Source organism: Sus scrofa, chromosome 10 (genome assembly GCF_000003025.6).
Source record: "Sus scrofa isolate TJ Tabasco breed Duroc chromosome 10, Sscrofa11.1, whole genome shotgun sequence".
Classification (NCBI taxonomy): Eukaryota; Metazoa; Chordata; class Mammalia; order Artiodactyla; family Suidae; genus Sus; species Sus scrofa.
Window position 1 is genome coordinate 40,323,175 of NC_010452.4, and position 72,089 is coordinate 40,395,263.

General features: G+C 43.4%; 1 long non-coding RNA gene across 1 annotated transcript; it reads left to right on the forward strand.

Annotated features, from left to right (window-relative positions):
• On the forward strand, positions 1,643-43,081 carry LOC110255682. The gene is made up of 3 exons (XR_002336328.1): positions 1,643-2,304; positions 41,606-41,682; positions 42,703-43,081. It is a non-coding gene; the product is annotated as an uncharacterized LOC110255682 (long non-coding RNA).

The following is a 72,089-nucleotide window of genomic DNA, read 5'->3' on the forward strand; positions in this document are numbered from 1 at the left end:
GTCCTCGTGAATAAATCTGGCTTTTTTCCTTCACCCTTAAACTATATTGATAGTGTGGGTTTTTCTTTTTTCTTTTTTTTTGGACACATAGAAAATTTTAACTCTAATGTTGTTTGAACTGTGTCAGTATCCTGGAAGAAATAAATAAAATAATATGTCAGCTACTTTCTCTGTCCTGAAGATACCTAAAATCCAATTGTGGAATTAAGAGGTACACATGTATAAAACAAAGGATACAATGCTTAAAGCAGCGGCTTGTTATGGGAAGATGTGGACTCTCAGAAGATGAGGCCGTTGCTTGCTGAGTTTGGAAAAAAGCCCCTTAGATACTGTTCTTTGACATGGTCCTTCTCCTAGGATGAGAAGCACAGATTTAAATGTTAGGCTGGGAGTTCCCGTCGTGGCTCAGCAGAAATAAATCTGATGAGTATCCATGAGGATGCAGGTTCGATCCCTGGCCTCACTCAGTGGGTTAAGGATCCGGTGTTGCCGTGAGCTGTGGTGTAGGTCGCAGACGTGGCTTGGATCCCGTGTTGCTATGGGCTGTGGCCAGTGGCTACAGTTTTAATTTGATCCTGAGCCTGGGAGCCTCCCTCTGCCACCGGTGCAGCCCTAGGAAAAATAATATAAAAATAAATGTTAGGCTGGACAAGAATGACGAGTGTTTCTAGGCGGAGTGTGATCAACGGCACAGCTATGTGATCATTCTCTTGGCCTGACAGTGCCGTGACTCTCTCGTCTGGCAACTCGACTGCGTATGTGTGCCAGTGCCTTTGATAACAGCAGTGATATAAATTGTTTCTCTCTGGTCTCTGAAAATTGTCTGAAAAAAAAAAATTCAGGAGAATGAATACCAGCTTTCACGCTTCTTCTTTTGGAAAATTTCAAATGATTTTGTGTTGGGGGTAAGAGTCAAAGAGTTTTCTTGCTTCTGTCTCTCTCAGTACCTTTCGAGTACTTACTGTGTCTCTGGGAATTTGCAATGTGCCTTAAAGAGACCAAGCCAATGAGAGCGCACTCTGTGTTGCAGGGTGTTTGTGGTGTGTGTGTGTGTGTGTGTGTGTACCATGGGAGGGCACAGGGAGAGGAGATCAGGTGAAATGAGCTGGTTGCAGAAAACAAGACCAAAAAATCTGAAGGTGGAGCTCCCGTTGTGGTTCCAAGGGTTAAGAATGTGACACAGGGTCTATGAGGATAAAGGTTCGATTCCTGGCCTCATTCAGTGGGGTAAGGGACTGGTGTTGCCCCAAGCTGTGGTGTAGGTCACAGAGGTGGCTCAGATCTGGTGTTGCTGTGGCTGTGGTGTAGGCCAACAGTTTCGGCTTGGATTCAAGCCCTGGCTCAGGAACTTCCATGTGCTGCAGATGCAGCCATGAGATAAACAAACAAACAAACAAATACATGTCTGAAGAGGCAGCTTCAGACCCTGTGTGTGGGGAAGGGTGAGGGGCTCTGCAAGGCTGTCTCTCTGATGTATGACAAAGCAGCCAAGTGACAGGAGAGAGAGAGCAAGAGTTTGTGCTTTTCCAGTCCAGGTGGACTTCAGCCAGTGGGGTGCTGGTAAATGTTTAACTCCCAGCTTTCTGGGAATTTCACAGAACACCAGTGTGAAGCATTTTTTGATTTCTCTGGTGTAAATACCCTCACTGTGGTTGACTACAAGCTGCCATTGGTGGACTCACTGATCAGAGGATAGAATGTGCACCAGAGACCCTTGTAGCTGGCATGAGCTGATGGGGTTTTGTTTCTGTGCCATCCTTTCATCCATCCATCCATCCATCCATCCATCCATCCATCCATGACAGGACCACAACCACATCTTTAGGCAGGAGCCACAGAGGGGGCAGAGTCCAGTACCCACAGGGAGGCAGTGAGCACAAGCAGACAGTGTGTCAGGGCTCCAGTCCCACAAACTGGATTGGCCTGGCTTAGAGGCAGCAGGACCCAGTGCTAAGTCATAGAGCTGAGTCAAGATTTCAGCCAAGAGTGGGAGGAAGACTGTGCACAAAGAGGCTGCAGGGGTGCCAGCCCTCATTTCAGATCTCCTTCAAAACCAGCATCAAGACCCGGTGAGTAATGCCCATGGATTGATGCCGTGGATGCTATGGATGGTTTTCCTCTCCTGGTCAGACCTGGCTCAGACACAAATAAGGGGGAACTGGCTGCAGGACATCACTAGCGACTCCCAAGCCAGGACCAGGTGGATCAAGGACTCCAGTCAACCCCCAGTGAATGAATCTGACATCTTCATCTACCTGCATAAGAGCAAGAGAGTATTCCTATTCTTTGGACCACAGTAAGAGGGTAACTTTACATCATTTATTCCATCAACAAATATTTTTAGGGGAACGTGAGGAAACAGATGTTGTGGGATCTGCCTTCTTGTGGAGGAGACAGACGATACAGCATTTACAAAGGGACACAGTCACTGCAGATTGAGGTGAGGCTGTGAAAGGCTAAGTTGGGACAGAGGTGGAGACAGGAAAGGCGATGCTTTAGGGAGATGATCATGTTGAACTGGGGCCTGAAGGATGGGAAGGGAGCCATTGTTCCAAGAGCTGGGGGCAGAGGCAGAAGGTGAAGTTCATGCCAAGGAGTTCCTGCTGTGGCTCAGCGGTAAGGTACCTGACTAGGATCCATGAGGATGTTGGTTGATCCCTGGCCTTGCTCGGTGGGTTAAAGATCTGGCATTGCTGTGAGCTGTGGTGTAGATTGGAGACTTGGTTCCGATCTGGTAGCTGTGGCTGTGTAGGTCGGCAGCTGTAGCTCCGATTAGACCCCTAGCCTGGGAACTTCCATATGCCACAGGTGTGACCCTAAAAAAAAAAGAAAAAAAGTACATGCCAAGGTCTGATGCAGGAAGAAGAAGGAAGTAGCTCAGTATGTTTAAGGAAAAGGAAAGAAGGGGCGGGAGGAAGATGTGAGATGAAATCAGAGGGGTAGGTGGGTCCCCAATCTTGCACGACCGGGCAGGTCAACATGGGAGCAGGGTGGATGGATTTCATTCCAGGTAAAATGGAAAATCATCTTCATCCTTGGTCCTCAGAGTGGGACAGTGGACGGAGAAGGGCATTGCCTGGGAGATCTGACTTCTCCACTTCCTGACTTAATCAGCGTCTGTATTTTAATAAGATTCCTGGTTGTATTTAGTCTGCTCAGGCTGCCATCATAAAATACCAGAGACTGGGCGGCTTAAACAACATGAATGCATTTTCTCCCACGGTTCTGGAAGCTGGAAATCCGAGATCAGGGCGCCAATGCGGCCAGGTTTTCATGACAGCCTCTTCCTGGCTTGCAGATGGCCTTGACCTCGCATGTGGATGGAAAGAGGAAGAGAGAGACCTCTCCCTCTTCCTCTTTTTACAAGTCCACAATCCTATTGGGTCAGGACCTCAACTTTTTTTTTTTTTTTTTTGGTGGTGCCCATGGCATGTGGAAGTTCCCAGGTCAGGCATCAAACCCGTCTCATAGCGGTGACCTGAGCCACAGCAGTGACAACCCCAGATCCTTAACCTCTAGGCCGCCAGGGAACTCAGGACCCCAGTTTCATGACCTCATTTAACCTTAATTACGTCCTAAGGACTATTTCCAGATACAGTCTCATTGGGGGTTAAGGCTGCAACATATGAGTTTTTGAGGGACCTGATTTCACCCACATCACGGACCTTGCCTTTGAGCATCATTGATCCCATACTAGTAATTCTCAAACTTTAGCGCATGTGGGCATCAGAAGCAGGATGTGATGAAATCCAGATTATTGGGCCCCCAGGGATTCTTGTTGAGCTGATGCTAAATCTGATTTAAGAGGTCCGCCCAAGTATTTGCATGCATGCCTGTCTTTCTGTCTTTCTTTCTTTCTTTCTTTCTTTCTTTCTTTCTTTCTTTCTTTCTTTCTTTCTGTCTGTCTGTCTGTCTTCTCTCTCTCTCTTCGGGCCTCACCTGCAGCATATGGAGGTTCTCAGGCTAAGGATCGAATTCTGATCTGTAGCCACTAGCCCACGCCACAGCCACAGCAATGCCAGATCCGAGCCGCACATCTGAGACCTACATCAAGGCTCACGGCAACAACAGATCCTTAACCCACTGAGCAAGGCCAGGGATTGAACCTGCATCCTCAAGATACTTGTCAGGTGCATTACCGCTGAGCCACAACGGGAACTCCAGCATTTACATTTCTAAGTCACTCCTAGGCAATGCTGGTACAGATCCGTGGGCTAGTCTGGAGCACTAAGTTAGACCATGTATTTAGGGAGCCAGTGTTCCAAGAATTAAAACATCGTAAAATAATCCAAACTAAATCTTAAAAAAAAAAATAATTCAGCAGCTCTGAAGACTTTTCAGATTTCAAAGCCGTAGAGAATTTTTAAACATCACTTGTTTGTAAAAATAATACAGACGTTTAAATCTTTTTCTTTTAACTTTGTCCTTATTCTGGCTGAAGATAGTTTCCCTTTGACTTTGCTTTGATAACCTGAAAGTGTTTTGCAAGCATTTTGTTAACCCTCAAATTGACTCCAGGGAGAACTGCAAAGTAAAAAATTAAATGTAGAGGCTTGAGATACAGAGAAATCAGTGCCCTGTACGAGTCACTGGCAGAGCAGAAAGCGGGAAGAGGAGTTTGTTGAACAGAAGTCTGTCCCCATCTGGAAACATTAGGGGGAGTGAGTTAAGCTCTGTGCAGCTTTTAAGTTAAGCAATGAACTTTGCACCTCCATTGCTGCATCGACATGAAGTTTCCTCGTTAATATTGAAAGTAGGTGAAAATCAACAGAATCTTGGCTCTCAGGTTTCCAAAACTGTGATAAGCAACCCAAATGTGGATGCTTACAAATGAGTTGTGATTCCTTCTGGGAATTCGCAGTAGTTAACTTAGGACAGTCCTTCAAACCCGGAACGTGGTGAAGTTTAGCAACAATGCAATAATGAATTATAAAAGCTGTATTGTCTCTACCATACCATCATTTTATCTAATTATGTCTGGTATAAACCCCAGTGGAAACAATGCATATCTTGTTATGAAATTCCAACCAGAAACATTGGGCCTCAGACAAAAAGGAAACACTGGCAGAGATTCCAGTATAAAACTGTGGCATGTATATTCCCACATCCATAAAATGAAGAATTAAAATGTCATGCCAAGAGCACATTTTTAAATATATGTGTATTTTCAATTAGAACTAAACTTGTTTTGAGGGATAATGACACTGCCCCACCCCCCATGATTCAGAAAGATTCTCTCAATAATTGGAAGATACAACTCATTTCAAAATGTCACTCAGGAAGTTCCCGTCCTGTATATAAATGCGATACAGGATGAGAACCATATATACATCACTTCAAAATTCCCCTAGAAAAATGTTTAGGTGCAAAGATGATGTATTTGCAGTCAATAAAGAGCATTCCTGGAGTTCCCATCGTGGCTCCGTGGAAACGATCTGACTACTATCCATGAAGGCACAGGTTCGATCCCTGGTCTTGCTCAGTGGCTTAAGGATCTGGCTTTGCTGTAAGCTGTGGTGTAGGTCACAGACATGGCTGGATCTGGCATTGCTGTGACTGTGGTGTAGGCTGACAGCTACAGCTCTGATTTGAGCCTTAGCCTAGGAACCTCCTTATGCCACAAGTGTGACCTTAAAAAAAAAAAAAAAAAAAAAAAAGCATACCTTTACATAAATATGATTATGAGGATGCTATCAATTAGTTCATTTTAATGAACTCTATCTTCCCAGGGTGAAACTTTGCATTTTGAAAGTGATCAGAAGAGATGGTGCCATGGTTTCCCTTACATGACAGTTTTTTTCTTATTATTAAATTTTTTTTGAAGACAGCAGCTGCAGACATAGGGAAGTTCCCAGGCTAAGGGTCAAATCAGAGCTGCAGCTGCCAGCCTACACCACAGCCACAGCAACACGGGATCCTTACCTCACCACTCAGCAAGGCCAGGGATTGAACATGCATCGTCAAGGCGACTGAGCCACAATGGAAACTCCTATGGTTAAACTTTTTATTTTGAGATAATTATAGACTCACATGCAGTTGACAGCAATAATACAAAGTGATCACAGATGTTGTATCCTATTATTCTCAATGTCAACATCTTATAAAAGTATATGTACATTATAGTTTTTTTTTTTTTTTTTTGTCTTTTTGCCATTTCTTGGGCTGCTCCCCAGCATACGTGGTTCCCAGGCTAGGGGTTGAATCGGAGCTGTAGCCACCAGCCTATGCCACAGCCACAGCAGCGCAGGATCTGAGCTTCATCTTGACCTACACCACAGCTCATGGCAACGCCAGATCCTTAACCCACTGAGCAAGGCCAAGGATCGAACCCGCAACCTCATGGTTCCTAGTCGGATTCGTTAACCACTGGGCCACGACGGGAACTCCTGTACATTATAGTTTTATAAACTGTATGTATATTATCATAACCAGGCTATTGGCTCTCAGTATAATTCTCCAGGGTGTTTTGTGAATTCATAGTTTATTCCTTTTTATAGCCACGTAATGGTCCATGGTATGGATGGACCATAGTTTATTTATGCATTTACCCATCGAAGGTCATCTGGATGATTTCTAGTTTGGGGCCATCATGAATAAGGTTGCAGTAAACACTTGTGCATACAAGTCTTCATTTTCTGGGATAAATGCCTAGGAGTACGGTGGCTGGGTCATCTCGTAGCTGCACATTTAGATTTTCAAGAAACTGCAAAATGGTTTTTGGGGGGGAGAGGGGTAAATTAGGAGTTTGGGATTAACAGATACTGACTACCCTATATAAAAGAGATAAGCAATAAGGACCTACTGTATATATAGCACAGGGAACTATATTTAATATTTTATAATAACCTATAAGGAAAAAAATCTGAAAAATAGATACATATGCATGTATAACTGAACTGCTTTGCTATAAACCTGAAACCCATACGATATTGTAAATTTACAATGTTGTACAAAATCGTGCAACAAAAAATTGTACATTGTAAATTGAAACTAATACAGCATTGTAAATCGCTTATATGTCCATGAAAACAAAACAAAACAAAAAAACCCTAATTTTCAGAGTGGCTGGACCATTTCACATTTCCACCAGCAGTGCATGTCCGTTTCCCTGCATCCTTGCCAGCATTTAGGGTGGTGACTATTTTTTATTTTAGCCATACTGATGGAGGGGTGGTGATATCTCCTTATGGTTTAAATTTGCATTTCCCCAGTGGCTGCTGACATTGAAATCCTCCCATAGGCCTGTCTGCCAGCTGTGTATCTTCATTGACATGTCTGTGTATGTGTTTTGGCCATGTTCTAATTGGATTGTTTTCTATTTTACTGTTGAGGCTTAGAAGTTCTGTGTGTATTTTAAATACTTGTCTTTTGTTTGATATGTGGTTTGAAAATATCATCTCCTACTCTCTAGCTTGTTTTTCCATCTTCTTAACAGAGTCTTTGCAAAGAAGTTTTTAGTTTTGACGAAATGCAATTTATTGACATTTTGTTATGACTCATGCATTTGCTGTCGAGTCCAAGAACTCTTTGTCTAGTCCTAGACCCTGAAGATTTTTTCCTGTGTTTTTTTTTTTTTTTTTTTTTTTGGTGAAAGTTTTATAGTTTTACATTTAAGTCCATTTTGAGCTGATTTTTGTACAAAATATTAGACTTAGGTTTGAGGTTCATGTTCCCCTATGGATATCCTACAGAGCCGACCTCATCTGTTGAGAAGTTTATCCTTCCTGCATTGCCTTATTTTTGCACTTCTGTCAAAATAGATTAGGAATATTGGTGTGGATCTATTTCTGGGCTCTCTATTCTGTTCCCTTGACCTGTGTGTCTGTCTCTCTTGACAATACCACAAGGTCTTGATTGCTGTAGCTATAAGGTAAGCCTTGAAATTGAGTAGACTAATCCTGCCTAGCTTTTTCTTCTTGTTCAAACTTGTTTTGGCTATTCTATTTTCTTTGCCTTCTCATATTCATTTTAGAATAACTTTGTCTATATTGACGAAAAATCCTGCTGGGATTTGCTAAAAATGATGTTAAATTGTATATCAGTTTGGGGAGAATTGGCATCTTTGCTAGGCTGAGACTTCTAAGCCACAAACACATAATATCTCTCCATGTATTTAGATCTTGTTTGATTTCTCTCATCAGCACTGTGTAATGTTCAGCAACAAAGTCTTGTACAAGCTTTGGTTAGATTTATACCTAAGTAATTTTTTTTGAGTTGGTGTTATAGTTTAAATTTCTGTGTCCACGTATTCATTGCTCATTTATAGAAATACAATTTTTCAGGTTTCTTTTGTATCCTGTGCTTTGCTAATCTTATCTATAAGTTCTAGAAATCTTTTGTTGTTGTTTTTATAAATTCTTTAGGATTTTCCATCAAACAATCTTGTCGTCTTCAAATAAAGTCTTATTTTTTTTTCCTTTCTAATCTGTATGGCTTTTATTTCTTTTTCTTGACTTATTGTTATGGTTAGAGCTTCTGGCACTGTGTTGATGAAAGTGGTGACAATACATGTCTTGCTCCTGATGTCAGGAGGGACAGTCTTTTGAAATTAAGTAAATTACATATAAATTTTTTAGGTGCTCTTTACCAAGTTGTGAAAATTCCCCTCTAAGATATGTGTTTTTATTAGCAAATTGAACAATTCAGGTTATATAAACATTACGGGACTTTTGCCCTCTCTTTAAATTTCCTTCCTTCCTCCTCCCTCCTTCCCTCTCTCTCTCTTTCTTTTCTTTCTTTCTTCTGTTTTGATTGATGGTGATTGGAATAAAAATGAGTGGAGACAAAGATGAGAACTTTAGGAAAGTTCTCATTTATGAACTCGACTTCATTATTTATGAAATGGAATAATTAAGAAATGCCAAGTGTTGGCTTTATAATGCTGCTTACATTCTGTCCCACTGTGGACTGTGTTCTAGAATGCTCCATAAAGCAGTGTAAAGCTATCACCTCTGCTCCCTTTCATAGGGTGAACACTGTTGTATACTTAGAAGCTGGTTTAAGTGCCAAGTTATAGGATCGATTTAAATGTCATGATCATATCTCAAGTAGTCAAAGAGAAATTGGTGAAGGCAAGATAGGATTTATAGCAAACGATTACAGGAAATCTTACCTGGATCTTTTCAGGTTATCATTTTACTCTGTAATGTTTCATTAGCTAATTGTTATCGAGACAATGAAGGAGTCGATTCCAAAACTGTCAATTACTTAGTCCAATTTGGGTAATAAAAACATTCTATGAAGTGAAATATAGTTTACTTTGAAAGGAAATTGTGCCTCCCCGGAGGCTGTTAAATGGTTGGGGGAAAAATGGTTCTATTATTCGCCTCTTTGTTGCAACATTATATGTTGGAAAAATACATTTAATTACATTCGGTTGGCTCTAAAGGTTTTCTGGTGCAAACTGCAAAAATATTAACAAAGAAGCATTTGCATGTGAGAGTTGTACAGAGGAGGAACCCAGATCCCAGGTGCTCCCAGTGTGAACCTAGAGAGCCTCCATCTCTCTCTCTCTTTTTTTTTCTTTTTTTCTTTAGAGCTGCACCTGCGGCATATGGAAGTTTCCAAGCCAGGGACTGAATCATAGCTGCAAATAATCAAACAGAGACTCACAAGCATCCCCCATAGACTTTAGGTAATGTATCTTTTTTTTTTTTTTGGTCTTTTTGCCTTTTCTAGGGCCAAACCCACGGCATGTGGAGTTCCCATGCTAGGAGTCTCATCAGAGCTGGGGCCGCCGCCCACGCCAGAGCCACAGCAACTCTGGATCTAAACCGAGTCTGAGACCTACACCACAGCTCACGGCAACGCCGGATCCTTAATCCACTGAGCGAGGCCAGGGATCGAACCCGCTACCTCATGGTTCCCAGTCGGATTTGTTAACCACTGACCATAATGGGAACTCTGGTAATGTATCTTATGTTAGGATGCAAAAGTGCTGAGGCCTCTGGGAATTTATAAATGGCAAACTATTTAAAAAAATTAATTTGACTCCTTTCCTTTCCTTTCTTTTCTTTTCTCTTCTCTTCTTTGCTTTGCTTTTACTACTGCATCTATGGTATTTGGAAGTTTCTGGAGCAGGGGTTGAATCAGAGCCGCAGCTGCAGGCCTGTACCACAGCCTAGGCAACACTGGATCCGAGCCACATCTGTGACCTATGCCATAGCTTGCAGCAACGCCAGATCCTTTACCCACTGAGCCAGGCCCGGGATGAAACCTACATTCTCACGAATACCAGTCTGATTCTTAACCTGATGAACCACAAAGGGAACTCCTGACTCCTGTTTTTTAGTAGCAAAAATGCATATTCTAACTCAACAGTTATGCTAGAGACCATAACATTTAAGCTTCCACTTTCAAAAGCTTTATTTATTTATTTATTTATTTTATTTTTTGCCTTTTATCTTTTTAGGGCTGCACCCTCTGCATAGGGAGATTCCCAGGCTAGGGGTCTAATCAGAGCTGTAGCCGTTGGCCTATGCCAGAGCCACAGCAACACGGGATCCGAGCTGCATCTGCAACCTACACCACAGCTCATGGCAACACCGGATCCTTAACCCTCTGAGCAAGGCCAGGGATCAAACCCGCAACCTCATGGTTCCTAGTCAGATTTGTTTCCACTGTGCCACGATGGGAACTCCTCAAAAGCGTTTTGAATGCTTTTAAGAAGGCCTGCTGCCAGTGAGTCATTGTCAAAACCAAGTGTTTGGGAGGCCTCAAGTCTTTGAAAGGTTTGTTTTGCCCCCACTGTCATCTCGGCCACGCACTTAGGACAAATCCCCTCTCCTAACGGCACTGTCACTCACCAAACTGCTTAGAAAAGAATTTTCTTGGGACAGAAAGATGGTGAATATGGTGGCGTGATTCCTTTTGCTTTCTAGAACATGTAAATAATTCCACAGCTCTTCATTTAATTTGCTGTCTCCTCTAACCCCTGTGGCAGAAGGCGCACATGCATGCCTGAGCCCCCTTTGGACCCTGGCCTTGAGCTTGGTCTGCTGTTCTTTAGGACCTGACTATCTGCACAGGAAGGATCTAGAACTGCCTGGGCCCCGAATCTGCATGTCCCATCTCGAGGCTCCTTGGGACCAGGTGCGGTTGTGAGGAGGAGCTCAGTCTCCAGGGACCTGTCCATTTGAGAAGTCCGAAGGGCTTGTCTTGGAGTTCCTGTCATGGCTTAGTTGTAACGAACCCGACTAGTATCCATGAGGATGTGGGTTCGATCCTTGGCCTGGCTCAGTAGGTTAAGGATCTGGCGTTGCCATGAGCTGTGATGTAGGTTGCAGACATGCCTCGGATCCTGTGTTGCTGTGACTGTGGCATAGGCCGGCAGCAGCAGCTCCAATTTGACTTGGAGCCTGGAAACTTCCATAGGCTGCAAGTGCAGCCAAAAAAAAAAAAAAGTCTGTCTAAACGTGGAGGTCATTCTCTAAGCCTCGGTTCTCGATCCCCACATGGGGGCCGAGAAGTCGTGCTGCTCCAGGGTCACCTGGTCAGTGATGTGCCCCTCTTAGCCATGTACTGTCCTAAAGTGCTAATTAGTGCCAAACCCGCCTTTGTGAGATACCATTGAAATATTGAATGACTTTAGATCCTGCCTCTGAAAGAACAGAAACCGTTCCAAAAAACCACAGTTTTGTTAACATGATGAAACCGGAAGCAATGCAATATTCAAGGAGTTTGTACTGCTATTTATTTCTCTGCCTCACACATTTTCAAGGTTGTCGAGAATCCCTTTCATAGTGCTGAGTGCATAGCAGATGCTGCATTTAATATTGTTGGGGGAATTCCCTGGTGGCTCAGCAGGTTAAGCTTCTTCTTAAGAGTCTTAGATTTTCCAGGCCCATGTGTTTCAGAACAAATCTTTACTGCTTGCCCACTAAATCTTATCCATTATTGAATTCTCCTAGGTGTTAGATATTTGCTTGAAAAAGAGGATCCTTGGAGTTCCCTGGTGGCTCAGTGGGTTAAGGATCTGGCATTGCCATGAGCTGTGGTGTAGGTCACAGACATGACAACATTGCCACTTCTCCTTTTGGTCCTCTGCCTTAGGAATGAGGACAGGCCCAGGCTGGAAAGGAGACAATTCACCCCAATTGTCCCAGCTTTGACCAAGGCAGACCACCCGATTGCCAGCTCATCCCCTGTAGCCATGTGCAGAAAAATGCCAGCTGACCCTGAGCCTCATGAGTTAACAGAGCCTTAATATTTTGCACCACTGTTTTAGGGTGTTTGTTACCTTGCATTATTATGGCTCTAGATTACCAATAAAATAGTCAACTCAATGCAGTCTGTCTTGGATTCTACAATTACTTTAGAATTTTAATCAGAGTAATTTTTCTGAAAATTAAATGTCTTTGTCCAGGCATGGAGATCAGGACAGTATAGGGGGTTGAGGTGATATCTGCAGAGACCCTTTTACCATAATGGCTGTAGATTTATTTCTACACAAAGATTTAGGGCATGTGGCATGATAAGCACAAGGGATGTTATAACAAAAAGATTTGAATTGTAGGGAGATGCAAAAATGTACTGTTGTTCTATTTCCCAAGACATAAAAATAAATGAACAGACAACAAAAGCAAAACCAAAAACAGTCTTTGATTTCCTATTCTTTGTCTTTTTCTTTTAAAAATTATGAGAGTTGGGTTATTTAATTTTATACTAAAGTGGATTCTGGGTAAGTGTAAGTTGATGGTTTACATTTACATATTTAATATATAAAGCATTGTGGGTTTTTGTTTTTGTTTTTTTTTTTTGCTTTTTAGAGGCACGCCTGAGGCATATGGAGGTTCCCAGGCTAGGGGTCAAATCAGAGCTTCAGCTGGGGCCTGCGCCACAGCCACAGCAACGTGGGATCCAGCTGCATCTGTGGCCTACACCACAGCTCATGGCAACGCCAGATCCTTAACCCAATGAGTGAGGCCAGGGATATTATTAGACACATATTGGGGAGCTCACAGCATTGAAGGAAAGGCTGAAGAAACAGCATTGAATGGATTGAAATGAAAGCATCTCAGGTTACAAAGGGCAAATGAATGAATGAACGTAGAAATCAATTTTTTTGCTATTGTTATTTTTTCTCTTCTTAAAAACTTTTAACTAAGATCTAATTGGCATGTAACATTATATAAGCTTTGGATGTGCAGTATAATGATTTAATATATATTTATATTGTGAAACAATCATGACAGTAAGTCCAGTTAACACAGTTACAATTTTCTTTTTCTTGAGAGGAGCAAGAAAGAGCAAAAAAAGCGAAGCAAATGAATTTTTAAAAGTTTCAAGTCCGTTCTGCGTGGCTTTTATTTTGCTTTTCCACTGCAGTCTTCTTTCATTTCCTCACAGTGGGAGGAAGCAAAGTTGCTTTGAGGATGGTTTGGTGATGGAAAAGCCAAGTGAACAGTTGTCTAAAGATAGTTGGGTAAATGAGTCTCTCCCAGTAGTTCCTATGATTAGAGGTGAACTCAGGCCCCAAACCTTAATTCCCTGGTCTGTGATGGTAACAGAATCATCTAGGTGGCCTGTGCTATTGTCCACCTCCAGGCAAAGCTGGACAAGCATGGCTTCAGGATAGTCAGCAAGTGACCCATCACCTCTGAGCTGTGGGATTCAGGTGAATCTCTTACCTGATCTGAGTCTCTGTTTCCTTATCCATAAAATGAGGATAAAAAAGGGTTTCTGGCTCATAGGACAGCCTTTGGTACAGAATCACTCAAGTTGACTGAGTTCTGCTCCAGGAGAACTTGGCGGGAGAAGGAGGACCTGTCTGCTGATCACACAGCAGTGGTGAGCAGAAAGATTGTGGGCTTGGTGTCCAGTCTTGAATCAGCACCAACAGTGTCTGACTTTGGGCGATGTACTTACCCCTCTAAGTCTGGGCTCTTCCTTTGTAAACAGAAAATACTGCCCTTGGGAGTCTGTTGGAGGATTGAAAGTCTGGGTCTGGAATTTAGCGAATGTCCAAGAGTGAGAGCCCCTTTCTTGCCTTAGAATGGCTATCGGTGTTCTATTCTTATATAGCCCTTAATGGAAAAGTGGACACAGGAAAAGAATTCAAGGCGTTTATTACCCCCAGGTCCCAGGAAGTCACATACTGGCAACAAGATTCGTCTAGTGCCACCTGCTGGAGAAGCCATTGTGCCGTCAGCTGAACCACTCAAGAACCAGCTTGGCAGGTGTTCATTCAGAACCCTAACCAGCCCGCTCCCACGACGACATCCTAGCTGGCTTCCTTCCTTCTCTTCCTCCCCCTCCTCCATTTTCTCTTAACACTGCCATAGTCAGAACTACGGTGCCATGGGGAAAAACAGGATCTCCTGTGTTTGACATTTCCACTCCCATTTCAGGGATGTATTTCTTTGCAGTAGGTGCTGTGGTACACAGACAGGGGTGTGTTCATGTGGGCCCCTGAATTTTGTACAGGCTTGCAAGTGAACCCACTCAGGCTCGAAATATTTCTGCCATCTCCCAGTAGTGTTCTTGGCTAATTCTTTTCGATGTCTGGCTGCATTCTTACTCTGTCCTTTCTCTGCCCTTACAGTTGGGAGGATTTGGGGAAAGGGGGTGGTGAGCAGGAAGAATGATTTATTTCATTTAGAAAGAAGAAAAAAAGAGAGAGGAAGGAAGGAAAGAAGGAAGGAAGGAAGAAAAAAGAAAGAGTGAGAAAGAAAGACTGAAGGAAAGAGGGAGGGAAAGAAGGAAGAAAGGAAGGAAGGAGAGAAGGAAGGAGAAAGTTTCAAGGAACATACCAGGATTAAGTTTCCCAAATCAGATTCACAATTTTGGATTCATTTCAATATAGATAAATACAAGGATGTCCCTACATCCATGCTTTGCAGGAGATCTTCACCTGCCCATCTGCTCTCGGTCTCTCAGAGGCACGCTTCCCCTCTCTTGGACTAGAATAGAGAAGCTGTATCCTTTAGAGAGAGATTTCTTCGAGAGAAGGGTTTAAAAACTTGGCAGACGTTCCTGTGAAAGCAAAGATCTATTTGGGGTAAAGCTATTGAGCGAAAAGATACTGGAACTTGGGAAATCTGGTTCCGCTTAAAATCTGTGATTCATTCACAGCCAGGGCACAAGGCTTTTTTTTCCCTTAAATAAAAACAAAACAGTAATTTGCTAAAATGATGGAGTTTCTCCTCATGTGTGTCAGATGGCAAAGCTTCCCACGGGGCTCTCCTGGGTCTGCTGGGACATTTTCTTTCCTACTTACCCTCCAAGTGGTTCACTGCTAAGGTTTCACTTGCCCTGCTTGTCAGGAAGCAAGGAGGCCTCTGGGCAAAAGATCTGGCGTTTGGTTTGATTTTCTATCTTGGGTGACTCAGGTAACAAACCCATGATTTCACTCATTTAGAAAATGTGTCTTATGAATGCACTCCACCATGCAGCCCCATTCTCCTTTCAGTCTTCATAACAGCTGAGCTTTATGAGATGTTTTGAGTGTTTCTTTTGTCCCAGGCTGTGCTCTAAGTGCTTTCTGTGGGTTGAGTCATGCTAACACTTGCGGACGCCATAGGATATTGGTCTGTCTTTGTTTGCACGTGTATCCCAAGGACCTAGAACAGAGCCGAGCAGAGAGCTGGCGCTCAATGCGTAATTGGTCATGAATAACCCTCCCTCACTGCAGCCCTCTGAGGAAGGGAGCTTATGGATGAAGAATTTGGAGACTGAGATGCTAAGGGATTGTCCCAGGGTCACGTGACTAGGAGGTGGAGTGCCGGTGGAAGGAGGACTGGCTGTAAGTGACAAAGCTTAGGGTACTGGCCACTGTGAGGTGCAGTCTTGCTTTTCCTCTACCTGCTCCAGGAACCTCATGACCTAGAAAGGCTGGTCCCAGTGTAACATCATCCCATGCTGGCATGTTCCTTCTTTGAGCCCACCGATTCCCCCAATGGGTACTGCTGTTTCCCCCAATTTTTTCTTTACCCTCTTTCTTGCTGGTGCCTGTTAAAGCCCATTCATCTTTTAATGCACAGTTGAAGCCCCACTTTGCCTCAAGCCAGGCTGCCTTCAGGGATCTCCCCTACACCATGCACCTGCATCATGCCTTCAACACTGGCCAGATTGAGTCTCTCTCTTTTTTAAAAAATTTATTTTTATTGAAGTATAGTTAATTTACAATACTGTATAAGTTTCAGGTGTTCAACAAAGTGATTCAGTTACACAAACACACACACACACCATTTTAGATTCTTTTTCCTTATAGGTTATTACAAGATACTGAATATAGTTCCCTGTGCTGTACAATAGGACTTTGTTGTTTGTCTATTTTATATACAGTAGTGTAATATAAAAGTAGTATATGTTAATCCCAAACTTCTAATTTTTTTTTTTATCTTTTTGCCTTTTCTAGGGCCACTCCCTCAGTATATGGAGGTTCCCAGGTTAGGGGTCGAATCAGAACTGTAGCCACCGGCCTACACCAGAGCCACCGCAACGTGGGATCCGAGCCACGTCTGCGACCTACACCACAGCTCATGCCAACGCTGGATCCTTAACCCACTGAGCAAGGCCAGGGATTGAACCCGCAACCTCATGGTTCCTGGTTGGATTCGTTAACCACTGCGCCACGACGGGAACTCCCCAAACTTCTAATTTATCCCCATTCTTCCCACTTTGGTAACCATATGTTTGTTTTCCATGTCTTGTTAGTTTATTTCTGTTTTGTACTTAGGTTCATTTGTATCATTTTTTAGATTCCACATTTACGAGGTATCATATCCTTTTATATTGAGGAAAACTTTGTCCCCCAATTAGGTCACGAACTTCTAAGAGGCAGTGGCAATCTCGGATGCCTAGTACTGGGCCTTGATCCATTAATCAAAGTCCTCTTCCCTAATCCCTGTTGCTCACATACATTTTTTAAATTCCCCTATCATGTAAAAGTTTACACTCTACTATAGTCTATTAAGTGTATAAATAGCATTATGTCTGGAAAAAACATACACACTTAATTAAAAGCCATTTTCTCCCTTCAATGGTAAAGGAAGATCATATTAAAGGGGGCTGAGGCTTAAATAAAGGCTAAATAAAACAGAAGAGCTTTCGTATAGGACAGATGATTTAGCAGCAGGGTCAGGAATGTGGACTCTGCCCTCAGCTTGCTTAGTTTGAAGTGCCACTGTATTAATTATCTTTGCTAAGTAACAAATTAACCCCAAAACTTAGTGTGGCAATAAACCTTGTTATTGCACAGGGTCTCTCATGAGGCTGCAGTCAAGTATCAGGGCTGCAGCCACTGGAAGGCTCGACCGGGGCCAGAAGCCCTGCTTCCCAGGGTGGCTCTCCTTGGCTGTTCCTTGCCAGGCACCCTCTCCACTGCACTCTTGCCATGCACGGCTGGCCACAGGGACAAACCCAACACAGTGTGTGATAGGACCACCTGGCCATGGGCACAGAGCGGGGTTATTGGGGACCATCTTGGGGACAAGATTCCACACCCACCATTATAACCGTGTCAATTTGGATGATTTACTTAACAACTTTAAGCCCAATGCCCCCATCCGTAAAATGAGTCTTCTTTTTGGCATTGCATCACCTTATAAAGCTGTTGCAAGAATCAAATGAGTAAATACAGGTAAGGCACTTAGGTCATGATTCACAGGTGCTGGGGTGTGGCATTGGCGACCGTGGTGGTAGAAGCAGCAATTTTCTGTGGGCAGCCCCAAACTGGGAAGTTTATACTAATTACAGTGAAGACACTGACTGGAAAGGAGATTGAGATTATTTGACCTTGGACCCACAGTCAAGGTGGAGGGAATCAAGGAGCCCGTGGAGGAGAAAGGAGACTGGGACTTAAACAAAAGCTAAAATAAACTAAAGAGGTTTAGGAGTTCCTGGCATGGCTCAGTGGTTAATGAACCTGACCAGCATCTATCTGGATGTGGGTTCGATCCCTGGCCTTGCTCAGTGGGTTAAGGATCCGGTGTTGCTGTGAGCTGTGGTGTAGGTCAGAGACAGGTTTGGATCCTGTGTTGCTGTGGCTCTAGTACAGGTTGGAGGCTACAGCTCTGATTTAACTCCTAGCCTGGGAACTTCCATATGCTGCAGGTGCAGCCCTAAGAAGAAAAAATAAATAAAAAATAAACTAAAGAGGTTTAGAATAGGACAGATAATTTAGCAGCAGGGTTAGGAGAGTGGACTCTGCCCTTAGTTTGCTTAGTTTAAATCCCAGTGACAGTGTATTAATTATCTTTGCCTAGTAAGACATTAACCCCTAACCTTAGGGGTTATTATTCCTCCACAGCAGCAGTGGCTCCTCTAAGGTGGCAAACAGACAGCAGCTGATGACAAGACACTGGGTGGTTCAGTCTTCCACCTGGTGTTGGCTCTGAAGGGAGGAGGTGTCATAGGCAGTGACAGGTGCCCCCCTCCATCTTGCCTCCTGGCCCTGTCACTCATAATGAGGCATCATATATCCTCTCAGTCTGTGAGCCACCGTCCCCTCTCCTGGATGCCCAGTCTTGTGTGTCTACTGACAGGTGGCTGTGAGGGCCCCAAGATGCCTTGTCCCTAGCCCAAAGGGCCCTTGCTGGCTATTGGGTTTAATTTGCAGTCCTATGTGCTTTCCTGTCATAGGGGTATGGCCCTGATTGTCCCTAAAATATTTCCTGGCCTCCAAACAAATAACCATTATTATCTGAAAGTGCAAACTGATTTCAGAGTAGCAGAGGGGCCTGACCTGGGGAGACTGGGCTCCTCACCTCATATTTCCTTCTTCCTCTCCCTAGCTCTGAGTGTGAGTGTGTGCATGTGTGTGTGTGTGTGCACATGTGTGCGTGTGCGTGCAACGGAGTGGTGGGGCAAGTACTTTCTCAATGTAAAATACTTTCTAAAGAGGATCTTTCTCTATAAAGAGGGTTTTGTAAAGTTGCAGATTTGCTGTCTTTTTTTGCTCCGTTTTCCTGCCTGCCCGTGTGTTGATCAGAGAGGGTTTGTTTCAGGGATTAGGCCTCTTTCACACTCATGCAAGATGTAATGGGGTCAGACGAGCTTCCCAGAAAAGTGGGTGAGGGCCACTTGTTCGGCCTGGGGCCACTTACTGAGGATCTACTGGAGGGAGATAAATGGTCAAGATGAAAAAGTGCAGAGAGTAAAAATGATGTTTAAGGATGAAGTACTTTTGGACCATCTAACGTAGGCCAGACAACAGGCTAAGTCTTGGGGATATTGCTGGTTGCAGGCCATCGCAATGAAGTGCATATTGCAATAAAGTGAGTCACATGAATTTTTTGATTCCCCTGCCATGGAAAAGCTAAGTTTACAATCTATTGTAGGCTCTTAAGTGTGCAAAAACATTAAGTCTAGAAAACACTGTGCACACCTTAATTAAAAAAAGGCTTTATTGCTGAAAAATGCCAACCATCATCTGACAATGCAAGGTTGACACAAATCTTTAATGAAACATGTGGTATCTGGGAAGTGGAGTAAAACAAGGTATGCCTGTAAAGTGGAGTTCCTAAAACAAAACAAATAAGATTTCCTGACATCATGAAGCTCACCACTGTTCTGGTCCAGCAGACCTCACCCCTCCCCCAAATTACACAAACACGTGTACAGTTGTAATCACTGAAAAGAGGGGGTACAGTGCAGTGCAAGACCCATGTAGGTGGGTGAACACATGATCTGGTTTGCCAGGGAGAGTCCCAGCTTATTTGTTTACTTATTTATTTACTTTAAACTTTTTCGGGCCACACCTGTGGCATATGGAGGTTCCCAGGCTAGGGGTTGAATCAGAGCTGGAACTGCCGGCCTGCACCATAGCCACAGCAACACAGGATGCGAGCTGAGTCTGTGATCTACGCCACAATTCAGGGCAATGCCATATCCTTAACCCACTGAGCGAGGCCAGGGATCGAAACTTCATTCTCATGGATGCTAGGCAGATTCATTTCCACTAGGCCATGGCGGGAACTCCGAGATCCCAATTTATAAGCACATCCCAACATAATTAATCATTGCATCTAATTTCACTCTCAAAAGGGTCCTGGTTTGGAAGAGAAACCATAAGGCCACCCTAATACGAGGAAACTTGACCTGGTCAAGAAGGTCAGGGAGTCTTCCCTGAAGAAGTGACAGCGGGTTGAGATCTGTAGGAATAGGAACTAGCCAAGAGTGAGAGAATATTTCAAGCAGAGGACAAAGGTCCTATCACAGCAACAAGCATAGAGCATTGCAGGGGCTGAAAGTCTAGTGTGCTTGGAGCATGGGATCAAGGAAGTATAGTCTTTTTATAAGATAATTAATTTTTAAAAATTGAAGTATAACTGACTCACAAGTTTGTTTTAGTTTCAAATATATAGCAAAGTGATTATGCTGTTTATATACATATAATTTATATATATTACACACTATATTATACATATAATTTATTTCAGATTCTTTTCCCATATAGGTTATTACAGAATATTGAGGAGAGGTCCTGTGCTATAGTGTCTTTGTTGGTTATCTATTTTATATATAATATCGTGTATCTGCTCATCTCAGATTCCTAATTTATTCCTCCTCTTTCCCCTTTGGGAACCATACGTTTGTTTTCTATGTTTGTGAGTCTGTTTCTGTTTTGTAAATAGATTCATTTGTATTCTTTTTTTAGATTCTACATATAAGGGACATCTTATAATATTTCTTTCTCTGACTTAGTATGATAATCTCTAGGTCCACCCATGTTGCTGCAAATGGCACTAATACATTCTTTTTTATGACTGAGTAATATTCCATTGTATATATATATGGACCACGTCTTCTTTATCCATTTCTCTGTCAATGGACATTTAGGTTGCTAAGGAAACACAGTCTTGACATGAGCATGTCCAGGTTGTGGTGCAGACCATGCAAAACCTTAGAGGTCAGGTGAAGGGTTAGAGTTTTGTTGTCAGACCAACATGAAGCTAAAGAAATGTTTCATCAAAGGAGTTATACAATCAGATTGAGTTTCCAAACAATCGTTGATTATCCATGGAGAAGAGAATAGGCCAGCATGAGTGGTGAGGGGGCTAGGGCAGAGCTAGAGACAAGGCAAAATCCAAGAGACATTTAGGAGGAAAAGTAGACCTACTAAGTGAGGTTTTGGATTTGGGAGAGAGGGAGGAGGGTTTCAAAATTGCCTCTAAACTTTCTGCCTACACAATGGCTTCATTTAGAGAGATAGGAGCCCGTGAAAGAGTTCTAGCTTTAGGGGAAGATGTGGGAGTTTGATTTTACACACATTGAATTTAAAGTATCTTTGAGAGACCTTATAGTCTCATTTCAGAGATGATTTACCCTGCTTTACTTTTCAAATGCCGATGTGTCTTCACACTTGGGGCCCAAAGTTACTTTCTTTGTTCCTTCTTTCTCCTCTCTTCCCCATCCCAATTTTTCTGTCCAGAATTGAATGATCTAAGAGCAAAGCCAATAGGAAGTTACCATAGGGAGAAAAATCCTTTGGCAAACCTATTAAACACTGGCTCCAAGGAGGCCCTGAGGTCCAGCTGGTGCTAGAGGTCAATGTTCCGGACACAGACATGTTGAAGCCAAGGGCCTCTGACTTCAGGGCCCAGGGATGTTCCTGATGCAGAGTAGGAATAGGACTTTTCTCCTGCTTTGATGCCTTTATCCACCAAGGTTCTTTCTAGGCCCAGACTTAACGCTGGAATTTATAAAAGGAAATTCTCAAAGACACACACACCCTCTATTATCATCACAAACATTGGAAGAGAGTCAAAGGGAAATAGAGGAGGAAGCAGCAAAGTTAAATTGAACCCTGAGTCCAAATTCACCATTTCATGCCTTGGCAATGCTGTGGGTGCAACCATGAAGTACGGTGGAGCCTTCCAACCGTGGTGGGAGTGGTGGCTGCAAACCGTGGGTGAGTTCCTTTTCCTTTGTACCCAGAAAAGAAAACTGGCCCCAGCCGAGAGGCAATCAGCACAGGAGGTAAACAAAAGATGGTTTCAGCTTGGATCCAACACGAATGCCTCTAGACATTATGTTTTTCTCAGGGGACCTTTCTGAGCACTTTAAACACAATTAAGGAAGCAAGAGTCAAAGGCATGAGAAATGTCTGTGTAAGTTCTTTTCTCAGAGGGCAAAGCCTATGAGGACATCAGACGTGGTGTTTATTTTCCCAGGTTGCGTTTGGGAGCTCAAACTCTGGGCAACGTCTCCTGCTAGATGAAAGAGCTGCTTTGGGTAATCACGTTGCAAACAGCAGTAAAAGAAAGCATTTATTTAAACAGGGACTTTGCTGTTGTGGACAGGGTTCATCAGTTGCCTGAAGGGATTCTCAAACTCTAATTCTAGTATTTTCATCCCATCACTTTAGGGCAGGTTAAAGATGGCGGAATATTTCCCAACATGGCTAATGACAGGTGGATTCTGTGTTCCTCTCCCTTGAGCCTGGCCAGGCTCTGTGGCTACCCTGACAAATAGAGCAGAGGGGTGCTGATTTTCAGATCCAGGTCTTAAAGGTCTGATTTTCAGATCCAGGTCTGGCAGCTTGCACCCTGTTTCTTGCAGGCCTGGCCTGTACTATCAGAAGTCCAAGTAGTAGGAGAGAGACTAGATGGAGAGGCTTGGACTCCAGACAGAGAAGGGGAGCTGAGCCCAGCTGAGCCCTGCCTTCCTAAATTTCTCGCCAAAATGTCAGGCATCTGTGTGAAGCCCTCTTGGACTCTCCAGTCCTGCTCTGCTGCCACCAACCCCCCCCCTCCTCTATCATATCAAAGCCATGCAGAGAAAAAGAAAAGCCTAGTTGAGCTGACCCAGAGATCATGAGGATAAATACAATCTCTTTCAAGAAGCAGGTCACTGATAAGAACCTTTGAACTATCCAAAAAAAAAAAAAAAAAAAAAAAAAGTTTTCCTATTTCAGGAATGTCTTTCCAAGACCCCTGACTCATGTATAGCCACCTGCAGATTACAATCTACAGCACAAATTCCAGGCAGCATGGAGGCATCTAAATTTGATTAGGCAGACCAAAAAATTCCTATATTACATTCTCATCTGGTTTTGAAAACCTTCTCATAGACGCCTTACGAACAGATGCCATTCATTCCTAGTGACCTTTGCTCTGCTGATTGTAATCACGTTTCCAGCCAGAAAGTGCAGTAGATTAGAACAAGTCATCATTTTTAATAGGCTATTTTGGGAGCAATCTATTAGATTTGGAGAAACCTCATTCCAGAACCTCAAGGGCAATTTTATTGAGGAAATATAAGAACGCAACTCTCCTACCTCTGCTAGAACTTTGGGGTGTTGCATGGCCAAAATGACAAATCGATTTGCTATACATCAGAATTGGTGATACTACTCTTCTGTCTCAAATAAATCAATACTTTCATTCTTTTTTTTTTTTTCCTCTGTGCATGGTGTGCTCTCTACAGATGGACAGACACCTGTTTCTCTAAAATGGTCCAGTAATGGAATGTTTTGGTTATTCAAATATTCAAAGATTTCACCCCATTGGGAATGCCTAGCCATGCCATAGAGTATGTACCAAGTTCAAAAAATTTCAAGTACATGAAAAACTTGATAACGTCTACTGGAAACAATTTTGTGCTCACATGATGACTCAGAAGGCCATCCCATTTCCACAGTGCTGGTGCTTGAGGTCAACCCTAGGACGGCACGATGTAAACAAAGAAAGTGCAGGAGACGGGGGACTCTGCTGCTAAGTCTATTTCAATGTCAGATTCCGGAGTTGTTGGTAGAATTCCTCCTTCAGAACACGGGGTCCATTTATGTGTTATCCGCACCTTCCCTTCAAGGTCAAGTATGGAAACGGAGGTTACGGGACACAGCCTCTCAGACCAGGAGGAGCCAGGAAGCAGAGCCATAGAGGCCAAGTCTGATCGGAATATTGCTTGTCAAACCAGATTAAAAACCGTAATGGTTTATGGTTTTTATATATAGGTTATTATTTATATATATATGGTTTATGGGGTGGTGTGTGTGTGTATTCATTTCCATTATATTTTATACCAGGATATTCAATATGGTTTCCTGTGCTGCACTGTAGGATCTTGTTGTTTATCCGTCCTGTATGTAATAGTTTGCATCTGCTGATCCAAACTCCCAATCCTTCCCTCCCCCATTACCAGTCCCCCTTGGCAACCACAAGTCTTTCCTTGTCTGTGAGTCTGTTTCTGTTTTGTAGATAGATTCATTTGTGTCGTATTACAGATTCCACATATAAGTAGTATCATATGGTATTTGTCTTTCTCTTTCTGACTTACTTCACTTAGGATGAGAGTCTCTCGTGGAATCCATGTTGCTGCAAATGGCATCATTTCATCCTTTTTGATGGCTGAGTAGTATTCAGATATGGATTTTTAACAGATGACTTGGCCATCCTGTGGAGGTTTTATGGGAAGGAAAGACAACGGACATGGAGCAGTCAGGAGGCCACTGCAGAGTCCAGGGGGGAGGGCTGGTGGTTTTGCATAAGGGCTGGAGCTTGGGGACAGTAAACAGGGTTCTCTGCCCTCCAACCTCACTCACTACACAGCTCACTGCTCAGTCTTTCTTTCCTTTTTATTATTGCCATATCTGCAGTATATGGAAGTTCCTGGGACAGAGGTTGAATTCAAGCCACAGCTTTGACCTACGGCACATCTGGGGCAACTTGGGATACTTAACCCACTGGGCAGGGCCAGGGATCGGACCCTCACTGTTGCAGAGACAACACTGGATCCTTAACCCGCTACATCACAGTGGGAACTCCTTACTGCTCATTCTTGAAATGGAAACTGATCACAAGAGGGGCAAGAAGGGAAAATCCTCAAACGTCAATGCTGGTTTACTGCACACAGTTTCAGGGACTGTCTAAACCACTGGAGGGGACAGTGGTGAACAAAATCAAATGTTGAAAAGATACTCCCGGAGAGGCAACATTTAGGGCTGTATTTTACTGATTTCCATTTTCTTAACCTCAAACTTTTCTGTCCCACATTTTTACCTTAAAGAAATGCTCATGTTATTTTTGCAATTTTCCTACATTTCTGTTATTCAGCATTTCCCCTTTTCTCTCCTCTTCTATAATATAGCCTAAGGATTTGGTATCAATTTATTTCATTTTTCTGAAAAAAATTAATTTTGAGAAGTTAAATGCTGGAAGTTGAAAATGCATCAAAAAAAAAAAAATTCATTCTCCAAAGAGGTTCAAGTTGGAGATATTTGTTTGTTTAGCCAGTGTTTTTGTCCAGGCACTGTCCTAAGTGCTTGGTATGTATGAACCCTCCTACTAGCTGTCTTCTTAGCCTTAGTAAATCTTGTACTCATTATCCCCATTTTATAGATGAGAAAACTGAGGCCCCCAGCATTTAAGCTAAGAGGGCTACCCAGTTGAGTGTCAGAGGATTGCCTCTCCAGATGAAGAGACACAGAGCATTTCTTCTTTCAGCCCAGTCCCTACAAATCTAAGTTTTAAACAGGCACAGCCAGAAACCCAGTTACATCAGAATAAGATCCTCAAGAGATTCTGCAAGTCCACCTGCCACCTGCCCTCTGGGCCCTATGGTCGCTGCTCTCTCGCTCCAGGGTCCTGGTTTCCCTTGTGCTCTGGGAGTCACACTTCCCCACTAGACTGTAATGTCATTGACAATGCGGATAAGGCCATCGAATGGTACAAAGCCCAGAAGGAGGGAGCAGAACAGGGAACGCCCCTTCCTTTCATCAGCCTACTGGGTGAACCTTCAGAAGATGACATTTATACGCCATGAGTGAACCTGAAATTCTAGCTGACCAGACTTTGAGAGCCTTCCCAGCTGTTCTGTGTTTAAAATGGGCTTTTCATTTGTGGAGAAGTTTCAAATCAGGGATGATGGTTAATCCTACAGATGGAAGCATTCCCAAAGGTGAGATGGTTCAGATGGGATTCCTCGGAGAATGTACTGAAGTTTGATACTTAATCCAGAATCTGTTTCCCTTGGGAACAGGCATAATCCTGCCTGGTCCAGCTCCCAGCTGGCCCATGACAGCCTCGATGGCAAAATAAGGAAAAGATGGGTGGAGTGAGGGGTCGTGACAGAGCAGGGCAATAGGGTGTGAAGACAGGGAGATGGGGTGAGGAGAAGAGAAAGGTTAGGAGGAAAGCATTTCAATAATCAGGATGTCTCCACCCTCCTATGGCGCTAGGAGCTACTATGCTGTCCACTGGGGGCAGCCTCAGTGTGACCTCGTCTCTGTAAAATCACCGAAGCAAGCTAGGTTTAAAGGGTTCTGCCATGACTTGGACCTGCTTGATCACTTATTAAAGAGCAGTGAGGTCATCTTTCTGCTACTTGCTTTTCTCCTCCAATCTCTGTGGTCCACATCCCAGCAGCGGAGGACGTGGCTCTTATCCCAATGGAGGATGCGACCCCCATCCTAGTGGAGGACGCCGTACCCCAAACGAAAAAAACATTACATGCCTAAAATACTGTGGAAAAGCCATGTTCATCACCATCCTTAGAGAGGGTGTATAGGCTTGCAGGCAGTTTGTGTGTGCTGAGAAAAAAGCATGTTTAATACAGAGATCTCTGTAAAGCGTATAGGTCACCAGCTGGGCTTCATCTCTACCAGAGAAGACACAGTGAGAGGAAGCAAGTTCACATGGTAACATGAAGGGCATGTGTTAAGCATAATATAAATAGGCAGCAAAAGCAAAGCCAGTGTGGAGGGAAGAATCTGACATTTCACTCAGACTCCAGGGCAGGAAGCCTGGGAAATTTTTTTTTTAAGTGTATCCTGTAGTTCCCATCCTGGCTCAATGGTTAACGAACCTGACTAGCATCCATGAGGATGCAAGCTCAACCCCTGGCCTCGCTCAGTGGGTGAAGGATCTGGCATTGCTGTGAGCTATGGTGCAGGTTGCGGACGTGGCTTGGCTCTGGTATTGCTGTGCTATGGCGTAGGCCAGAGACTACAGCTCCCATTCGACCCCTAGCCTGGGAACCTTCATATGCCATGAGTGCAGCCCTCAAAAGACAAGGAAGAAAGAAAGAAAGAAAGAAAGAAAGAAAGAAAGAAAGAAAGAAGGAAGGAAAAGAAGGAAGGAAGGAAGGAAGGAAGGAAGGAAGGAAGGAAGAAAGAAAGATATAGTTTATCCTGAAAAAAACCTTTGTGTCTCTTGAAATGTCAAATGGTATCACACTGATACTCCCAACCATGATTTCTCTGCCCACTTCTGACAATTTGGACCTCTGGGCCGTCATTGCACTCAGTACCAGAGGCCAAGTCATGTTCTCTGTTTCTGGAGACCAGCGTAAGAGAAAGCACAGGGGAGGGTGCAGGCGGTGGGGGTGGTGCTAATGGAGACGGTGGAGGTGATAATGATGGATACGGAGATGCTGATGGGGGAGAGGCCTCTGGTCCTGCAAAGCTGATTAGGGACTTGAGAACTCAGAAGACTTGAACTACTATCTTCTCTTCCCCAATCTCACTTTGAAGGATGGTACTTTGGGGTATGCGAATGAATGAACTAAAATATATCTAGGACCCCGTCCTCAGCTACAACGAGAGTCCGTTAAATGGAGGAGCATCATTCTGACAAAAGATATGGGGAGAACTTCAGGGTTGGCTTCAGGCTGACATCATTTCTTCTCATCTCTGCCTCCGATGGGTGTGTGTGTGGGGGGTGTGGATGTGTGGGTGTGAGTGTGTTAAAGGAAGGTATTTGCAAAACTGGTTGCTCATTTCACAAGCGTCGTCTTAGTTAATGTCACAATATAAACAAGAGAGATATTTAGCATGTATTTGACTGCTTAATCTCCACTCTTTGATGATGCTTTAAGGCAGAAGCTTATAATCAATGGGACCTGCCCTGAATGTCTTTTCTGAGACAGTGATTGGGGTGGAGTCTTAACATGGTGGCATCACTTCCCTCTTCTAGAATTTTCAGAGGCTTTGCCCCCATAATGATGAAGATGTGAAATCTCAGACATTGGAAACCTTAACCTTCTATTTCATTTTCTCACCTTAAAGAGGGCTTGCAACACCTTGTTAGACTCAGTTCTTCTCGATTGGGATATTAGGGATGGAGAAAACAATAAGAACGTTGACTTTTCAGAGTATAGTTGCTGTGGCTGACAGAAATCAAATTTATAGCACCAGGAAAATCTGGTTTTAATTCCCACCCTCTTCCTGGGATGGTGGGTGGCTTAGTTAATAAAGCTGATCTCCCACTTCTGGAATTGGATTGTGCTCCCAAGCCAAAGCATGTCTGCATTTAATTTGGATGTTCTCGTGTATTCTGGGTCTGTGTTATCCAATAAGAAATGGTGCTTAATTTTGGCTCTCTGTGGTCCTGGCTGAGGAGTATTTTAACTTGTTATGGGTCTCCTAAGACATGAGGATTTTAAGCCATTGCTTTTCAGAAGTTGAGTCTGATTGTGCCTGTGCCAAAGGGAGAGGAGGGGCAGTGAAGGGGGGCATGGTGTTTTACAGAGAGTCATAAAATAGAGTTACATTTAGCCAGGCAGTTCTCTCTTTGCTTACATATCTAGGAAATAAGCCAGAAACTTAGCAAAGACTCAGCATGATTACTGATGCTGAACAGCTCACAAATGTCTTCTCTCTCTTAGTTTCTCTTTCTGCCAGTTGGAGACTAGGGGATTTATACTCAGAGGTGGCTGTTTCTAGAGGACTCAGAATTCTTGGTGTGAATTAATAAAATTCATCATATGGACAGAGCTAAGCATAAGAGTCATATGATCATTTCCAATAATGGTCAAAAGGCATATATGACAAAATTTATCAACCATCCATGTTAAACTGTAAGCATTGAGACATGACACGATAAAATATGCATATCAGCCCAAACCCTTCATCTGCTTAGTGAGAAAACATTAGAAGATTTTCCACTAAGTCAGAAATTAGACAGAATGGCAATTACTCACCACTAGTAGTGAACTCTGTAGTTGAGGTATTAGCCAATGCAACTGGACAGGAGCAAGTATTTAGGGGAAGAAGAATTAGAGAAGAAGAGGCAAAACCATCTCTCTTTGCAGAGGATATGTTATATATTTGGAAAACTCAAAATAATCAGTGGGAAAATTTACTTTAAATTTTAGTACAAAAAAAAAGCGGGGGGTGGTGGGGGAGGGCGGTTCCTGTCACGGCGCAGCAGAAACGAATCTGACTAGGAACCATGAGGTTGCGGGTTTGATCCCTGGCCTCGCTCAGTGGGTTAAGGATCCAGTGTTGCTGTGAGCTGTGGTGTAGGTCGCAGATGTGGCTCAGATCTGGCGTTGCTGTGGCTCTGGCGTAGGCCGGCAGCAACAGCTCCGAAAGGACTTCTAGCCAGGGAACCTCCATATGCTGTGGGTGCGGCCCCAAAAAGACAATAAAATAAAAGAAAATAAATAAATTTTAGTACATAGGCTGGATGTAAAATTCACCTATAGAAATCAAAATCATACAAGCACATGAAGGAGTAAGAAAAAATAATGCAAGAGAAATCACGTTAATGCAGCAAAGCGGTAGCAAAATACCAAATACCTAGGCTTAACCTAAGTGAGAAATGTGCACCTTATATGAGGAAAATGATAAAATAGTGCTGAAAGTCATGCCTATAAACTGGAATAAACAGAAAGACACACTGTGTTCATACATAGCAAGGGCTCGTAGATGTCACGTCTCCCAATGTCACTTTATGTATGTAATGCCATCCAAAAAATATTCCTATTGATTTCTTTTCTTTCTGGAACTAGATGAATTTATTTTAAAACCCACTCAGAAGGATTAAGAAATAAGAAGAAGAGAGGTATGGGGACAAGTCCTCCAAGATATGCTGATATTTTAAAGCCTCTGTAATTACAACAGTTGGTATATTTGGTGCGTGAAGAGACAGATTGATATAATCAGATAGGAAGTTTCAGAAGTAGGCACAAGAGTATAAGGACATTTAGTACACGATAAAGAGATACACTAATCTCAATAGTGGAGGGAAAGAAGGACTTTTTAATATATACCTAATTGGATAATCAAATGGGGAAACATACAATGTAGACATTTTCTCATACCATACACACTAAAATAAATTCAAAATGGATCAAGATCTAAATGCGAAAAGTAATACCATTTGAATACTGGAGTTAATGTGGGTGGATTCCTTTGTAAGCCTGAGAAGAATACCTTTCTAGCTATACTCAAAATCAAGCAACAATAAGAGAGAAGATTAAAACACTCGACTTCAAATAGTTAAAAACACTGCACAGCAGAAAGCAAATAGATGAAATGGCAACGACAAAAGCAAAAATAAAGAAACACGACAAAATATCAACCAGGAAAAATATTTGCAATATATGTTACAGAAAAGGGCTCCTGTTTCTAACAAGGAGAGCTTCTAAAAACTGACAAAACACCAATAACACAAAAGAAAAATGATAAAAATGGAAACAAACAGCTCACTGGAAAAGAAACACAAATTTCTTTTAAACACATACAGATGGTACACGGCCTTGATCGTAAAAAGAGAAATGCAAATCAAAGCTACAAAGGAATAACACTTTCGCTAATAAGACTGGCAAACCTCCAAAAGTCTGGCAATACATTTTATTGGTATGACTGGGGAAATAGTCACTTCATAATTGCTGCTGAGAAAACAACTCATACAATCATAATATAGAGAAATTAGCTATATAGATGCGTTTTTAAGTCTAAGAGTAAATGCATATATATATATATATATATATTTACTCAGACCTAAAAACTCATTTTTAGAACTATGTCCCAAAGCTACACTGGGAAAATATGAAGCCATATTTATGTACATTGCAACATAATTTGTAATATCCAATGACAGGAAATATCCAATGTCCATCAATAGGAAACTTGAAGAAAGTATATGGCCCAAGGGCCGCACCTGCGGCAGATGGAGATTCCCGGAGCTGCAGCTACCGGCCTACACCACAGCCACAGCAACACAGGACCCGAGCCACCTCTGTGACTTATACCACAGCTCACAGCAACGTGGGATCCTTAACCCATTGAGCAAGGCCAGGGATCGAACCTTCGTCCTCATGAATGCTAGTCAGATTCGTTAACTGCTGAGCCACGATGGGAACTCTGGGAACAACATTTTTAAAAATAAACTTTATGGGAGTATAGCTGATCCATTTGTAATTTTCATACTGAGTGAATAAAAAAAGCATGTGTCAAAACACAATGGTGATGTGTGACTGGGAGTGAGATTTGTAATTTGCAGAGGGCATGGATAAATGTTGGAACAAAAGAATTGTTGTACGATCTGAGCAGTACTTTTCATTTGAGACCTCAAAAAAAGAAGGTAAGATATATAAAAAAATACATGATGTGGGCAATGCTTGGATTACTTTATTCAAGACAGAAGTATAAAGGCAGTTTTCAAAAAACTCCTTTTTATCAAAGTTAAAATTTAGTATACTTGTTCAGGGGTCCGTATCACCTGTCTGTTATCAAACTGTGAAGAGTTTAAATATGACAAATTGGGAGTTCCCTTTGTGGCTCAGCGGGTTCACGAACCTGACTAGGATCCATGAGGATGCAGGTTCGATTCCAAGCCTTGATCAGTGGGTTAAGGATCCGGCGTTGCCATGAGCTGTGGTGTAGGTCGCAGATGAGGCTCGGATCTCACATTGCTGTGGCTGTGGGGTAGGCTGGCAGCTGCAGCTCTAATTTGCCCCCTAGCCTGGGAACCTCCATATGCCATGGGGGTGACCCCAAAAAGCAAAATAAATAAATAAATGAATATGACAAATTAGGAAGTTATTCAGGAATGTCATGTAGCACAGGACTTTGCTGCTATTCTTTACGTACTAAGAAATGACTTCATAGATTTCTCTGGTGACTCTGAATAAGTTGTTGTTAGGCTGTCAAACTGATATAAAAACTGTTAAGTAGTGCATACTCTACAGTAGGTCATTTCAGTACACCACTGAAAAATCAAACCCTTTGTAAGTGAATCCACTGTAAGAGAAATAAAATTTGGCAAGTTGCACCTGAAGATTTGAAAACCAAGTCATTCTTAGGGAGTAAGTATTCCATGTTTTCTTTCTGTGGTCTCATTGTGGAAGTTTCTGTACAGACACCATTTCAGGGAGTTCCCATTGTGGCTCCTTGTGTTAAGCGCCTGACATAGCGTCTGTGAGGATTTGGGTTTGATCCCTGACCTTGCTCAGTGGGTTAAGGATGCAGCATTGCCACAAGCTGTGGCATGGATTGCAGATGTGGCTTGGATCTCGCAGTGCTGTGGCTGAGGCATAGGCCTCCGCTGCAGCTCTGATTTGACCCCGAGCCCAGGAACGTCCATATGCTGCAGGTGCAGCCCTAAAAAGAAAAGAAAAAAAAAACTTTTCAAATACTTTTCTGCCTTTACCCACGTGCCCTAGTACTATTCCTTTTTATTTATAAGTTGTGTGTTCTCATAATTTGTTGAGTGATAGATAGAGAACAATAATATCAGGTAGACCTAGTAGTAAGTATGAATTTAGTAAAGCTACAGAGACAACCAAACCAAACAAACGTTCCAGAAGATGTTCTTGGATGTTATGGTGACAAGGAAGAGCCATTTGACTTGTTTATTTTTTGTTTTGTTTCCACATGTTCTGTGGCATATGGAAACTCCCAGGCTAGGGGTCAAGTGGGAACTACAGCTGCCAGCCTACACCACAGCCACAGCAACATGGGATCCAGACTGGGTCTGCGTCCTACACAGCAGTTCTTGGCAGCACTGGATCCCTGGCCCACTGAGTGAGGGCAGGAATCGAACCCGCCTCCTCACGGATACTCGTCGGATTTGTTTCCGCTGCCCCACAATGGGAAATCTGGAACAGAGTTCTTATTTTAAAACAGAGGTCTTATTCTAGCTTTAAGGATTAGAAGCCTCCAGAAATATGTATGTTTTGGGGAAGAGAATCTTAAGCCTCTCAGAGTTTCAAAGTGGTCCTTGGCTGTACAATCAGATTAAGGTCAAGTACGTAATACCAACCTCAGGGTGGAATCTAAACATTTCAGCCATCTGTCTGAATGTGGCGTCTGCACAAACCAAACCAGCCACTCTTTGATAACTGAACGTTTCTACTTTTATCTCAATACACCAAGCACTTTTATTAGTCTTTACGGAGGTGCAATTGACATATAACCTGATACTGCTTCAGGTTTACGACTTAATGATTTGATATTTGTATACATTGTGAAATGATCACCACAATGTCTAGTTAACATCTGTCACCATACGTAGTATAAAGAAAAGTTTTTTTGGAGTTCCTGTCGTGGTTCAGTGGTTAACGAATCTGACTAGGAACCATGAGGTTGCGGGTTCGATCCCTGGCCTCACTCAGTGGGTTAAGGATCCGGCGTTGCCATGAGCTGTGGTGTAGGTCACAGATGTGGCTCAGATCCAGCGTTGCTGTGGCTGTGATGTAGGCTGGTGGCTACAGCTCCGATTCAACCCCAAGCCTCGGAACCTCCATATGCCACAGGTGTGGCCCTAGAAAAAAGGCAAAAAAAAAAAAAAAAAAAAAGTTTTTTTTTTTTTTTTCCTTGTGATGGGAAAAGATTTACTCTCTTGGCAACTTTCAAATATATAATATCATGCTATTAGCTATAGTCACCATGCTATATATTACATCCTCGTGACTTGCTTACTTGATAACTGGAAGTTTGTAGGTTTTGACCCCCTTCACCCATTTTGCCCATCCCCCACCTCTGGAGACCACCAATCTGTATCCATGAGCTTGTTTTGTTTGTTTCAGATTCCATATATAAGTGAGATCCTATGGAATTTCCAGTGCTTCTTTTTAATTATTATCCTCACGTCCTCGAAGAGAAAACGGAGGCACAGAATGGTTCTTTTCTGCAAGGTCAAGCTGGAGTCTAGGCTCAGGGAGTCCAAATCCAGATTCCACTCTCTCTTAATTGCCATGCGGTGCCATATGCCCCAAGCACAGCTTGATTTCAGATTAACATTTCAAGATTTAACTCGTGAAATTTCTTACACGTTGGGAAAATAAACAATGATTTCAACCGAAACTAGTGTCTTACTTAATCTCTCTCTCCATCTTATACGTGTTCTCATTAAATCTGTTCACCCCACTTTATTAAAGAGATTTATGGGTCTATTTCTGCTCCTGGACTAGAAATCGCTTCAGTTCGGAGGCTGTATCTTAACATTTCACTACACCCTTGGCCCTTAGCAATGAAGCTCTACCTGTGGTAAGGTTTAAATTCATATTCGCTGAATGAATGAATGTATTTTACTTCCCTCCCTAGTTGTACATGAAAGGGGAGTAGCCTTTGAAACTACTGAGTTATCTAGATGTACAGCTGGCTTTAGAGTGTATCTGAATATTGGCCAATGAAGATCTAACCAGATCAAAGAAAACAGGACGTTTCAGAAAGTCATATGCCTACATACAATACCCTGAATCATTTCCCCATCCCTTTAATCTGAAAATAGTGAACAAGAGCCTTGCACCATAATTCTCAGAATTTTATTTTAATTCTGTAGTTAAACGATACACAGCTCTAGCTATTTTCTTGCACCTCATTAGAGGGAAGAGTAGAAAACAAACCCCCAAAACACCCACAAAGAACCCAAAGCTTGTGCCTGTTCAAGGTACCCAGAGCAAGGATTTATTTAAAAGCTGAATCATTCGCTTTACATTCATTATGAAATATAAAAGACCGGGTATTTTTCTGACCAACTCATTTGGCCAATGGTAGGAAAAATAGGAGTCTTTAGGACACTGTTGGTGGCTCATGTCTTTTGGGGTCCTTTGAGAGTTTCTTCTCTAAAATTCCCCTTTGTCTTTTGCTGGGTGCTTCCAGATGAAACTGAAGACTAGAAATTCACAGGACGAGACAGAATTTGAGCTACATGGATAGGGCAACCAGCACTGGACCAGGGAACAAGAACTTGGGTTTTAGCCTTCGTTCCGTTATTAACTCAAAGGTGATCTTAAGCATGTCATTTAATCTCCGAGGACCTGCATTTCATCAGTGTGTAAAGTGAGAGGCCCCGGTTAGATGACCCTTAAGCACTCCTTCAACTCACAATCTATAAATCTTTAACCTAGTTCATTTCCTCTTTCCAGCAGGCACAGCACTGTTGAGCCTGACAGTCTAATGAGAAGCAATCCTTTTGGATTAAAGTCTATGCCCTGGATTTCTCTGTAGGCACGTGACATCTCTTCCAACTTTTTTCCACCCTATTTTTTTTTTTTTGTCCCCAGAAGCTGACCTTTAAAGATTGTATCACCAGGCTCCATTGCCCTCTGGCTTTTGGTGAGATTCAACCCCTGGAAGGCACCAAGAGGGGATGGGAAGGTGGGAGAGGTTGGGGGTTTTGTTAGCCTCCCCTGGTCTCTCCTGGGGTCTCATGGGGCAGGAGTGAAGGCCATAGTTCCTGTCGGGGCCTCTGCCCTGACTCCAGCTCAGGGAATTGCTTCTTCTTGTCTAAGAGCAGTACTGGCTCCTCCTTGGGGGCTTCACATTTCTTGTTGTTGGTGTCTCCACATCCTAGCCTCATCTTTGTGAAGAGGGCATTTATTACACTTGCTTTCACCTTTTCCCATTTCGAAAAAGAGGTGGACTCTGTCTACACAGCTAGTAGACTCTATCTACACAGCTAGGGAAAGCATAGTTCTGTGTATTTGTCCAGCTGGAGGTTTTTTTTTTTTTTTAATTAAGCTGATTTAGACATTCAACACAAACAGGAACTTATTAAAAACTGTGACAGAAGTAGATTTGCATGGGAATCCGATCAAAGTTTCGAAATCCTGACAGTTCTGTCACAGAGTAAACAGACAATTTTGACTAATGTTTTGTCTTTCTTAAACATTGCAGTGGCAATGGTTTCTGGATTCATTGGCAGGTCCTGGGGAGATTAGGGTTGATGACACGTCTGTTTATAAAAGTGCATTTTAGCTGGTTTACATGAGTCTAATTTCTTTAGTTAGATTCCTCTCCTTGGAAGACAGAGACTATATTTTCTAAGAAATAGAAATACCCCCAGTCTATATTAGGGGACTGGGAACTCTGCAGTGTGGTTGACCAGCTGACTGATAGCATGTCGAAAATTGGCACGTTCATGGCATATTCTCTCCAAAAGAAATCTGGTGGAACTCACCATAGTCCAACTCTATGGCCCTGGAAAAAAATCTAAGGACAAGTGACACAGAGAAGATTCTGAAGATCCCCTAGAACTTTATCATGTTGAGATCTCTTCTGCAGGAAGATTAAAAGCAGAATTAGCAACTAATTCTCCAAAAGAACAGGAGAAATTTCCTTGTTTGCCTAGTACATAAGATTTGATTATGGAGTTCCCATTGTGGCACAGCAGAAAAGAATCCAACGAGGAGCCATGAGGTTGCGGGTTCGATCTCTGGCCCCTCTCAGGAGGTTAAGGGTCTGGTGTTGCAGTAAGCTGTGGCGTAGGTCACAGATGTGGCTTGGATCCTGCATTGCTATGGCTGTGGCTGTGGCTGTGGCTGGCAGCTGTAGCTCTGATTCGACCCCAAGCCTGGGAATCTCCATATGCTGCGAGTGCGGCCCTAAAAACCAAAAAGCTCCCTTCCCCAAAAGACTTGATTAGGTCTTAAAGGTGGGGTAAAAATTCACAGGCCAACTCAGGGAGGAAGAAAATGTTTTTAAAGCAAAAAGAGATGTACAAGCAAATGCATTGAGGTGCAGGAGGACTTATTTGTCCATTCAGGGTCAACAAGAAGAATGGGTCTGTTACAGAGTTCAAGGTAAGGATGTAGCTGGAGAACAGGCCAGAAAGGTCTATATACCTCAGGCTAAGGACTTTGTACTTCATCCTAGAAACCAAGGACTTACTATTCTGAGTTGAGTTCAATACCCCCCAAAACAATATGATGAAGTTCTAGCTCTTGCTTTCTGGGAATGTGACCCTGTTTGGAAATAGTCTTTGCGGATATAATCAAGTTAAGATGAGGTCATTAGGATGGGTCCTGGTCCAGTATGACAGGTGTCCTTATAAAGAAGAAAAAAAACCCTGTACAGACAAAGGCAAAGACTTGACTGATGCAGCTACAAGCCAAGGACTGCTGAGGATTCAAGGTTACCACTAGAAGCTAGAAGGAAGGGCTGCTGAGGACCCAGAGTCATTAGAACTGGGAGGAAATACGTTTCTATTGTTTCCAACCACGTAGTTTGCAGTACTTTGTGATGGCTGTTCTCGGGCACTAATGTACTTCCATAAGCTTCTGTAGAAACTGGGATAGTTACATAAATGGGTGAAGTGGGCCAAGTGTGACACAATAGGGAGTAGAGGCGATTGTGGCAAACTGCGGAGATTGTGCTCATCTTCATATTAACATGTCTTAAATGTCTGGTCTTCAGCAAACAGAAAAAAAAAAAAAATCTGTGAGCCAAGTTAGCCCCATGAGCTCCTAGAAGTGGGACTCTTACGACAAAATGATAAGAATCCAAAGGGTTTTAAGCGGAAGGATGATCTTAGGTGTGCACGCTAGAGACGTTGCTCTGTGGCCAGGAGGAGGAGGAGGAGGAATTCAAGGAGAATTTTGTGTGAGCCAGGTGAGACGGTACAGACAAGACAGTGGGTAGAGAGAGGATAGGCTATAGGATCAAGAGTAAGTGGTTTTTTTCAAAGTAAAGGAGTGGGGGAGCTGGGTGGGGGCCCCTGAATGGATGGCAGTATGAACAAATTAGCTATTGCCATGATTATGCTGTGGGAGAAACACTTCAGAACTCAGTGTCTAAAAACAACTGCTGCTTATGCTCATGGATCCAAAGGTTGGCTATGGCTTGGCTGATTGAGGCTGGGCTTAGCTGGATGGCTCTGCTTCTCACTGGATGAAACCGTGCTGCCTCATGTGTCCCTCATTCTGGTGACTTTAGCAAGCTGGAAGGACATCCTTCTGATGGCAGATGCCAGAGGGCAAGAAGCAACAAACAAACGGGCCCCCTGTCTGCTCCACCACTGGTCAAAGCATCGTCAAACTACGTCCAAGGTCAAGGGGCAGGAAGGTGAACCCCTCCCACCATAAGGATATGGTAATGACGTGGCTGCAGGGGGTGTGAAGAATTGAGGGTGGGAACTTAATTTACAATAGTTTGTTATCTGGCTACAATTATTTGCATCCATCCCACATGCAAAATTCACTCGCTAGCCTCCCAGGACCCCCAAAGCTTATCCAATCACACCATTAGGCTCAAAGTCAAGATTTCATCACCTGTGTCAGGTCCAGATATAATTCTTGTTAATTCAGAAATCTATGAACTATTAAGATGAATTATCTGCCCCCAAAACATGCCCACCATATAAAGGTGAGATGGGAACATGATAATCATAACAGATACTCCCATTAGAAAAAGGGAAGGGAGTTCCCATGTGGCTCAGCAGGTTAAGAACTCGATGTAGTGTCTGTGAAGATGCAGACTCAATCCCTGGCCTCCCTCAGTGGGTTAAAGATCCAGTGTTGCCACAAATTGAGGCGCAGGTCACAGATGCAGCTTGGATCCAGTGCTGCCATGGCTGCGGCATAAGCCTACAGACGCAGCTCTGATTCGACCCCTGGCCTGAAAACTTCCATATGCCACAGGTATAGCCCAAAAAAGAAAAAGAAAAAAGAAAAAGGGAAGAAACTGAGACATATAGCACTGGTCTCTGGAAATACTGAAAACTTACCTAGCAAATGTCAGGTCCTTCTGCCCCTGAGTAGGGAATGTTCCTTGATTAGACTTGGGGTTTGCTCCCTGAGAGTGATGTCTTAGTTTTTGAATTCTTCATGGATCTTGGTTCCCTGTTCTTGGATTTTCTTGACAATTTCTGAAAAGAACATTGGAAATATGCCCATTTTGGCAGCTCAGCAGCCTTTGAAGACTGCTGCATTTCCTGCAGAAGGCTAGGGACCCAGATGTCTCTATGCGTTTTGATATATCTCAGTCTCTTTTAATCCTGGCAGATCTTTATTCACATGCAGCTAAAAGAAATCATCTCATGCCTTTAAGACTTCAAAGAACTACCCAAGTCCAGAAGTTCATTGAGTACCTTGGTTATCTTCCAAATTACCAGGGGTAACGAACTTTACCCAAAGTTTTACCATTGCATGTAAGAGGTAGCATTGTTTTAGCCTCCTGTTACCGTTTCTTACTCCTGCTTCCCAGCCCTAAAGGCAATAGAACTCATAATGAGTTTGTCTACAGGAGTGCTTCTCTTCTAGAAGTAATTTCTATACTGGTTAGCTTTGGCTAAGAAAACATCCCTCCAAAACCCAGTGGCTTAAAACAACAATCATTTATCCCTGTAGATCTGAGAGTTGGCTGGTGTCCGGCTGATGGGCTGCCCTTGGCTAGCAACAACGACATCATTTCAAAGATGTGGCCAGAGGATGCGTGCTGTTCACTGTGATTTGGGAGGAAGGGGAGGAATGGATTTGAGGGGAAAGGCAAAAGCGCAGTTTTGGGTACGCTGATCTTGTGATGCTGGTGGGATATGTAAGTGAAAAAGACATGGGATGGGAGCTTGGAGACTGATGTTGGCTGAGGAGAGAGACTGAGAGAGAGATGGGAAAAGAGAGAGAGATTGAGACAGGGAAAGAAAAAGAGATAGAGCAAAAGAAAGAGAGAAAGAGACAAGAGATAAAGAAAGAGAAAGAGATAGAAAAAGAGAGAGAAGAGATAAAGATAGAGAGAAAAAGAAAAAGAAAGAGAAAGAGAGAAAAAGATAAAGAGAGAAAAGATAGAGAAGAGATAGAGATAAAGAGATGAAAAAGAGAGAGATCAAGAAATAGAGAAAGAGATAAAGAGAGAAAGAGGTAGAGAAAGAGGTAGAGATAGAGAAGAGATAGAGTAAGGGAAAGAGAGAGAAAGAGTTAGTTATTGGATGATAAGAACATAAACTGCGACCAAGGGCATGGACCTAGATGACTGCCCAAGGTGCTCACATAAAGTGACAAAAGACGAAAGGCTTTCCTCTAAAAGCTTAGGGGCACCAATATTTAAGAGATGTGCAAAGGAAGAAAAGCTCACAGCGTGAGCCTCAATGGGACAGAGATACAGGGAAAGATAGCATCGTGTAAGCCAGAGCGTTTCATTATTATGGGGGTCAATTATGCCGCCAAATCCCCCCCAGTGGTCCTGTCAGGTAGAAACGGGAGACAGTCTTATGGATTTGGCAGCTAGGAGATCATTGGTAGCGAGATCACAGGATTTATCTTCAAACATATTTGAGAGTGAACAGAGGTGCTATTAATAATTACAGCAGAACAGCATGTGTTCTCAGGCAAACAAGGACATATGGTCGGGTGGCATTAGTGTCTGGGGATCTCTGCCAGACTCTTTCTTTCTTCCTTTTTTTTTTTTTCATTCAGTGCCTTTTTATCTCTATAGTAATCCATAAAGAGTGTACACTGTAAAAAGTTCAAAACGTACAGGAAAGTATAAAGAACAAAGGACAATTACACAAAAATTTACCAACCTCAGTGATTATCTAACCACTCTTTTTTTTTTTTTTTTTTGCCGTCTTTTTAGGGCCACACTCACAGCATCTGGAAGTTCCTGGGCTAGGGGTCAAATCGGAGCTGCAGCTGCAGGCTTACACCACAGCCACAGCAACACCAGATCTGAGCCGAGTCTGTGATCTGCACCACAGCTCATGGCAACGCAGGATCCTTAACCCTCTGAAGGACTCATGGATACTAGGCAGGTTCATTACCCCTGAGCTACAGAGGGAACTCCTAACCACTCTTAATATTAAAGAAATCTTTTCAGATATGATTTTACACATAGGATCACTTTTTAGATGGTGGGTTTTTTTTTTTTAACTCAAATGTATGGCAGATAGTGTTCTATGTCAAAAATAGTCATATACACATATTTTAAATAACAAGACAGTATGTAATATATGAAGAGACTGCATCTTATTTAACCTTTTATTCTTCAGGCCATTTAGATTGTTCTCAATATTATAATGTCCACCACTATAAAGAAAACTAGGAGTTCCTGTTGTTGTGGCTCAGTGGTAACTTACCTGACTAGTATCCATGAAGACGCGGGTTCGATCCCTGGCCTTGCTCAGTGGGTTAAGGATCCAGTGTTGCCATGAGCTGTGGTGTAGGCCAGCAGCTGCAGCTGCAATTCAACCCCTAGCCTGGGAACTTGCATATGCCACAGCTCGGCCCTAAAAAAAGGAAAAGAAAAGAAAACTATCATGACCACTGTGGCAGGGACTTTCACTTTGCTTTCCAATGCTGTTTTCATTTTTCTTGGTAGCAGAACCCAAAGTTCGTGGGAATATTTCTCTCCGAATTAAAGACAAATTCTTAGACTCTTTGGTGCTACCGGGGTTGTGTTTTGCCAGACTGTTTCTTCCGGGGTGAGTGGAGTGTCAGCTTGACTTGCAGTGGGCCGAAGGGTGATATGGAGCACAGGAGACCAGAGGCAGCTGGCTTTCTCTCTAGGAGCTGCCTGGTGGGACAAGGAAGAGAATGGGAAGAGAGGGCGACAGCAAAACAGTGGCCTTTGAATATTCTTCCAACAGAGGGGTCCTTAAACAGCTTCTAGGACTGTGTATTCAAGGAGAACTAACTGTGGAAATTTCTAAGATTTAGAAAGCAGAACCAGCTAATGAGACCAACCCACCTTTTTTTCTTTTTTTCTTTTTTTTTTAAGCAGCATAGGGGGAAGATCTATTGCTATGAGATAAATAAGAAAATTTCAGACAATGGAAAAGAACAATCAGCTGGGCTCAGGTTGGGACTTTTTTTTTCCCCGCACAAACAAAACCGTATTCACATGCATGGCCTTGAAACATTTTATTGTCAGAGGACCTCAGTGTTTCAGCCACACATACAACAGAAAATCCAAGGTAAAATAAGTATACGAAGAGACAGCCAAGCCTCAAATTATGTCGAGAGTATTAAAACCTGGAGTTCCCATCATGGCTCAGCAGTAATGAACCCTACTAGTACCCATGAGGCAGGTTCGATCCCTGGCCTCGCTCAATGGGTTAAGGATCTAACATTGCCGTGAGCTGTAGTGTAGGTCAAAGAGGCGGCTCAGATTTGGTGTTGCTGTGGCTGTGGTGTAGGCTGTGGAGCTCTAGTTCCAATTTGACCCCTGGCCTGGGAACTTCCATATGCCGCTATAAAAAGACCAAAAACCCAACCAAAACAAACAAAAAAGAGTATTCAAACCCATCCAGAATATGATGGAAAGCTGCAAGGAACATAACACTTCTTCATTCTTTCGCCTCTGCAAACATTCCTGCCAGGTCCACCACACCCCACCGACTTCTCAAAATTATTCTAAACCCAGACGGATGGCACAGGTCCCAGCTGAACAAATCCTCTTTGTTCGCTGCATCACTTGGCTCAGGGGGGCATGTGAGCAGCCTCAAGTATAATTTCATGATAATCTAGGGTGCGTTTTTTCCTTTCCCACCAGTGCCAGAGAGCAGGCCTGCTACTCTTTCATTGACTTTGGGTGTCGGCACAGGCAGAGGGACAGCTTATCTGCGTGGTCATGTTTCTTTGATGGGGCTTCGTCAGGGAGAGCCAAGACCCTGCTCTCAGGCAACACGGTGAATGACGCTGAGAGCTTTCCTTGGTCTCAGACCCTATCAGTGTATACATGTGGCTTTGGGGGGCTTTTTTTTGTTCTTTTATTAGAACTCTTTCAGTTCACTCACAACTCATAGAATAACAATACCGTTTGGCTAACCAGAATGCGAGAAGCCAAGTGATGCCTGAAAAAGAATCTTTTCTTTTTAGGACATAAAAGATAACAGGGGCCTAACAACTGGCAACGGTGAAACTGCTTTGCCCATGAGAGTGTCCCAAAGATGGGGGCCAACATGCATTCAACATGTCTTCATGTCACTGCAGTTTCAGGACTATTTGAAAACTTGGAAAGATGGAGATGTAAAGGCAAGTATAGAAAATGTAAATGGCTTCCCCATATTACCATAGATTGGAGATCATTTTTCCTATTCTTTTCAAATGGGGAGTGGAATCTGAGCCTCAGCACTGAGTTTCCCACAGGAGCTTGGAATCAATGAATAGTACAAAGTCCCTTAAAACCCCAGCACTACCATTTCTTAGCTGTGTTACTTTGGAGAAATGAATTAAGCTTTCTGTGTCTCCCCCCCCCCCTTTTTTTTTTTTGCCTTTTCTGGGGCCGCTCCTGTGGCATGTGGAAGTTCCCAGGCCAGGGGTCCAATCGGAGCTGTCGCCGCCGGCCTACACCACGGCCACAGCAACGAGGAATCTGAGCCGCGTCCGCAACCCACACCACAGCTCATGGCAACGCTGGATCCTTAACCCACTGAGTAAGGCCAGGGATCGAAACTGCAACCTCATGGTTCCTAGTCGGATTCGTTAACCACTGCACCAGGACGGGAACTCCAGATTTCTGTGTTCCTTTTCCTCCCCTGTACATAGAGGAAAATCATAATGACGGCCTCACAGGACTCAGTTGTTAACATTAAATGACATGTTTGTAAAGCCCCTGGTACGGGACCCTTTATCCTGTATCTTAATACAAAAAGCTCAATAAATATTAACTATTTTATTGTTCCTTCTTAGCAGGTACCCTCGTTGAGGTGCCCCAGGAAGCAGCGCAAGGAGATGCTACGTTCATTTTGTGGCTCAGTGGGTTAAGAACCCGACGCAATGTCTCTGAGGATGAGGGTTCGATCCCTGGCCTCGCACAGTAGGTTAAGAATCTGGCATTGCCGGGGGCTGTGGTGTAGGTTGCAGACATAGCTCAGATCTGGCGTGGCTGTGGCTATGGCTAGTGGCTGCAATCAGAGCTGTCGCTACCGGCCTACGCCACGGCCATAGCAACAAGGGATCCAACCCCTAGCCTGGGAACCTCCATATGCCTTGAGTGTAGCCCTGGGGGGGGAAAATCACAGTCTCTACCTGTAACTGCCTCTACCATGACTTTTCATTTTCCAAGCCACTTCATCTCACTTTTCCTCAAAGTTCACCCAGGAGGCAGGGGTGCAAAAAGAAGTCAATTACTGCGGAAGTCAATTACTGTTGAAGGGCGGAACAGATTGGAACCTAAAGAGTCAATAAATCTGAAGGTTGAATTATAGCAAATGTAGCCTGTGAGAAAAAGGAGGGATTACATAGGATGGGTGCTGACTGTGATGGGGAGAGGTGGGTCTCTCCCTTCTTAGGAAAACAAGCTACCAAGTACCTGCCTCCCATCCCATTCCGCACATCCCACCTGGGAACTGATTCCATTGAAGCTGGTGTAGCACTCCTGCTGTGAGAAGCGACGGGAAAAGAGACTTGGAAAATAGGTCTGAGCTGTATTTATACCCTCAACTGAAAAATTTAAAAAGCATGTGTATAGTTACTGCAAATCGGATTGGAAACCTGGTGCTTGAGCCAGCTGTGATCCCATCTTTGCTGGCGAGTGTAGACGGCTGAATGGAGCACTTGGGTGATGCTTCTGTCTGTGTCAGAGGGTGAACCCCTGCCATCGCTTCATTGATGAGACAGAAAGACAACCCGATTCAGATCCAGTGCAGCGTGATGTGGCCTCTGGCTCCAGCCAGCAGCCAGAATGACTCAAGGTCCGGGACTCGGAGTGACCTACTTAAAACTTTGTTCTCTTACTTTTGAAACTCCTTGCCCTTCCAAATTCCAACCCGCACAGGAAACACAAGGGCTTGGGGCCAGACTGCTTCAGAAATTGCCTTTGAAGGGCTGCGAACCATCCTGACTTCCTGTGTCTGAGACAAGCTCGGTTCGCTCTGGTTTCACCCACGTTTAGGGCTGCCATGGGCTCTGGGGTAGCAGGAGATGGCTTGGCTCCTTCAAACTTTTTCCTCCTCTGGGGGACACGAGGCTTCTTCCTTTCCTGTGTTCCATCATGCCTTCTTTCAAGGGACACCTGACAAGGCGAATCTTTCCTGTACATCCCAACCTTTGTGGCTTAAGTGAATACATTTGATTTCACATTGATCCTGTCCTCTCGTCAGGAAATCGCTGGGTCGAAACAGGTTTGCCTGGGGTAGCATCTAACTGCCAGCTCACTATTGACTATTCTGCTGGAGTCACGATGGGTGGAGGGCTGACAATTCGATCCTATTCAATAAATTTCTGGCACAAGAGGCAGCCAGGCTCAGAAAGGGAGCCTGAATGCACATCATTTCCCACTGTCCGGGAGAGACAAGAAAACTATCCTTTCTACACTGTCAGCATCTTCAATATTGCAGATTTGTATATTGTATGTAAATTTATGTATGCATAAATTATACATCACTTTTTTATATTTATCATTGAATTATATACAAATATATAAAGTCACTTATGTGTGAAATCTAAAATATAGCACAGATGAATCTATCTACAAAACAGAATCAGACTCAGAGACATAGAGAACAGACTTGTGGTTGCCATGGGTGGGAGGGAGTGGAGTTTGGGGTTAGTAGATGCAAACTATTCCATTTAGAATGGATAGGCAATGAGGTCCTGCTGTACAGCGCAGGGAACTCTATCCAATGCCTGGGATAGACCATGATGAAAAATAACATAAAAAAAGAATATATATATATATATAAAATGTGTATGTATGACTGAGTCAGTTTGCTGTATAGCAAAAATTGGCACAACATTGTAAATCAATTATGCCTTAATGAAAAATTCAAAAAATGAAAAATGACTATTATGCATACTATATAGATATAAATTATATCTATAAATACATAAATATTTATATATACTACATATGTGTATATATATGTGTGTATGTATATATGTGCACATGCACATGCATGTGTGTGCATGTGTGTGTGCGCGCGTGTGTGTGTGTGTGTGTGTGTGTGTGTGTATGTGTAAAGAAAATAAAAAAAAAAGAAAAACTCACAGAGGACTTTGAGGTGAAGAACCCTTGACTGTCAGGAGTTTATTATTGTTTTCATCTTTAGTTGATGTGCTGAGCAACTATTTCCCCATCTCCACCTGTCCAGATCCTATATATTCTTTGATTTGTGATTAAAACAAGAACCTCCATGAATCTTCTTGCTCCCTCCCTATAGGAAAAAAAAAGTTTGTGTGCGTGTGTCTGTGTGTGTGTGTCTACATTTGAACTTGCACAAAACCCTCCTGGCATTTATCGCTTTCTCTCTTATAGACCATTTTTGTTGGGCTCAGCATTCCTGGACCAATCCCAAGTTGTGTCCCTTCTGGGTCTGCGTACCCTGCAGCGCCTAAGTCCGTGTCACACAGAACAGGTGCACAGTAAACTGGAGAGGAACTGATGGGGTGTGGATGCAGAAGTGGCAGCTGGAGGAAGAGGCCGGGCTGTTCACACTTGTGGACTCCACTGGGTGTCGAGTTGTGTCATACGCAGCTTCCCTTGATGTGTGGTTGCCTAGGTCTGACCTCACATTAGTATAACTTGAAAAACAACAGCAACAAAAAACTCTGTCCAGGCACCCCCTCTGACCTGGGCCTTTGCATTATTATCAAACAAGCAAGGAGTTTCTGCTGTGGCTCAGCTGGTTAAGGACCTCTTGGAAATACTAGAATTTAGCAGTGCTTTGGGACTTGGGGTGTTCACTAAAAATCACTGTGTTGCTCTGATGAGCCCTTCCACACTGCAAGGCCCATCTGATGTTCCAGGTGGAGGGTCATGGGCCATGCTTTAAAGATCTAGAGGTCATTTCTGAGTCACCAAAGGTTGAACAACTGTCAAGGTGGCAATAGGGCTGCTTGTGTTGGGCACAGGAATGTCTGGGGTGGCGCAGAGGGTTAGCAGAGGCTGCAGATATGGAAAAAGTTGGCACCTGGAGCACAATTGACCTTGTTACTGCAAATTACCACATTCTGTGACAGGGAAGGTGTGCTTCAGCCTCTGTTCTTCAAGACTATCTTCTCCTGGACAACTGTTCCACTGAAGATTTTATTTTGTTTTGTTTTGTTTTTTGTTTTTATGGTCACACTGTGGCATATGGAAGTTCCCAGGCTAGGGGTCGAATCAGAGTGGCCAGCCTCCCCCACAGCCAAGGCAACCCCAGATCCCAGCTGCATCTTTGACCCACACTACAGCTGGCAGCAATGCTGGATCCTTCACCCACTGAGCGAGACCAGGGATCCAACTTGCATCTTCACAGGGGCAACGTTGTGTTCTTAACTCAGTGAGCCACCATGGGAACTTCTACAGAAGCTTTACTAGAAGAAAAAGTAGTGGCTTCCATATCAGTCAGTGCATTTGCCTGTGTAGTTTCCAATTTTCCCCCCTTTGTTTATTTATATAAAGGTGTTAGAAGCCCCATGTTGCCTGCAAAGTGTTGGTCTTGTCTCAATGTCTTTTGCTATGAAAAATCTGATTGTATGTGAACAATTGGGTCTGCATGAATTTCTAACCCATTGTGACCTCAGGAATAGATGACACTCAGCTGTCTGGCTGAGGGCCTTCCAATCGGATGGCTTTAGAACATGATCAAAATGCACCCCATTGAACATTTCTTTCCAGTGAAGTCAACTGGGTTTAGGCTTTGTGGAAACAGTGATTCCCTCCATTCAGTGAATGAAGCCACTGTTATCTCTAAATCCCTTAGTCTTTTTTGTGTGTGGCTGCACCGATGACAAGTGAAATTTCCCAGACCTGGATCAAACCCGCACCACAGCAGTGACCATGCCTGATCCTTAACCCATTGAGCTGCCAGGGAGCTCCTCTAAAGTCATGCATCTTAAGGCAAAAAGAGAAGAAGAATCAAAAACAGTAAGTCTCAGAAACATCTCCTCATGTCCCATTTCCAACCATCATGAGTTTTCTTGCCGGAGACAAATAATAAACTTACAGACTTATTGTCTTCTGATTAGTTATAGTATTAGAATTTCCCCAGAGGATAAAAATATGATTTTTCCTCCAGGAAAGAACCACTGACATTTGCTGAGATTTTCCAAGGTACTGACAAGAGCACGGGACTGTCCTACTGTTTAATCTTACATTTACTTGGATTCTATTTATAACCTGATAGCTCCAATTTTGCTTTGATTCAGACCAAGATAACCATCCCAATAAGGAGAGAGCCTCAACACAGTATAGCTGTAGTCTTTCAAACAGGAGGCTTTTTTACTTGGGTGATCTTACTTGGAAGCTGGCTAACAATTTTTCCTTTTTGTATGTTTCTTTTTTTTTCTTTTTAAAATTTTATTGGAGTGTAGTTGGCTTACAGTGTTGTATTAGTTTCAGGTGTACAGCAAAGTGACTCAGTCATACATACAAATATATCCATTCTTCTTTTCCCATATAGGTTATTACTAACTATTGAGTAGATTTTCCTGTCTTATACAGTAGTAGGTTCTTGTTAATCATCTACTTTATACAGTAGTGCGTGCCTGTTATTTCCACTCTTCCACTGCTTCCCTCCTGCTACCAGCTTCCCCTGCGGTAACCATAAGATTGGTTTTGTAATCTGTGAGTTTGTTTCTGTTTTATAAATAAGTTCATTTGTATCATTTTTATTAGAAGATCTAAATAGACATTTCTCCAAAGAGGACAGGTAGATGGCCCAAAAATGCACGAAAAGATGCTCGACATCACTAATTATTAGAGAAATGCAAGTCGAAACTACCATGAGGTACCGTCTTACACCAGTCAGAATGGCCATCATCAAAAAGTCCAGAAATACAGGCTTTGGAGAATGTACAGAGAAAAAGGAACCCTCCTACACTGTTGATGGGAAAGCAAATTGGTGCAACCACTATGGAAAACAGTATGGATGTTCCTTAAAAAACTAAATATAAAACTACCATATGACCCAGCAATCCCACTCCTAGACATCTATCCAGAGGAAACCGTAATTCAAATAGATACATGCACCCAAATGTTCATTGTAGCACTCTTCACAATAGCCAAGACATGGAGGCAAAATGTCCATCAACAGAGGACTGGATAAAGAAGATGTGGCACATATACACAATGGAATATTACTCAGCCATAAAAAAGACTGAAATAATTCCATTTGCAGCAACATGGCAGCAACTAGAGATTCTCACGCTACCTGAAGTAACTCAGAGAAAGACAAATATCCTATGATATCAATTATACGTGGAAGTTAATTCTTCTGAGATAAAGGTAGATTGTATCTGTGGTTTCTAAACCTTCCATTCATCAGAACGGCATGGAGTACTAGAAATCTGATTCTTGTAGCCTAAAGAACTACTGACTCAGATTTTAAGATGGTAGAAATAAATTGGAATATTTGTTCCAATGACTTCAAAACCACTACTAATCTGTTCTCCAGCCTTAAGGACTATAGATCTAGGAACATTCCCCAGCTTCTATGATTCATATATATACATATATGAAGCATGTCCTAGAAAATGTATATTTATATATGAAGTGCTTCATAAACTAGAGAGTATAATGTAAGGCATTGCTCGTCATCATCAACCCCACCCCCCCACCTAGATTTTACCATGTGTCTATGTGGGGCTGGCTTACAACCCAGAAGGAGGACTCAAGATAATCTCTAAAACAGGCATTCCTGTGAGCGGTAAAGCTGGTGTGTCAGGGATGTATAGATTGCTATGGATATAGAGACAGGAAACAGAAGCACAGCTTGCCAGGTTCCACAGGCATGGGGCAAGAGGGAGATGCCAACTCAGACCTGGGGCAAAGATGAGGAACGTCAATCAGAAAAAGAAACTGGACAGCAGCCGGGCAGGTGGGAAAAGACCTGTGGCCACTTGTCAGATGGGAGAGTGAGTGGGGCGACCCAGACCTGGCAGTCAGGTGCCAGGAGACCCACAGGTGATGCACAGAAGCTGGAGGTCCACGACAAGCAAACAGGGGAACCGCCCAGAATAGCAGGACTAGGCTTCCCTCCCTACACCCAGAGGGCTGGGCCGGGGAAGGGTCTGACGGGGAAGGTCCAGGTCACGAGAAAGTGCCCACAGGCTGGACAGGCACCACATCTGCTATCACTTCTGGCCTCTGGAAACCCACATCCTGAACAATTTGTGAAGAATCTGAGTTCCTCAGCCAAATGGGCCATTGCCTGGTGTTGCTACCCCTGGGTAAGCAAGTCTTGTGACCTTGAGGCAGCTGCATGTGCTCGAGCAAACTGCTTCATCTCTCCAAGTTCAAAGTCTCCATCTTCAAGAGGAAGGCTTGAGAAGGACGGCCTTCAGAACCCCAGGCAGCACTTACAATGCCTGCTCTGCCAGGGTTTTCTCAACACTCAAGTTGGACAGTGGCCTCCAGCCATGCTGAGCAAAGGCAGTGAGTTGGCCCCTCCCTGAAAGTCACATGGCCTGTTCCTTGGGGAGCCAGGGTTGGACTGTTGATTTCCTGTCCTGCCGTCTTGCACGCTGTCCTGTGCATGTAGATGGTCACCTGTGGGCTGTCATGGCAACGGCAGGGTTCAACTTTCTTGGTATATAGGCCACTTGGAAGAAGCATGGATCTCAATTTCAGCTTTGAGAACCTAGAATCTTTATTTTTCCTTCCAGTATTGAGAGATAATGGACCTAATAAAGCACTCTATATAAATTTAAGCTGTACAGCATCATGATTTGACTTACAAACATCAAGAAATGATTGTCACAATAAATTTTGTGACCATCAGTCATCTCACATAGATACAAAATAAAAGAGGAGTTCCCGTCGTGGCTCAGTGTAACCAACCCAACTACTATCCATGAGGACGCGGGTCCGACCCCTGGCCTTGGTCAGTGGGTTAAGGATCCGGCGTTGCCGTGAGCTGCAGTGTAGGTTGCAGGCATGGCTTGGATCTTGTGTTGTTGTGACTGTGGTGTAGGCTGGAAGCTACATCTCTGATTTAACCCCTAGCCTGGGAACTTCCATGTGCCGCAGGTACAGCCCTAAAAAGCAAAAACATTTTTAAAAAATGACCACATAAGTCTAGTTACCATCCGTCGCTATATAAAGATTTGTTCAGCTTGGGGAATGCAGTTGGTAATAATGTAATATATTTGTAAACTTATAGCCTTAAACTTTCTGGGTCTCTATTTCTTATTACGTCGAACCATATGAAATAGCAGTGTTCAGTTCTTTGGTCTTACAAAAGCAGAAATTTCATATGGTTCAACTTAAGATGAAAAAAATGGGTTGAACGGACCAGTGATTTTTAAGTTACCATTGTTTTGATTTTAATAAATATTTATAGACTCTCCACACTGGGGTCAAGCCCTGTGCTGGGTTTCACAGACACAACCTAGTGAAAAACATTGCCTCAGAAGAGAACCACACAGAGCTTGCTGTCTTCTTGAAAGATGTTTTGGCAAGCCACATTTAAGTCTGATGGGTTCAATGTTCCTGAAGCAGGATGTACATTGCATCTTTACAAGGGTACAGGCTACCTACTACCTGGGGAAGGATCATTAAATTTGTTCAGTGTCTGTTGAAAAGATAATTCATACTCTTCCGAAAATACAGTTCAGAGAAGACGCTGAGAACGAACAAGAAACACCCTTGATAAATGTATTCAAAGCCTGAGATAATGAGTCTGTTTGAGAGAATAAAAGTTGGGGATATTATTGTGTATTACTTATGACATGGTCAGTCAGGCAAATATGAGCAAATTATCACATTGTAAAACAGCTGGCATCCGCCACGGAAAGTCTTTTGAGGTTTGTTAAAGTTTGTATGACTTGTAAAACATTACAAATGTAGGCAGAAAAGGTAGCTTTTATATTGGCAGCCCCCAAACGTTGTTGGGAAAAAAAAAATCACGCAGGAATATTGGCTTTGATAACCAGTGAACACAATGAGCTTCTCTGGTTATTTGTTGATACGTTGGAAACTGTCGACTAATGCTGCAGAAATGATCAATTTTATTAAGGCATGATCTTTAGCCTTCAGATTTTTCAGAGTGATCTCTAATGAGAGGAAGAGAGGAGCAGTTCCAGCTTTTGTAGGTTGATGATTTCATAACTCACATGAAATTGAAGACCTATGACTATTTTCAATAATAATCATATGGCTCAATCTAATTACTAATGTGGATATTCATGGGTTGTTCATAGAAAGATGATGATGTGAATTCCATGTGGAAACGCTTTGACCAATAATGAAGTCTCATTTCTGAAATAGTTCTTACATATGTGATGAATATGTCAGATGTTGCTAATATTTTCCCAATATTTTTTAATCAGCTGGGTCAGTCTAGCAATGCTAGATCCCAATGTCCTAACAACTTCAGAGTTAAAAATGAAACTAACATGTAAATTTGGACTCCACATGCAAAAGAGAATAAATTGCGCTCCTCCGAAATGAAGGGACTGTCTGATTAGAAACAGGCACTGAACTGTTTTCTGTTGTTAATTAGATCACTGAAAACCTCATTATGTTCAAGGATACACTCGAATAACTTCTTTTCTGCTGCAAATGAACATTTAAAATAGATGAGGAGTCTATCTACTGCCAAGGTCTAAATTAAACACTAACGGTAGCAGGATATTTGCAGCTGAAAGTAATAGGAAGCCTAAAGGAATATATCTTAAATTATAAGGACATTTCTCTTCACATAACTCAAAGTCTGGATGTCTCAACACTGTCATCAAGATCAGAGGCCTTCAGCTCTCCTGTATCCTACTATTTTTGGCCTCTCCCACAGCATGTGGAAGTTCTTGGGCGATGGATCAACCCCATGCTACAGTAGTGACCGCAGTCATAGTAATGATAACACTAGCTCCTTAACCCACCGAGCCACCAGGGAACTCCCTCTCCTGTATCCTTTTTTAAAATTAAGTATAGTTGATTTACAATGTTTCCTCAATTTCTGTTGTACAGCAAGGTGACCCAGTCACACAGGGGTCCCTGTGCTGTACAGTAGGACCCCATTGCCCATCCATTCCAAATGTAACACTTTGTATCCAAAACCCCCAAACTCCCCATCCATTCCATTCTCTCCCCCTTCCCCCTTGGCAGCCAGATGTCTGTTCTCCAAGTCTGTGAGTCTATTTCTGTTTTGTAGATAGGTTCATTTGTGCCACATTTTAGACTCCACATGTAACTGATACTACATGGTATTATCTTTTTCTTTCTGGCTTACCTCACTGAGTATGAGAAACTCTATTTCCATCCATGTTGCTGCAAATGGCATTAGTTTGTCTTTTTTATAGCTGAGTAATATTCCATTATATATACATATATATATATATATATATATATATATATTATATATCCCATCTTCTTAATCCATTCATCTACCAATGGACATTTAGGCTGTTTCTATGTCTTGGCTTTTGTGAATAGTGCTGTGATGAACATAGGGGTACATGTATCTTTTCGAATGAATGTTTTGTCTGGATAGATGCCCAGGAGTGGGATTGCTGGATCATATAGTAGTTCTATAGCTAGTTTGCTGAGGAACCGCCATACTGTTTTCCATGGAGGGTCTACCAATTTACATTCCACTAATAGTGTAGGAGGGTTCCCTTTTCTCCATGCCCTCTGCAGCCTTTGTTGTTTGTTGACTTGTTACTGACGGGCATTCTGACCAGTGTGAGGTGGTACCTCACTGTAGTTTTGATTTGCATTTCTCTAATAATTAGTGATGTTGAGCATCTTTTCATGTGCCTGTTGGCCATCTGCCTGTTTTTCAACTGGGTTCTTTGTTTTTTTGTTGTTGAGTTGTATGAGTTATTTGTATATCTAGGAGAACATTAAAAGAATGGAATCCCTAACTGCATAAGGTTAAAATATTGAATAAATCATATAAAATAAATAATACACAAGGAGTTTGGGGTTGGTAGATGCCAACTAGAATGGATGAGCCATGAGGTCCTGCTGTATAGCACAGGAGACTCTATCTAATCTCCTGGGATAGAACATGATGGAAGATAGTAGGAGAAAAAGAATAAAATATATGCGAATGACTGGGTCACTATGTTGTACAGCAGACACTAGCACAACATTGTAAATCAACTATACTTTAATAAAAATAAATAAATAAATAAGTTATGGTATATCCAGGGGATGGAAGCAAATGCCAAGCACAAAGCATTCAGTCTCACCTTTATCCCACTTGCAGGGGCACTACCTGCCCTCATTATCTGAGTTGTTGGAGCCCCTTGGTGCAAATGTGGTTAGTTTTGTCTTTGCTCAGTGGGAGCTCAGAGTTCTGGGTTCTTCAATTTTCTACGTCAGTGACCAAGTCGTTTCTTTACTTTCCAGCTTGCAAAACCCAGTTGTTATTGTCATTTCCATTCGTTTTTTTTTTTTTTTCCCTGTGGGCCTTTTAGAAAATTCCTTCCTGACATTTTAGTGGTGTCTGTGGGAGGGGGAGCAGAGTTACATGTGTACTTTTCAATCCATTATGTATAACCGGACATTCACATCTTAAGATTTTTTTTTTTTTGTCTTTTTGTATTTTCTTGGGCCGCACCCATGGCATATGGAGGTTCCCAGGCTAGGGGTCTAATCGGAGCTGTAGCTGCCTGCCTATGCCAGAGCCTCAGCAACGTGGGATCCGAGCAGCATCTGCAACCTACACCACAGCTCATGGCAACGTCAGATCCTTAACCCACTGAGTAAGACCAGGGATTGAACCCGCAACTTCATGGTTCCTAGTCAGATTCGTTAACCACTGAGCCATGACGGGAACTCCCGCATCTTAAGATTTTTGAGATGTTGTTCGGACGAGGCTGCTTGCCTTCGGTGAAAGGGATTTCCCTGTGTCCATTTGCATGCCTAGTTGGATCAGATGTTCCAGAGCCTTCAGTGTCCCCAGGAGCATGTGTGTTAGAGCGGGAAAGAAGAAAGACCCCCCTCCATCCTGAGTGAGACGTTTTCATAGATATTTAGTGAGGCGTCTCTTTTGTTTCATATCGCTCTCTGTTTCCAAAGATGCTCAGATGTGTCCCTGGAAGCTGGGGTCTGAGAGGAAGTCTGGGTGACAGAGACCATGATTCTGGCTGATTCTGGCAAGCTCTCTCTTCCCTTAGGATTCTCCAGGGCTGGTTTTCCTAGTTTCCCAGCCGTGGCTGGTCACGTCTGAATCCCAAGAGTGAATGCCATTTAAGCTGACGCTGGGATTCCCGCTACATTTATTTACTTAGCAGGAGACCTTCAGACCACTTAACCAACTTCTTCATTTTACAGGCAAGCAATCTGAGGTCCAGAAAGTTTAAATGACTTCATGAAGGTCACAAGCTAAGGAAGTGGTAGGATCTCATGATCAGGGCTGTAACCAAGGAAAAAGGACAACACAAATCTGATCTTCCTTGAGAAAACGATGTTAAGAGAGCAGGGAACGTTATCTCACTGCCTAAGATAGAAGTGGCAAGAGGAAATCTGCTTTGCAGATCCTAACTCTATAAAGATAAGGCCATGAAATGTGGCCTTCACTGCTTAGCCACTTACATTTCTTTCTTTCCTTTTTTTTTTTTTTTTGTCTTTTCTAGGGCCACACCCCCAGCATACAGAGGCTCCCAGGCTAGGGGTCTAATTGGAGCTGTAGCCTCCAGCCTACACCACAGCCACAGCAACGCTGGATCCAAGCCACATCTTCGATCTATGCTATGGCTCATGGTAATGCCGGATACTCAACCCACTGAGCAAGACCAGGGATCAAAGCCACATCCTCATGGTTCCTAGTCAGATTCGTTAACCACTGAGCTACGACGGGAATGCTTTCTTTTTTTTTTCTCTTAGTTTTATTGAGGTAGAGTTGATTTACAAGGTTGTGATAATGTCTGCTGCACAACAAAGTGATTCAGTTATACATGTACACGCATCCATTCTTTTTCAGATTCTTTTCCCATGTAGATTATCACAGAATACGGGTAGAGTTCTCTGCACTCTATAGCAGGTCCCCGTTACCCAGTCATTCCATATACCTCACTGTGCATGTGTCCATCCCTCCCCACCCCCAACCTGTCCCCTTTGGTCATAAGTTTGTTTTCAAAGTCTGTGAATCTGCCTCTGTTCTGCAAATAAGTTCATTTCTATCTTTTTTTTTTAATTGCACGTATAAGTGATATCATGTGATATTTGTCTTTCACTGTCTGACTTCACTTAGTATGATAATCTCTAGGTCCATCCATGTTGCTGCATATGCCATCACTTCATTCCTTTTTATGCCTGCGTAGTATTCCATCATATGTATATATCTCACATCTTGGTTATCAAATCCTCTGTCAGTGGACAGTGAGGTTGTTTCCATGTCATGGCTATTATAAATAGTGCTGCAATGCACATGGGGGTGCATAGATCTTTTCAAATTATGGTTTTCTCTGGTTGGATGCCTAGAAGTGGGATTGCTGGGTCATATATTACCCACTTACTTCTATCTGGCAACAAAATCATGAGACAAAATGGCTCACCTTTATCAAAGGCTAAAACTTTTGTTCCACAATAAGGCCAGAGGAGTGGAAGCCTGCTAGTCCAGAGTACTTTGGGTTCCTCAAGTCCAATTCCTGTTGAAGCTTCCCCATCTCCACATCTTTTCTGATCACTCATTGTTGTCCCTTTATGTAGCTACTCCTTGCATTATTCTACGCATTGCTCTTCTTCCAGGGAAGGCTCTAATGTTCACTAGAGCCTAACTCAGATCACGTGGTCTGCGGGAGCATGTAACTCAACATCTTTGGCCACAGTGCTTGGTTAAGAGGTGGGCATCTGATCACAACAATTATACTCAGAGATTACTTGGTATTTCCAACAGTGAAGTAGGGTCAAGAAAGGAAGAGAGAAACATGGCGCTGATGGCTTCATGTGAATTCTGGAGCAAGCTGCTCCTGAAGCCAGAATACCTTTTGTTTTTCTTCTTTTAAGGGCCGCACCTACAGTGTAGGGAAGTTTCCAGGCTAAGAGGCGAATCAGAGCTGCAGCTGCTGTCCTACACCACAGCCACAGCAACCCCAGATCCTTAACCCACTGAGCGGGACCAGGGATCAAACCCGAGTTCTCATGGATACTAGTCCGGTCTGTCACCGCTGAGCCACAGCAGGAACTACAAAGTCAGGATACTTATGAGTTATAAAGTAACACAAGCAAATACCCTTTTTTTTTCTTCTTAATACAGTTTCAATGGGAAAGAGTGGTTTCTGTCACTTAGAAACAAAAGAATCCTAATGGTTAAAGTGTTGGAATAAACATGCATATATACACTCCTTTCTTCTGGACAATTGTTAATTCTAAGGGACAATCTGTTTGCAAACTAAGAGAATATTTACCTACACACATAATGTCCATGGATCTCTGCCTGCAATGGGGATAGAGGGTTGTTTTATGCGACCCAGAATGCCAACTCTCACTTTACTCATTTTCCAGCTTCTGAACCTTGCCTAAATATGTACAAGAGTGTAGGAAGTGTGGCCTGTCCACACAGGGTTCAAACAACAAGACCATCTGCTCCACCAATGGCCACTTCATGACATTTCAAAGAAGGGACCCAAAGGATTGAAAAGACAAGATTTTTATAGACGGTCTGATCACAGTTCATACTCCTTTTTTTCATGTAAGAAGACAGCATTAGCAGAAAATGCTCATTATGCCCAGGACCCAACGAGCTACCTATCACCTGGTCTGGGAGTAGGAAATTTCTGGCGTACTGGTAGCCAAACATTTTCTAAACATCTTACCATTTTGAAGTCCTCAAAGACAATTATAGCTGTAGCAGGTTATTCAGAGAACTGAAGAGTCATGGGAAACAGTTACATCACCCTTGTGAGGAGTTCCAGAGGCCGGAAGACATGCAAACGGCTAGTGGGGTTGGGGGGTGGGGGGTGGGGAGGGAAGAAGGAAGGGGGGAGGGGGCGAAGAAGGGAGGGAGGGAGGGGTCAGGAAAGGAGGGGGGAGGCAGAGAGGGAGGAAGGGGAGAAAAGGATCCACTAATTGGAAGGATCTGAATCTAACGATTGCCACCTACCTGTGCAGGCGTTTTTATCATCTCGAATGTACACAGGAGGCTGCCAAGATCCAGAGAAAAAGAGAATAACGAATTGCTCAGCTTCCCACCTCAGACACTGTCTGATTCCTCGAGGGGTCATCTCGGCTTTGATCAAATCCCTGCCACCACATAACCCCCACGGCGATTTGGCATCATGGGAGATGTGGAGCTGTGCATGTCCCCACGGGAAATTTGCCTTCGAGGTCTAAGCAGACATAACTCCAGTGTTAAAAAGCCACCAAGTGTCAGGTTCCTGGTACCAGCCTTTCCTCAGGGTTTTTTTTTTTTTTTTTTCTTTGAAGGGATGACCATCTCTGGCCAAGCAAACCATGTTCCAGTTACCATGAGACCAGTGTGTTGTCTGGAAAAAAAAAAAAAAAAAAGAGAGAGACCGAAAAACCCTGCCTGCCCTTTGTGGCGACAGAAATCCTGGTGCAGCTTTTAATGGTCTTAGTCCTTCTATAGGGGGTTAGGGTGACTTAAACTTTGTTTTGAATGTCACACTTGATTCCAGGCTTAGATATGGCACCGGGACAAGCCCGTTAAAACTTGACTCTCCCTGTGCATTGTCAAGAACTGGAATGGGTATTTTGGGGCCAGAGAGAGTGAGGAGGATCAAGTGAAATGCTCAGGTCATTGATGACGTCACAAGCACCAAATCCCCCCAAAAACAGTCCTGGGAAAGATCGCAATCCTCGTTTGGAATGTCCTGAGTGCATTTAAGGCAACATACACCACCGCTTCCCATGCACCCTTCTGCAAAGACACCATTCACATACGACGGAGAGCCTCAGGATTGAAAACGGACACACTGGATGCAAACCAGGATTCCAGATCCTTTTGGACTCGTCAGAGAAGCCATGGAAAATAAACAATCCCCCGATAATCTAATAGAGCCATAAAATTAGCTGTATCTTTTCCTTTCAGACAAGCACGGAAGTCAAGCTTCTCTTTTCCCTATGGAAGAGTCAAGGGATTTTTTTTTCTTTTAATTCCCAAAGCTATCGGTTTCTTCGTACGCAAGAGCCTTCCACAAACTTGGCTGGTCTTTTCAAAGCATGCGTATAAGGGGATAATATTTCATCCATAGGTGTGGCCATCATCCTGTTAGGGTGTGTGCACAATCTCCCCAAAGTTAACACTTTCCATGGGCTAAATGAATGAATAGCAATGCAACAGGGAAAGGAGACGCCCTGGTGATATAATTTTTATTGGCTCTTTGCTCACGGCCTCGATAGACAGCTATCTGCTGGATCTCACAGCACAGCTCCTGGTGAAAACCTCTGTTTGACAGAGTCGGCTCTGTGGTCTTATCTGTAACCTGAGGATACCCCCTCCCCAGTACAGTCAGTCTAGTTAGACAGTGTCCTATAGAGGGAAACAGCTTCTAGAGGACTGCCTTGTGGCTCCATGCTGGGAACCACAGGGAGCCGGGAGATTCTCGCTCTCTGGCCCATCCATCTGGGGGAAAATCCCTGACAAATCCTTTTTGAGCAGGAAAGGAGCATCTCCGTGATTTAGGGCACTTTCCAGAGTCTCTTAAGACTCTCCCCAGACTCATAGAAGATCTAAGGGCGGTGAAGATGCTTCTGAGAATTATTGACCATGAGGTAAAGAATGAACATTTGCCATGTTAGCATGCATCATCAAAGCGAATGGGATGGTTTTCATTTTCCAGAAAGGGCTTTTTGGAAAGATTGGAGCTTCAGCAGTCTTGGGTCCTAACCAACATTTGACTTGCATTATGAAATATTTTCTCATAGTCACACCATTTCATTACTTCACAGAGAAATAGAGGTTGTTTTTTTTTTTTTTTTTTTTTTCTTTTTAGGGCCATACCTGCAGCCTCTGGAAGTTCCCAGGCTAGGGGTTGAATCCGAGTTACAGCTGGGGTCTTCACCACAGCCACGGCAACGTGGTCTCTGAGCACATCTGAGGGCGATGCTGCAGCTTGTGGCAATGCTGAATCCTTAACCCATTGAATGAGGCCAGGGAGTGAACTACATCCTCACAGATACTGTATCGGGTTCTTTTTTTTATTAATATTCAATAAATTTATCACATCTGTAGTTGTATAATGACCATCACAATCCAATTTCACAGGATTTCCATCCCACACTATGTTGAGTTCTTAACCCACTGAGCCACAGTGGGAACTCCTGAAATAGTGTGTACTTAAAGGGTCTGTGCACATGTGTGTAACAAGATGAAATAATAGTCAGATCCTCTCTGGATTAAGGGGGCTTTATCAGAAGCCGACTGTTTGGGATATGGTACCGCTCGTAACATTTTAACTAGTTCTCTTTCAACCTGATGCTTTTTTGTCATTGCAGATCAGAGCCTGTATTTATTTCATTTGTCTCCTTAATTGGTTCCCACTCTAGAATGTAAGAAGACCCTCTGAAAACAGGAATTGCAGGCAGTCTTGTTCAGAGTGTTCTTCTCAATACTGAGCAGAACACCTGCTCCATACATGATAGGTGCCCACTAAATATTTGTTGAGTTACTGGTCCAAATGGGGCTGACTCTTTGTGGAGGGACACAAAAAAACGTGCCTCCATCATAGCATGATTTGAAAACTGAACGTGAAAAGTACTAGATAAACTAACTTCTAAACTCAGGAGCAGATCGAATCAGCCACAAGGGGTGAAACCTCAGTATAGCACATTTTTTAAATTTGAAATTTGATAGTTTGGAATATAGGGCTAATGTGGGGGGTGAAGTCCTCATATTATGTCTTACGGATGGAAGTGGAGCCTTTAGAAAGGTCACAGGCATCTAGGGAAAGTGCAGACTGAACCCAGGCCATGCGGGGTACCAGTCAGAAAGGAGGGGTGTGGCATGACTGTGGTACATACCCACCCCACCCAAGTAAGAGATCAGACTTCTGTTGTTCTAATTCAAAAAGACACATGCACCCCAATGTTCACAGCAGCACTCTTCACAATGGCCAAGACGTGGAAGCCACCTCCATGTTCATGGACAGAGGAATGGATAAAGAAGATGTGGTACATATATACAATGGAATACCACTCAGTCATCAAAAAGAATGAAATAATGCCTTTTACAGCAACATGGATGGACCTAGAGATTATCATGCTAAGGGAAGTAAATCAGACAAAGACAAATATAATAGGCTATCATTCGCATGTCGAATCTAAAACAATTGTACAAATGAACTGATTATGTAAGACAAAAATAGACTCAAAGAAAACAAACTTTTAGTTGTCAAAGGGGAAGAGGAGGTGAGGGGGTGATAAATTAAGAGCCTGGGATTGACTGATACATACTACCATATATAAAAGAGATAAACAGAGACCTACGCTATAGCACAGGGAACTATATTCAATATCTTGTAATAACTTATAATGGAAATAATCTGAAAAGAAGAATATACATACATACATACATACATATATATATATGGGTATATATACATATATAGATACACACATATATCTTTTTAGGGCTTTCCCAAATTCAAGTCAAAGGTCTGTAATCAGAGAATCATCACTTCACCCCCATATCATAATTAATCTTCACGACCAGGCATAGAGGTCTTCGCAAGGGCAACACTCAGGGTCATTGCCACCTGTCGAAGGTCTCTTGGGGGTGAAGTGATGGTTCTCTGATTACAGACCTTTGACTTGAATTTGGGACAAAGCCCTAAAAAGTGGCCCTCTTTCCTGGGTGTTGGAGGTCACCAAGGAAAAGAGAATCTTCATAGACCATCTCAGATGTTTGCTTTGGTTTGGATTTGAATTTCTGAAGTTCTACTAGGAGCCAAGTGGCATGTATTTTCATTCCAGATCTAGTTCTTACTGTGCTATCCCCCCAAAAACCAAATTTGAAATGGAGCATCCAGAGAGCATTGCAGATTTAGTTTCTCTTTATTTTTCAACCTGTAAAATGGGCACAATTATACCCAGTTCCCAGCTCAAATTAAGACAGTAGGAGCATGAATTCCCATGGTGGCTCAGGGGTTAAGAACCTAACGTAATGTCTGTGAGGATGTGGGTTCAATCCCTGGCCTTGCTCAGTGAGTTAAGGATCCAACATTGCCTTGAGCTGTGGTGTAGGTCGCAGATGCAGCTCGAATCTGGTGTTGCTGTGGCTCTGATGTAGGCCGGCGGCTACAGCTCCGATTAGACCCCTAGCCTGGGAACCTCCACATGCGGCAAGAGTGGCTCTACAAAAGACAAAAAGGCAAAACATAAAATAAATAAATACACAAATAAGATAAAATAAAATAAAATAAAATAATTTTCTAAGGGAAGACAAACATAATTACATTTCCCTCTATTGTTCTTACAGATCAAAGGTTGGCTTCTACAGTTTTAAATGTGAACAAAAGTCACTTTCTCATCTAATGCTTTTTTTTTTTCTTTTTTAAGGCCACACCCGCGGCATCTAGTGCTTTTTTGATTTTCATTTTCTGATTGTCTAATGAATACATGCCAGCCATTTCTTTGCATTAAAGCTGCTTTTTGTTTTTGCTTTTTTTTTTTTTTCCTTCTGGTGGCTTCTTATGATGAATGGTTTTTGAGGGGGAAACTCAGATGTTTAGAAATGCCCACTGGGCCTCCCTCATGAATGGGAGCTTCTTATCCCATTGTATCCCGTGGATGAGTTATAAGCATGTCACATCATTTCCATCCCCAACCCCTTTGCTTTTAAAGAAACGTTGACAAAGACCCAGCCGCAAATACACATTGTAGATCATCAAAAGCCAGCACCAATTTGGCTAATGGCGCGCACTTTGTTTTCAGATTCTCTTAATACTTTAAGCACTTAACTGGAGCCTGTGTTCATCCCAGCTGCAGCCTGTGGTTTCTAGGCAGAGGCTGCCCACCTGACGTTTAGTGCCCCTGTCTGCGAGTTGATAAGGCCGTCTGGAAGCTCTAAACTCCTTTAAGTGCTAACTGTCGAGTTGGAATTGAGTGCCTCCCGCTGAACAATGTGTGTTGTTTTAAAATGATTACTTAATATGAAGAGGTTTCCAAGCGCCCTAATGCTCGGGGTATTTAAACAGGGTAATGGGGGTATCTGTAAAGTGCCTTTTTTGTTGGCAACTTAATAATCTCCCTCTTGTGCAAATATTATTTACACCACAGCACATCTGATACCCTCCGAAAGTTAAACAAGCCGTTCAGGAAAATGGGATTGGGTTGTGACAAGCTGAATAGAAACTTTTAAGAGTGCACGTCTTCCTACAGAGTGAAATACATTCTCGCTTCTCTTTGTCCGTCCTGCTCTGGAGACACTGAGGGATTTATACCCGCAGATGGACAGGGATCAGACACATCCAGTTGCATCTATTAGGCCAGACTCTGGATGTCATAGAGCAATTTATGCATAAAAGTCTTTTCTTCTTTTCTCTACCTAACGCTCTGGAAATAAACTAGAAGAATGGTAACCCTTGTGTGCATGGTCTTTGGATGCTCTTCCAAAAAATGGGAGGCAGAAGGGAGCCACTTCTGCTCCTGGAGTCTGGGCGAGGTTCAAGCAACACCTGCAGTCATTATCTTGTGACACTGGTGGCTTGTGTCACCACCCTGCTGCTATGGTGAGCACCTCGTACTTCCATAGATGGTGACATCAAACTACCCAAAATACATGTTCTTTCCTATTTATCCCTTTAAACGGTATTCATACTGGATTACTGACTTATTTTGTTTATTCTGGATTTTTTTTTTTTTTTTGCTTTCAGGCCTAAACCTGTGGTATATGAAAATTTGCAGGCTAGGGTTGAATTAGAGCTAACAGCTGCCAGCCTCCACCATAGCCACAGCAACAGGGGATCTGAGCTGTGTCTGTGACCTGCACCACCACTCATGGCAACAACAGATCCCTGATCCACTGAGCAAGGCCTGGGATCGAACCCACATCCTCATGGATACTAGTCGGGTTTGTTACCATTGAACCACAATAGGAACTCCCACTTCTTAATATTTAAATGTGTCTAATTAGGGAAGCAAGAAGTCTGTAACCATAAGGGCAGAATACCAGAATCTAAGACCTATTATTGGGAGTTCCTGCTGTGGTACAGTGGGTCAATGATCTGGCTTGTCTCTGTGGAGGCACCAGTTCTAGTGAGGTGGGTTAAGCATCTGGCATTGCCTCAGCTGTGGCATAGGTCACAGCTGCAGCTTGGATTCGACCCCTTGCCCCAGAAATTTCCATATGCTGTGGGTGTGGCCAAAAAAGGAAAAAGGAAAGATCTAGCATTAATATAGTCCAGGAGATGATTCAATTCTGAACTTAAGAGTAAATTTCCCATCACACATGCACAAACATATAAGTTTGGGAAGAGAAACAGACTGTTTCATGATACTCAGTTTCTGGCTGTGGGTTCCTAGCATGAAAGATGTGAGTGGGGAAACAAAAAAGTGAAAAATCTCTTCCATCTTCTGGGCATTTGGGAAAGTCTGTATGTTTGATGTTCTATAGGCAAAGCCTCTGGTGATGAATGGATGTGGGGGGTCGGGAGGAGAAAGAGCTGTGAACCAGAAGACAGGCAGTTGGCCTCAGGCCTGGGGTTCCCCAAAGCTTGGCCTTGAACAAATCTCAGGGTGTTTGTTTTTGTGCTCGTCAAATAAGGCTGTTGGATGATATAAATACCTCAGAGGGCAAAGGAGGGTAAAAGCGCACATTTTCCATCAAGAGTCAAGAAGCGTGGCTGTTTTTATCACCCTTCCTGTTGAACAAGCCTGAGCACCCTGGGAGGGAAAAGGGGAGCTGTGACCACTCACTCCAACAATGGGAACAGCAGGTTGTGACGATGGGGAACTTCTAGGCATACGCAGGAGCCCAGTCTTCTGGGACCCATGCTCCAAGGTGAATGTTACTATTACCAGTAACAATAATCTCAGGAGGATTCCCATTTGGAGTTGGAGAACATGGTATCTCATCTGAGTTCCACATCATGGCCCTTGGACCAAAGCAAACACAAAATCCCCACCATGTTCATGGACCAGGTGGGACCAGCATTCCTGAGAGTAAGTGGTGTGAGCTCAGACTCCTATGCAGTCAACCTGAGCCCCTCCCTTCACTGTCATTACCAGATGTGACATGGAGCCTGCAGCCCATCCACCAGCTCCTTGGGGTTCAGCGTCACCTGCCAGCCCAGCAAGGTGAAGGCACACACTCAAAGTTCTGTGGAGCCAAGTTCTGGCTTTGTGGCCAAGACCAGGGCCAGGATGTCTTTCCAGCCCGATGTAAAGCATCACTGGCACGACTGCTTGAGGGTGTGAAGTCCCCACGGCCTGTGTTTCATCATCAGGAAGCTAGCATCAACACTGCATTGGTAATGGGAGGAAAAGCAGCGCTCCATCAAGAAAGAGAGCAATTTTATCCTCCTGGGCACCCAGGAGAGGCTCCAGTGATGGCTGGCAGCCTTTGAAAGTCCTTCCCAGCTGTTGCTGGAGAAGCTTCCATGCCTATGTGGATGCTGGGTAGCAAGTGTGAAAGGAGTTTCGCTAGTCCCCATGGCACCAGATCTGTTTATAACTTATAAATCAGGTGGCAGCAGACCCTAAGCATTGTCTTCTATGGAAAGAGCTGACACTGCTGAGTCTCAGGTGGCCCGGTGCACGATATCCCATCCTAAGGATGCTCAATGACAAAGTATGCTCTTTGTTTCTTAGGTTGTCTGGCAGGGCTTCTGCCTGTTTCTTCCTAGGCTCCCACCAGTGCCCAAGGGAGAAGGCAGGAAGGCAGGAAGCCAGGATGGACCCTGGAAGCGCAGTGGTGATCTCCCAGGAAATTTTTTTTTTCTTTTTTAGGGCTGCGCTCATGGCACATGGAGGTTCCCAGGCTAGGAGTTGAATCAGAGCTACTGCTGCCAGCCTATGCCACAGTTACAGCAACACAGGATCTGAGTCACATCTGTAACCTACACCACAGCTCACAGCAATGCCAGATCCTTAACCCACTGAGCGAGGCCAGGGATCGAACCCACGTCCTCATGGATACTAGTCAGGTTCATTACTGCTGAGCCACAGTGGGAACTCCTGAAACACATTTGCATGTAAAACATGAACATAGGAGGGATTTTTAGCATTCAGATATGAGAAAACATTCTATGAATATGGTGAAGAATTCCAGCACCGTTGATTCATGGCTCGATCATCCTCTTTGGCCTTGGAAGTTGTTTTGCCCTCATTTGGGCAAACAGCTCTGACTCCAAGTAAGCTCAGCCTCACTTCCTATTCATTCTATCTCCTTGCTGTCAGCCTATGCACCAGGGAGGCACAATGTCTCTTTTATAATTTTCTCCAGTGGCCCAAGGCTGCCAAGAAAGAGAAATTATAGCCTCCGCTGTCACTAAATCCAAAAGTCTGGTCCAATGACCTTTGCTTGGAGACTACATTTCTCACCACTGCAAGGAAAAAAAAAAAAATCCAGCAAAAGGCTTTGATCCTGAAAAGCATTAAAAGAAAACAACACACAAAACAAACAAATAAGACAGCCCAGCCTCACCCGGGTAAAGGGAGCTTCTTTTCATGTGGTTTCCTCTGCGTCTGCATGCTGCGACAGGTTCAGGATGTCTCTGACGGCAGAACACTGGGATTGGATGTTTGGAGAGTCAGAGCACAGAGTTGGATCCAGAATTGGTTGCAGGGCCCTGGCCTCAGAGCAGAGCTGCAGCCACTGTGGCTGCAGCTTCTGCCTCCTTAAGCTCATCACACAGGACTAGGATGGTTCCTGCAGCACATTCAAGGGACTGGCCCAGAGCAGAGCTAAGGTGAGGGTGGGGGAGGTGTGTGCTGGTGGGACAGGGCACTGCGGGGGCCCATAGATGGCCCCTGCTGGTCCTGGGTGCCCCTCAGATGCTTTCTTCTCCGGCCCCTCTCCCTCCGGGAACATTCCCTGCAGTGACAGGGGCCAGGTTGATTCATAGCATCCAGAAAGGAGTTCCTCTTGTGGCTCAGCAGGTTAAGAACCCGAGTAATATCCATTAGGATGCAGGTTTGATCCCTGGCCTCGCTCGGTGGGTTAGGGATCCTGCGTTGCCCAGAGCTGTGCTGCAGGAGCACACTTGCAGCATATGGAAATTCCCAGGCTAGGGGTCACATCGGAGCTGCATCTACCAGCCTACACCACAGCCACAGCAACCCCGGATCCTTAACCCACTGGGCAAGGCCAGGGATCAAACTGTCATCCTCATGGATACTAGTTGGGTTCTTAAACCACTGAGCCACAATGGGAGCTCCTGAACCTGTGTTTAATGACACTATCATTCCACCAAAACTGCTCTGACTTCCATCATCCCTGGTCTCCATGTTTTGCCAAGACCAAAGGCCATTTTCAGCCCTTGGCTCCCTCGATCCACCACAGCATAAGCACAGCTGATGTCTCCTTCCTCCATAAAATCCCTGTGGGTTTTTTCACTTGGCTTCCAGAACAGGAAACGCTTGGTTTTCTTCTTGCCTTTTCTTTGGCTTCTCCTTTGCTCATGAACATTGCAGGCATATTCCTACCTCAGGGCCTTTGCACTTGCTCCTCTGCTCCAAGTGCTCTTCCCCAGAAGCACATGTCTCTCCCTCACCCTCTACTACTTGAACAACACTTTTTTTAACTCAATGAATTTTATTATATTTATAGTTGTACAGCCATTATCACAACTCAGTTTTATAGCATTTCTATCCCAACCCCTCCCAATCTATCTTCTTTGAAAACCATAAGTTTTTCAAAGTCTGTGAGCCAGTATCTGTTCTACAAAGAAGTTCATTGCACCCCTTTTTTCAGATGCCACATAGAAGTGATAGCATATGACTTTTGTATCTCACTGGATGACTAACTTCACTTCACATGGTAATTTCTAGGTCCATCCATGTTGCTGCCAATGCCGTTACTTTACTTCATTCCTTTTTATGGCTGAGTCACATTCCATTGGTGTATGTGTCTGAACGATACCTTCTTAGTGAGGCTTTCCTTGGCCATTTGTCCAAATTCAAAACTCACCTCTCCCAACACTTCCTATTCCTTTCCATGTTTTAGTTTTTATTTAATACTTAGCTCCAACTAACCTATTACCTATTGCATGTATTTATAGTGCCATGCTTATCTTGTTTACTGTCTGTCTCCGAGAATGTAAAATATTTAACTGTCTTCCATAGGTTACATGAAGATCAAACAAAGGAGACCTCTGTTAAAATCTAAGACAGGATATTTGTTATTATAGCTGCTGGTAAACTGGAGGAACCTAAGAAAGATCGAGTCAGCCAATGGATTCTTTTTTAAACTTTATCTTTAAAAAACTCGAAAGTAACTGAACTCTTCTCAAATATATTCGTCTAGGCATACTTTTATTGTGCCTGCTGATTGGGTCTTTGAAACCCTTTCATATTTCAGATGAAGACATATAAGACTCTTCTGTTCAGACTCTTTTGGGAAACCAAAGTAGGATGATGGCTGTGTCTTCGTTCCTCTTTGAAATTACATTCTGGGCAATACATCAGCTTCCAAATTATGCCATGCCATTCTAAAAATCATCTTTCTATGGCTTCAAATACCCTATTCAGTGCTCATAGACTCAATCCGTGGATAGTTGAACTCCACAAGGAAAATTTGATTCAAATTGGCTATGTCTGTTTATGTAACATGTCCATCTAGGAATGGGTTTCTCTGCCTTCTGAGTTTGTTTTGGGGTATGGCTGTGAGATTCTGGCAGGGTTCTCTACAGCCAGCCTATTTTCCAGTGCCATTTGTATTGGCAGAAACTTTATTATGCCAATCTAAATGGACTGTTGAAATTATTTTGAAAATGATCTTGAGAGGTCATCAATAATTCAGGTCTGACTTTAGGTAGATCGAGTTTTCTCACTCCCCACCTAGCAATCCAGACTGTCAATCATGAGTTGAAAACAGTCCGTTTTTGGTACTAGTAAGAAGAGGAGCCTGAGCAGTAGAGAAGCAGTGAAAAAGTTTGACTTCAGGCAGGACAAGCCAAGAGCTTTTCACTCAAATATCAGAAAGAGAGGCATGGACCCCATGGAAAACTGAAAGGGACCTTTATGAGTGTCATGTGATCCTTAAAAGAGGTAGCCACCTGGGATGTCCCAGGGTGAACTTTAACCCACTCTTTGCCATTTCTTTGGTACTACCTGATGTCTCCAGGAGTCCCTGCAGTTGTGGTGGAGGTGGCATCTACAATGACTCAAACAACCAATTGATTCAGCGAAGGGATTATTCAATATGGCTGTGTGATTTTTTTTTTTCTTTTTAGGGCCACTTCTGTGGCACACGGAGCGTCCCAGACTAGGGGTCCAACTGGAGCTACAGCTGCCGGCCTATGCCACAGCCACGGCAACCTCAAATCCAAGCCATGTCTGCGACCTACACCACAGCTCATGGCGACAACGGATCCTTAGCTCACTGAGCAAGGCCAGGGATTGACCCTGCAACCTCATGGTTCCTAGTCGGGTTCTTTTCTGCTGCACCACGACGGGAACTCCTGTGTGAGAGTTGTTAATTGATTGCAGTTTTTCACTTTTCAGCTGATGGTGCCAGCAATGAATTTTCTGAGAGGTTGTAACAGCAATTTTCTGATGAAGGAAGATGCATCCTTTGCATGAGCCCTGTTCGAACCCAGTAGTAAGCTGGTTGATGAATTCTTGCCACTCATTAAAAGATAACTAGTACAACTTTTGTGAGTAACCCACCAGATTCTAGAGATTATACATCTATGTCTTGGGGTTCTCCACACACAGCAAAAAGCAGTGTTGGATGACTTAAATGTTTTTCTTTTTTGAATTTTTTTTCCCATTGATGGAGTTCCTGTAGTGGCTCAGTGGTAACGAACCCAACTAGTATCCTTGAGGATGTGGGTTCAATTCCTGGCCCCACTCAGTAGATTAAGGATCTGGTATGGCCATAAGCTGTGGTGTAGGTTGCAGATTTGGCTTGGATCTGGCATTGCTGTGGCTGTGGCTGGCAGCTGTACTCCGATTGGACCCCTAGCCTGGGAATTTCCATATACCCCAGGTGTGGCCCTAAAAAAACAAAGCAAAAGAAAACAAAACAAATCAATAAACGTAAGTTATTTCTTAAAAAAGAAATAAATCCAAGTGTGAGGAATTATACGGTTCATCCTAATCATTGGATTGTCATCTAGGGCAGTGGCTTCCGAGAGTTCAGGTGAATGGAGCATTGGCTTTTTCCTTTTATTAAACAAAACCTTTGTGTTCCATTCCTCTTCTTGTATTTCAGGACCCACTTGGCCAGCAAACGACCATGAGGCAGGTACTCAGCCCCCTGGGAGTCCAGGGGCAAGTGGGTTTCTTTTTCCCTCCGGATCTGCCTCCAGATATCACTCATCCCCCTTGGTGTAAAATCATCCTTCCTTTGAAACTCTTGTCACCCATCCATGCCACGGTTCTAACCCCAAGCCCCTGGGATCTTCTTCATCATTTTGGTTATTTTCTCATCCTCTTGATCATTTTGTCATGTTTCCTCCTGTTCTCATATTCATAAGCACATCTTGATCATTTTCTCATATTCATCCACCTCTTTGGCACCTCACATGCACTCTTTTCCTGTAAGCCAGGTGCCTTAGTAACTTCAGGGACTTGGACATTAATTTACCCAGTGGGGTCCGATGTCTCAGAGGAGAAAGAGAAGCCAGATCCGCAGAGACTCTGTGATGACCGGATGTCTCAGGCTCACCCAGCCCTGACCTCTCCTATTTCAAGCTGCCATCTTCGCTCATGCCTGCTGACACTTCCTGTGGCCATCCTGGACATTCTCATCACCTGGGACTGTTCTGTCACTGCAACCTTAAACTCCAGCCTTCCTGTACCTTTGTGCTTCTAGGCTGCTCACGTCCTGACCTGCACATTCTTTTTTCGATTTCATCAAGATCGCCAATCTCCCGTACTTTTGCTGCTACAGAAATTCACGTAAGAGGGAGTTCCCATCGTGGCTCAGCAGAAATGAACCTGACTAGTAGCCATAAGGATATGGGTTCAATCCCTGGTTCTGCTCCATGGGTTAAGGATCTGGTGCTGCTGTGAGCTGGGGTATACGTCACAGACGTGGCTCAGATCCTGTGTTACTGTGGCTGTGGCAGTTGCAGTTCTGATTTGACCCCTATCCTGGGAACTTCCAAATGCCGTGGATGTGGTCCTAAAAAGGCAAAAAAAAAAAAAAGAAGAGAGAGAGAGAGAGAGAAAAAAAAAAATTCATTTGATTTTTACCCATCCATTGTCCATCACTCAGTGTGGGCTCTGTCCTCAGAAACCCTCAGTCTGAAGCTAGAAAACTCTGCTTGGAGTTGGGTGGCTTGAACCAAATTATCTGACCTCTTTGTGGTACTGTTCCTCCATCTGAAGTTGGGGACAATATTATTATTTCATAGAATTACGGAGGATTAAATAAAACTAATGAAGGCAAAGAACTAAGCAGAATGGCCAGTAAACCATGAGTGTGAAATCCTGTGCGTTGTTACTGATCACGATGGTGGAGATAGCTGCTTTCTTGCCAGTAGCCTCTGTGGCCTTTTGCTCCTCACCCACCGCACAGCCCCGGCCCCTCCCGCAGCTTCCCTTTCTGCTCTCTCGCTCCCTGTGGCTTCTGAGCACATGACTTGGATGCATCTTACCCAAGTTTCGTAAGAAACTATCCTTCATTTTCTCTCTCCTTTATCTTTCTTCTCTATTTCTGAACCAAAACTCTTTTTTAAAATTTAATTTTATTGGATATAGTTGATGTACAGTGTTGTAATAGTTTCAGGCGTACAGCACAGCGAATCAGTCATACAGATAAACACAGCCATTCTGTTTTCCCATATGGATTATTACAAACTTTTCTTTCTTTCTTTCTTTCTTCTTTCTTTCTCTCTTTCTCTCTCCCTCTCTTTCTTTTTTCTTTTCTTTCTTTCTCTCTCTCTTTCTTCTTTTCTTTTTTCTCTTTCTTTCTTTCTTCTTCCTTTCTCCCTGTTTTTTCTTTTCTCTCTCTCTCTCTCTCTCTCTCTCTCCCTCTCTCTCCCTCCCTCCCTCCCTCCCTCCCTCCCTCTCTCTCTCTCTCTCACATTTTAGAGCCACAACCATGGCATATGGAAATTCCCAAGCTAGGGGTCAAATCGGAGCTGCAGCTGCTGGCCTACACCACAGCCACAGCAACACCAGATCTGAGCCATGTCTGTGATCTATGCCACAGTGCCACAGCTCATGCCAATGCCGGATCCTTAAGCCACTGAGCAAGGCCAGGGATTGAATCTGCATCCCCATGGATGCTAATCGGGTTTGTTACTGCTGAGCCATGACAGTA